The following is a 72,089-nucleotide window of genomic DNA, read 5'->3' on the forward strand; positions in this document are numbered from 1 at the left end:
TGGAGAATGTGCTGGCCAGTACAGCAGTAGAACATTTTCTGTATCCATAAAGGGCCGTACAGGACCTGCAACATGCGGTCGTGCATTATCCTGCTGAAATGTAGGGTTTCGCAGGGATCCAATGAAGGGTAGAGCCACGGCTCGTAACACATCTAAAATGTAACGTCCACTGTTCAAAGCGCCGTCAGTGCGAACAAGAGGTGACCGAGACGTGTAACGAATGGCACCCCATACCATAACGCCGGGTGATGCCAGTGTGGCGATGACGAATACACGCTTCCAATGTGGGTTCACCGCAATGTCGCTAAACACGGATGCGACCATCATGGTGCTGTAAACAGAAACTGGATTCATCCGGAAAAATAACGTTCTGCCATTCGTGCACCCATGTTCGTCGTTGAGTACACCATCACAGGCGAACCCGTCTGTGATGCAGCGTCAAGGATAACCGCGACCATGGTTTCCGAGATGATAGTGGATGCTGCTGCAAACGTCGTCGAACTGTTCGTGCAGATGGTTGTTGTCTTGAAACGTCCCCATCTGCTGACTCACGGATCGAGACGTGGCTGCACGATCCGTTACAGCCATGCGGATAAGATGCGTGCCATCTCGACTGCTAGTGATACGAGGCCGTTGGGATCCAGGACGGCGTTCCGTGATACCCTCCTGAACCCACCGATTCCATATTCTGCTAACAGTCATTGGATCTCGACCAACGCGACCAGCAATGTCGCGATACGATAAACCGCAATCGTAATAGGCTACAATCCGACCTTTATCAAAGTCGGAAACGTAATGGTACGCATTTTTCCTCCTTACACGAGGTATCACAACAACGTTTCACCAGGCAACGCCGGTCAACTGCTATTTGTGTATGAGAAATCGGATGGAAACTTTCCTCATGTCAGCACGTTGTAGGTGTTGCTACCGGCGCCAACATCGTGTGGATGTTCTGAAAAGCTAATTATTTGCATATCACAGCATCTTCTTCCTGTCGGTTAAATTTCGCATCTGTAGCACGTCATCTTCGTGATGTAGCAATTTTAATGGCCAGTAGTGTAGCCAAATTCGTGGTACCGCCCGCTGCAGCTACGTACATGGAGCAGCTGTGGAGCAGAACAACGGACTGGTGGTTCAGCCGTTCTCCTGACCGAGCAGCGCAGGCGCCGGAAAAACCTTGCCCTCGGGTCTGGAGCTCCCGAGTCACGGCCGGCGGTTTCCTTTCAGGAGCCGCACGCCTGCGGCAGCCGGCTACTGCCTTTCTCTCTCTCTCTCTAAAGTTGCGACATGAAGTCGAGCAGGTTGCCTCTGACCATTATGTAAACTTGTAACGTCTACGCTCGGGCGTACGTTAACTCTTTAGAGCCTGTACTATGGTAACTTGACGGGCTTCACCTTGTAAGAAAGGATTTTAGTAAATATGTTGACCGCGTGTACCTGAATGGAGGCAAAATCGGACGTACACCCACTCAGTAAAAACAATGATACGTCAAGCAAGTCTAAAGTGCAACTACACGTTAGGACGGGCAAGAAACATACACAGCAGGTGCTACCGATTGTTAATAATACGGTCGCCAACCTAATTAGGCAGTAACTGAGTTTTTTCCCTGTACAAGTGGATGTACGTGCAAGCATAACAACACGTAGTAATACTGCATTATATGGTAAATTTTAGAACCAGAAAAATCTACTGAACTAATATTTTCACTATCTGTACTAATTTGGGCTAGCTATAAATACACAACATTACACTATAATGTTTACTACAAACTGCATTTTGTCTATTGATCCGACAGAAATCGGGCATAGGTTACCCTAGAAATAGCACTTTTGAAACACACATACAATGTTAATTTTAAGAAGGGTAAAACATTAATAAATTTAGGTTTTATATTGACTTTAATTTTACTGGCCAAATCAGTTCAGTACACTTCAGAATTCAAATGAATAGAAAAGGAAAAAGGGGGGGAGGACACCCTGAAACTGTTATGATCACTGTAGTGAAAGATTGATCATTGAAAACATTAAGCATTCAAGATTTCCAATATATGCGTTACCACTTTTTTTGCCTTATTTCCTGCTCATTTAACTACCGTTATTTTGGTCTCAATTTAAATAAACTTCATTACTAAACCAATTTCAGCATTATCTTCCAACTTTGTTATATTATTCGTCCAGTATTCATTAACAACAAAGTTCTTTAAACATCATTCTAACATTCATAGGTCTGCAGGTAATTATTATTAACATAAACTTTAAATCTTCATCTTGGGACACTCGGATTGCACAACATGTGGAAAGGACCCTGTCTAGGTTAGTTGTGAGGATAATTAATTGATAGGACAGTTCTGGTAAAATTTAAGTTGTTATTGAACAGTATGTAGCAAAAGTAGCACTGGTCCACACGAATACAGTACTAAAAGTTTCAACCTGTTCGTATCGATGAGGCGGTCGGCAGACGGCGAGATGGCGAGGCACAAAGCACACGTGCAATTACAGCAATGGCTCATGAAATATCGGCACTTTACTTCTTCATAGCGTCGCAATGCTTTTCCATTTAGTGCCTATGGAATATTGCCATGCTGTATAGGCGTCGGAAACGGCGCATCCGAGGCTCAACTAAACCACGTTTTCCATGAGAGCCTCCTCGGTCCAGGACGTGTTTCTCAGACCGATGCCCAACTCCGACTACTACTACTACTGAGCCCGTTATTCCGTACCGTGCCCGTGTGCATTTTCCCGCGCTCACCTGCCTCCACCTTTTACCGCTCCCCTACAGACAGGGTATTCACCAAAGGTTTTGCATTCCACATGTCCTATTATATTTCCTACGTATGGACCAGGCGTACAATTACAACTTTCACATCTTACAATAGTTTCAACCTTAGTTCCACTTCCCTTCGATTACAACATTACTTGAAATTGAACATAAACATTAAGATTCACATCGAAAATTGTTTACAGTTGCTTTAACTTAATGGTATGAAACAAAAAAGAAATGAAATCAGCACATCGATTAGGCTAATTTATTGAAATTCAGGGGAAAAATTTATTATAAGTAAAAGATTATAGCGTTGTTGTTGTTACAAACTCTCGACTCGTCTTATATCACTGCATTAGCAGATTGCGAAATTCACCAGATTACTTGTTAAAACCTATAAAAATCGGCCAAGTGTAAGTAGGCCTCCCGCTACGAGGCTTCCGTACAAATTGAATTATGTATACTTGTTGTGTTGGCTGAAGAGCCAACACCGTTTTACTAGAGGAGGCCGAAATGCACCCGTTTTAGCTCACGCAGGCTGGCGTGAGGGGGGGAAGAACTATACCGACGTGAGGTCTGGAACATGACAAGGAATGAGAATTCAGAAAGCGGACGTAATTAGTTTCATACTTAACTTTAATCCATTAATGATGAACGTCGCTCTTGACGGTACATGATTCACAATATTATCTGTTCACATTATAGTAACTGAATATGGCGCCTTGCTAGGTCGTAGCAAATGACGTAGCTGAAGGCTATGCTAAACTGTCGTCTCTGCAAATGAGAGCGTATGTAGTCAGTGAACCATTGCTAGCAAAGTTGGCTGTATAACTGGGGCGAGTGCTAGGGAGTCTCTCTAGACTAGACCTGCCGTGTGGCGGCGCTCGGTCTGCAATCACTGATAGTGGTGACACGCGGTCCGACGTATGCTAGCGGACCGCGGCCGATTTGAAGGCTACCACCTAGCAAGTGTGGTGTCTGGCGGTGACACCACAATACTCATGCTCAAAAGAGAAAACAAACCACCTTGAACGACTACAGACAGGACGTTCATATTCACAGAATATGTAGATTAATTTGTTCCGCAAAAGCGATTAGCATTTTAGTCACCTCGGTTCAGTGTGTGTCCCTTTGCCTAGTAGGCACAAGGTCCGCATGGGGCCCCATAACTTGTTCCATGCGTGATGGTATTGACACGCACAAGGCACGAATGGCGTCCTGTGGTATAGATATCTATGCAACATTCACCTGGTTCAAAAACTCACCTGTGGTGTTTGTCCACATGGGGCCCCATAACTTGTTCCATGCGTGATGGTATCGACACGCACAAGGCGCGAATGGCGTCCTGTGGTATAGATATCCATGCAACATTCACCTGGTTCAAAAACTCACCTGTGGTGTTTGTCCACATGGGGCCCCATAACTTGTTCCATGCGTGGTGGTATCGACACGCACAAGGCGCGAATGGCGTCCTGTGGTATAGATATCCATGCAACATTCACCTGGTTCAAAAACTCACCTGTGGTGTTTGTCCGCATGGGGCCCCATAACTTGTTCCATGCGTGATGGTATCGACACGCACAAGGCGCGAATGGCGTCCTGTGGTATAGATATCCATGCAACATTCACCTGGTTCAAAAACTCATCTGTGGTGTTTGACTTTGGGTCGTAGTACTCCACCCGTCATTTCACAGTGTCACCGGCCGCTGAGACCGAGCGGTTCTAGGCGCTTCAGTCCGGAACTGCGCTGCTGCTACGGGCACTGGTTCGAATGCTGCCTCGGGCATCGATGTGTGTGATGTCCTTAGGTTAGTTACGTTTAAGTAGTTCGAAGTCTAGGGGATTGATGACCTCAGATGTTAAGTCCCACAGTGCTTAGAGCCATTTGAACCATTTTCACAGTGTCCCACATAATTTATATTGGTGACAAGTCGGGTGATCTGCTGGGCCAGGGCAAAAGGCTGACATCCTGTGACACCGAGAACGCACGTGTTCGAGCAGCTACGTGTGGTCGTGCATTGTCCTGCTGAAAAATGGCGTCTGGGATGTTGTGCAGAAAGGATGTGAATCTGGGTCGAAATATGTCGTCTGTCCCACATAATTTAGATTGGTGACAAGTCTGGTGATCTACTGGACCAGGGCAAAGGGCTGACATCCTGTGACACCGAGAAGGCACGTGTTCGAGCAGCTACGTGTGGACGTGCATTGTCCTGCTGAAAAACGGCGTCTGGGATGTTGTGCAGAAAGGATATGTATATGGGTCGCAAGATGTCGTTCACGTACGTCACACTGGTCACAGTGCCCTGGACACGCACCAACTGTGATTTTGTGGTTTTACCCAATGCCACCCCACACCATAAGGCGTGCAGTTGGCGCTATACGTCGTTTGATGTCACTGTGACGCCGCTCCCCCTATCTGTGGCGAACCAAACTGCGGCCATCATTTTCAAATGGTTCAAATAGCCCTGAGGTCTATGGGACTTAACATCTGAGGTCATCAGTCCCCTAAAACTTAGAACTACAAAACTAACTAATCTAAGGACATCAAACACATCCATGCCCGAGGCAGGATTCGAACCTGCGACCGCAGTGGTCGCGCGGTTCCAAACTGAAGCGTGTAGAACGCTCGGCCACACCGGCCGGCCATCATTTTCAAACAGAGTACCTGGGTTCGTCAAAAAACATTATCGGACGCCGTTCCTGTCCCCAGCAACGTTTTGCATGTTTCCGCACATTTATCAAACGTAGGCGGAGAAGTGGACAACGCGCACGTTAGCCAAGCCGTAACACGTATGTACGGGCTGTAACCCCAGATAGTTTACGATGTGTTTCACTGTTGCACAGTTGCGCCAGATTCGAGGAAACGCATATCTGTCCTTCAATGCAATTCGGATGAGGTGTCGACCTCCTCTGGCGGGGGGGGGGTCTGAGTGGTGCGACCTGACCCGTCTACGCTCTTCATTGAACCATTCTGCACACACCTGTTGCACTACTGGAACACTTCGCCCCACATGAGCAGCAATTTCCCGAATGCATGCATCACTTTCTCCCATACCAAGTATGCGCCCTCATCCAAACTCGCTGGTTTGTCGTTACGGTTATCGCATACTTCTGTGAGGCATCCGGCACATCTGCTCAAGTGACTGTGATCCGTTACCTTCGGTTTATAGCGACAACTAGAGCCTCAGGCACATTTTACCGGTAGGTGGTTTTGAGCCGCGATATCCACGTTGACCTTGAACCTGTGGACCGACGTGTTTCGAATGCAGAACATAGTAATGTACATGTCCTGTGAATATGAACGTCCTATCTCCAGTCGTTAAAAGTGATTTTTTTCTGAACATGTGTGTATATAGATAGTTCATGCATCCCTGGAGTCGGGAGTCTCGGCTGTTTTTGCCTGTTATCGATATCGATACTGGCAAGATATCGGTCCCGGTAATTCTAAGACGTCGAGAACTTTTTTCGTGTGATATAGTTCCAGATTATCTATTTTCGAATTCTTTCCCCTTGCATGTATCGAGAAGGCTTCCTTCTTGCCAAATTTAATGATTCTAGATAAACGGAACTACCCTATAGGTTTTGATGAGTGAGTTGGCGAGACTAAAAATATGTGACATAAATAGCCGTACCTTTTGATTGCATGGACTTTTACGCCAACTTGCCTCCTTAGACTTTAGTAAATAATATAAATTTCAACTTGATACTTCTACTCCTTCGCGAGAATAAGAAGTCTTAACGAATAGACAGACGCACGGACAGACAGACGAACAGACGGTAAACAGAGTAATCCTATAAGGGTTCCATTATTACCGACTTAGGTTCAAAACTAGAATCATATTTCTTGTTGCGTTTAAGGCGTAGCCCATTATCAGAATATATGACAGATGATACATAACTGAATCATTATCCGGAAAGAGGGTCCACAGATCTACGTGCCCTTTCTTAGAAAATGGTTTTAAATTAATCAGCGAGTTATGTAGAACATTCTACCAAGGCTTCGCTTCACTATCTCAGTGTCAGATGTTAGGGCAACTACACTATGTGATCTAAAGTATCCGTACACCTCCAAAAACATACTTTTTTCATGTTGTTGTTGTTGTTGTGGTCTTCACTCCTGAGACTTGTTTGATGCAGCTCTCCATTCTACCCTATCCTGTGCAAGCTGCTCCATCTCCCAGTACATACTGCAACCTACATCATTCTGAATCTACTTAGTGTATTCCTCTGCTGGGCTCCCTCTACGATTTTTACCCTTCATGCTGCCCTCCAATACTAAATTTGTGATCCCTTGATGCCTGAGAACATGTCCTACTAACCGGTCCCTTCTTTTTGTCAAGTTGTGCCACATACTCCTCTTCTCTCCAATTCTATTCAATACTTCATCATTAGTTATGTGATCTACCCATCTAATCTTCAGCATTCTTCTGTAGCACCACATTTCGAAAGCTTCTATTCTCTTCTTGTCCAAACTATTTATCGTCCATGTTTCACTTCCATACATGGCTACACTCCATACAAATACTTCAGAAACGACTTCCTGACACTTAAATCTATACTCGATGTTAACAAATTTCTCTTCTTCAGAAACGCTTTCCTTGCCATTGCCAGTCTACATTTTATATTCTCTCTACTTCTACCATCATCAGTTATTTTGCTCCCCAAATAGCAATACTCCTTTACTACTTTGTCTCATTTCCTAATCTAATTCCCTCAGTATCACCCGAATTAATTCGACTACATTCCATTATCATCGTTTTGCTTTTGTTGATGTTCATCTTATATCCTCCTTTCAAGACACTGTCCATTCCGTTCAACTGCTCTTCCAAGTCCTTTGCTGTCTCTGACAGAATTACAATGTCATCGGCGAACCTCAAAGTTTTTAGTTCTTCTCCATGGATTTTAATACCTACTCTGAATTTTTCTTTTGTGTCCTACTGCTTGCTCAATATAGAGATTGAACAACATCCAACTTTAACCTATCCATTTTCCTTTTTAAATTTTCTAACCCACCTGCCCGATTAAGGGATCTGACATTCTACGCTCCGATCTGTAGAACGCCAGTTTTCTTTCTCCTGATAACGACATCTTCCTGGGTAGTCCCCGCCCGGGGATCCGAATGGGGGACTATTTTACCTCCGGAATACTTTACCCAAGAGGACGCCATCATCATTTATCCATACAGTAAAGGACAAGGTAATCAAGAGAAGAAGTAAACAGACTCATTCGTTTAACGTGTATTCAAAATAATACTTTTATTAACTTTGGGGTGATGCACAGTGACTGTCGAAGGCGATACATGTGTGGCCATGTTGAGCGCTGTGATGATGGGCAATGAACGTCGACGGTGGTGATTGTGGGGCGATGTCGTCTCCACTCTTTGAGGTCCTAATGGTGTCCGTAGCCGAGGCTCAGACCGTGTCCGTATCCTCCGTATCCCAGGCTGACTGCGGGGGCGGCGGCGGCGTATCCCAAACCGAGACCGTGTCCGTATCCCAGTCCCTGTCCGTATCCGTAGCCCAGCCCGTGGCCGTATCCCAGGCTCAGTCCGTGTCCGTAGCCGAGGCCGACAGCGGGGGCGGCTGCGATGGCGGGGGCGGCCACAGCGACGGGGGCAGCAGCCACCTTAGCCACTGCGGGGGCGTAGTGGGTGGTGCCGTAGCTCACCTGGGCAGAGGAAGAATGTTAAAGCATCGCCGGGTGATCACGCAGCAGCAGGATGTCAGGCATCTTTGCACAATAATCATCCACATCATCTACAGGGTAGCGATCATTTTCATATCACAAATGGAAATGCTCTATGGGAATGCACGCTTCCTTGGCAAATTTCACTGGTATCTTCTCCAGTTGTCGTTTGTGTCGTGGTGTCGTGCTGTCTCAATGTTCCGACAAGTTTCCAACTCGACATCTTCATCTTCACCTGAAGATGGTGAGCAAGAAAGTTGCGACAGCACGACGCCACGACTCGCCTGATAACCTGAGGATATTTCACCATAAACACAAAGATTGTAACGGGTCAGAAACACGAGTCCCATGCTCCACCAATCTTATCTCGTACATTGTATTCAACGAAACTCAGGAGACGTTTGGAACAGAAAATAAAAGTTCCGGGTAACTAAATAAAAACTTAGAGTTTGCCGATGACGCCGTACTTCTGAAAGTGGCACTAAAGTTATTGGATGAGCATTTGAATGGAAGAAATTGTTTATTTAAGACAAATTGTAAGCCCAATATCAATAATGTAGGGGTAATAGAGTGTAGTCAAATTACATCAGGCGAAGGTAAGGGGATTAGATCAAGAAAACGAGACACTAAAAGTGGTAGATGAATTTTGTTATTTAGGCACCAAAATAACTGAAGCTGTTTGATGTATAGAGGATATAAAATCGATACCAGCAGTTCTGGAAAAGAGAAATTTGCTGTCGTTGTACACAGATTTTAATTTTAGAAAGTTTTTTCAGCAAGTGTTTGTTTGGAGTACAGCCATGTGTAGAAGAGAAACGTAAATGACAAACAGTTTAGACACAAAGACTGTAGAATCTGTTGAAGTTTGGTGTTAGAGGATGGTGCTGAAAATTTGATAGGCTGATGTGATAACAAATGAGGGGGTACTGAATCGAATTCGAAGTCAACAAGAATTAATATCACAGTTTGACTAAATGGAGGGATTGGTTAATAATATACATCCGGAGGGCAGTTTGGCTTGATTATAGTTAGCACATTCAAATGGATGATGGTTGCAGTAGTTAAACGGAGATGAAGAGGCTGTTTTTGAAACTTTCTGGCAAAATGAAACGGCACGCAAGGCACGGACTCTAACTCTTGAGTTTGAAAGGCAGTTCTCTAGCCGAAGAACTTTGGCTGTTACAGTCAAGACTGTGACTACTAATCCTTGTTTAGCACACAGTTTCGTAAAACTATACAATTTAATTGGTAGGACACGTGAATCTCACAAATGGTGGCTTAGGAAAGGGCAGGTGGCTGAAAATTTTTGAGGGCTAGAAATTGAAGTCCTTGAGGGAGAAAGGAAGACTGGGTGAGCTGTTACAAGCGTGACGACATGTCAGTGTTTTGAGAGACTATGATCTGTGGGCCTATCACACAACGTCAAAGCAACACATCTGCTTCTATACCTCCAGTTCGGATTCAGAAGCGCTCATACAATAGCCTAACAACTACTGTGATTGGTGGAGGAAGCTGTAGACGTCTTGTAATGCCCGAGAGTATCTAGGCACAGTATTCAAGGACATCCTCAGAGCTCTCGGCTCCATGTTGCACGAAGGGCTGATGTTTAAACTATTAGAAATACAGACAGGGAGTCCCCATGTAGCACATATTGCTGCTGAAATCCTACCTGGCAGGCAGGACAGTCCATATGAGGAAACGGAAATGATTTTCAAAGAAGAAAGGACACAACTTGTCCATACTATCGTAAAGATCTGTTTTCAGACTGGTACACTACAGGGTTTCTTATCATAAGCTATTCACTGTGTGAGGAGGTAAGATTCGTCGTAACCCCGGAGTGAAGTGGTCGGGTATACTGTGTTGAAGGTAACTGCAACCAATATAATAAAAATATTCCTAAAATATAAAAGAGTTCAAAAATGAAGACAATATGTACAGATAAAGATATCTGTGAGGTAAACCCAAAGAACTGGTGAATGCCGACATCCCACAGTACAAGTGGATGGGGCCGTAGGAGGAGTCCTCAAGGATGGGTGAAGAGGATGGAGGCGATACAGTGCGCTGCAGGGAGTCAAGTTAATGGAAGACTGAGTTCAGCATTTGGCTATGAGGAAAGGTGGCGCAGAATGTAGGGTATACAGCGTTGACAAAATAAAGCTGGCTCAGAAAATATTTCAATTACCTTACGGTAAGAAAGCCCAGATGTGAATGATGTAAGTTTGGTTGCCTGTCTGAAGGCGCATGAAATATTTTCCGAGACAGTTTTATTTTACTCACCCGATATTTGGGAAAAAATAGACGGGTACACAAAGCCATGTGCAGTGCTTGTCATTTAAGAATTTGTAGCTCGGTGTGGTGATAGTTTGGTGTGGTGAGCACAGAGCTACCTTCGTTGGCCACGTATATGGTTCTAGTACCTGTGGTGAGTAGATGGAGGAGAAAACGTACCTGTGAGACAGTTGAGACGGCAGCGGGAGCGTGGGCAATGGCTGGAGCGACAGCCACTGCGGGGGCGTGAGCGATGGCGGGGGCGGCGGCGACGGCGACTGCGGGGGCGTGCGCGATGGCGGGGGCGGCGATGGCTGCGGGGGCGGCGGCCAGGGCCAGGCCGTGTCCGTAGCCTCCGTAGCCTCCATAACCTCCATAACCTCCGTAGCCTCCGTATCCCAGACCCAGCAGGCCTCGCTTCTCCTGCTTCTTCTCCTCCTCAGCAAACGCCACGGTGGCCAGAGCCAGGACTACAATAGCCTGAGGAAGAAGAAGGTCGGAAACGTCAGCCCAGTGTCTATGGTATCACCTATATGTCCTTCTACATCTGTACTACGATAGCGTGAAGATGACGAAGGTCGGAAACGTCAACCCAACGTCTACAGTATCAGCCTACAAGTCCTTCTACATCCACACTATGCGAGCCATGTGATAGACAGTACTCAGAGCTCCAATATTAAATTCTCCCTTTCCTGTTCCAGTCAGAAATGGTACGCACATTGACTCTTCGTAAGTCCTCTCGAATTTTACTTTTTATACTACGCGTATTGTACTCGAAAACTCACGCATTTCATAATATGGCTCGGAGTAAGCTTACAACTATAACTAGAGAAAAGAGAGTGAATTGTAAAACCAGACGATTTATAAACTCATTATATTTAAAGTAAAAATGTGCCAATGACAGTGAAGGTTCTAACTGAATGGAACTAGGGAAAAGGTTAAGACAAGACTGCTGTATGTCTCCTACCTTTCTCTATATTACTTATAAAATGTGATTAACCACTGCCCTCTAGATGACAAGGGGTAACCGTTGGAGGGAGATGAATGTGGTGTTTGAGGCTTGCAGACTTGGTGAAGGCGTTTTTTGAGGGACCGGAGGCGTGATAATCGCATGGGGCGAGATCAGGACTAATGGCAGGTTTCTCGAGTGTCTCCCACTTTAGTTAGGGTAACTTCTGCATTACGAAATCTGCAATAAGGGAACGGGCGTTATCATGAACTTGGTGCACCATGCCACGACGGTAGTTACTCAATCCATACAATTCCTTCACTTTGCGATGGATGTCTACCGGTGTTTGTCCGTCGGCAGCCAAGGAAAGAGTAACAACATGTTGGTCCTCTTTGGATTCGTTTGATAATTAAGTCGCCAAAGTTCACTGTCTGCTCTTACCGCATGCAAGTCGCAAAGACACGAACGCCACAGTAATCCCTTGCCCGTATGTCAGTGCTTGTATACCCGCGTAGAAGTCGCGCTACGTTGCGTAATCGCTGAAGGAACGCCTTGAAAAGAAAGCTTTTTGATCGCCCCTTATACTAAGAAAGATGAGGGTAGTAGGTTGCGTAAATGCATGCTGTAATGCCTGGTTGACGTACTGTTCTCTTCTTAGTGACATTCTACGGCCTTTTTACAGGCAAGAAAGAATTCTGGCTTTGCTCTGCCTCCCTCAGTATCTTTCCCCGCTCCTTTTCTTTTGTGATCGTCGAGACACTGCTAACAACTTGTTTCCTGACTATCCAATGTCTCCAATGATACTACGCATCAGTCCTCCATACGTCTACCCTGCTACCATACTACACACCAAACAACCAAACACTTCCCCATTGAACAACAAATTATTTTTCTCAAACCATGGTTTTCAATTTTCAGTGACAGTACAGTGCTTCATTTCTGTCACTGTTTTAAAGCGTGTTTCAAATCTGTTCTTATCATTTTCGTTTTACCAATCAGATTTTCTGTTTTAAATTTAAAAAGAAACGAAGAAAATCAAATTTAGTTTATGGAAAACTTTCATTAAATCCGTCCTCACATATTTTAAAATCGTTAAGTATCTCACCTTCTAAATTAATGTTTTTCGTCTTTGTGTATGTCATATAACCTTTGGCTGAAGAGCAGGTCGATTGCAGCACTGTCCCCCGACGCCCATATGGGGCGAGGGGGATACAACAATAAAGAAATAAAAATCCTGGTTTGTTACTGATGTGCCAGGGAAATATAAAAATGTGGTTGAAACGGAAATAATATTGTCCTGACAGGAATGAATGCGCGCTGACCCACTTCACAGTGGCGCGGAAATTAGTAAAACATATAGGAAGTAGAGTTGCTGAATAATAACAGTGTGGGTGCTGTTGTAAAAAAATTATTTAACGACCGGTTTCATAGCCTAGAAGCCTCATCATGATGTATCGTGAGACTGGGTAGCAACATGGACGGGGCCAAGCATTCTTTGTCTATGAATAAATGACACAATTAGAAGGTCAATTTGATTTTTGATTTACTTTACTGAAAAAGCACCACAACTGGTTTCGTGTTTGCACTTTCATCATAATACGGCTTGGATGCTCCAGTGTACCATATACAGTCATTTGTTCACAGAGAAGGACTGTTCAGTCCCATCCACGTTGCGTTTTAATATCATGATTTGCCATATTTAACCTTCTAGGTTACAAAATCGGTCGTTAAATAATTAGTTACTGCCGGCCATCCATGTGGAGCACGTCTTGGTCTCACCGCGGAATTCTAGACAGCCACACACAGCTAATTTCATTACAGTGTAAGGACGTGAAAATGGCGTTGACGCAACGTCGAAACTAGTAGCGAAGTAGAGAATGAGATTTTCACTCTGCAGCGGACTGTGCGCTGGTATGAAACTTCCTGGCAGATTAAAACTGTGTGCCCGACCGAGACTGGAACTCGGGACCTTTTCCTTTCGCGGGCAAATGCTCTACCATCTGAGCTACCGAAGCACGACTCACGCCCGGTCCTCACAGCTTTAATTCTGCCAGTATGTCGTCTCCTACCTTCCAAACTTTACAGAAGCTCTCCTGCGAACCTTGCAGAACTAGCACTCCTGAAAGAAAGGATATTGCGGAGACATGGCTTGGCCACAGCCTGGGGGATGTTTCCAGAATGAGATTTTCACTCTGCAGCGGAGTGTGCGCTGATATGAAACTTCCTCGCAGATTAAAATTGTGTCTAGCGAAGTAAATATAAAATCTTAAGTATAGCTGGAGGAATTTCACTATTAATAAAAATTGTATCAGCTGTGTCGCAGCTTCGTCCAGTTTAAATGTGGATGTACGAAGAAATAATTTACAAGTGCAACCAAGCGGTTATAATTGAAGATGTCTACCAGTGACTGTGTTCAGGAAGTAATTTGTCTTACACAGGAAACAGTTTGAAAACGAAACATTACAAATTTAAAACGGTAGAATAGCTGAACTCTGGATTACAAAAAAGTAAATAAATAAATTTAATAAGAATTCAGGAATAAAAAGGCATAGGTGGACTGAAAATAATCTTTGCCCCACTGACTGTCGATAATGTTGGTCCAAGTAGTCTAGTTGTAGAGTGCGTATGGGGAAAACGAATCCTGACCGGACAGCGGAATTTTTCTGTCTATCTTTAATCTAAACACCTCTCATAGATGCGAGGAGTCTCCACTGCACACGGTTCGGATTCCCCAGGTGGATAGCTGCAGGGACACGCTAGTCTTCGAACTGGTGTCCAGTTGAAAGGCCTGCACTGGGCCATTGAGTCACGTGCTGTACTATCAGCACTTGGCTCGGTGAGAGAGGTAGCGACAGGCCGTGCCCCGCATCGTACTCACCAGGACCTTCATGTTGATGCCGTGTGGTTGCTGCAGTGGCCGCTGGCGAACTGATGACCAGAGTGGACGCTGCGGCGAGTATATATAGTGGGCCATACCGGCCAGTGGCCGTCCTTTCACAGCCGCGGAGGGCGTCGGCGGCAGAGAACAGAACACAGCGGCGGGCCGCGGGGTGAAAGGCGACGGGAGCGACTTCCCGCCTGTGACGTCACGCGGTGCCACGCGACGCACCGCGCTGACGCATAGGTAGTCGGCGTCTGTCTCCGCTTTCAGCCCTTTGAGAGGTGGGGGGGGGGCGCAGGGGAGAGGGTGAGGTCTTAACAGATGCGGTACCCGCTCATTACAAAAACCCCAAGATGGAGAAATCAGGAAACCAGGTAACTAACACTTCTGGGAGATATATTGAGAAACTAGCTATACCCAGCAAACTTCGTTCCGCCTCTGAAAATCTTTACCTGTTATAGCTGACCCGGCAAACGTTCTTCTGCCATATAAATTATCTCTAGTCTATAAGAATAAAGTATACGTGTAACACAATTTATACGCCCCCTCTCTCTCTCCTTGCATATACAGGGTGTTACAAAAAGCTACGGCCAAACTTTCAGGAAACATTCCTCACACACAAATAAAGATGTTATGTGGACATGTGTCCGGAAACGCTTAATTTCCATGTTAGAGCTCATTTTAGTTTCGTCAGTATGTACTGTACGTCCTCGATTCACCGCCAGTTGGCCCAATTGAAGGAAGGTAATGTTGACTTCGGTGCTTGTGTTGACTTGCGACTCATTGCTCTGCAGTACTAGCATCAAGCACATCAGTACGTAGCATCAACAGGTTAGTGTTCATCACGAACGTGGTTTTGCAGTAAGTGCAATGATTACAAATGCGGAGTTGGCAGATGCCCATTTGATGTATGGATTAGCACGGGGCAATAGCCGTGGCGCGGTACGTTTGTATCGAGACAGATTTCCAGAAAGAAGGTGTCCCGACAGGAAGACGTTCGAAGCCATTGATCGGCGTCTTAGGGAGCGCGGAACATTCCAGCATATGACTCGCGACTGGGGAAGACCTAGAACGACGAGGACACCTGCAATGGACGAGGCAATTCTTCGTGCAGTTGACGATAACCCTAATGTCAGCGTCAGAGAAGTTGCTGCTGAACAAGGTAACGTTGACCACGTCACTGTATGGAGAGTGCTACGGGAGAACCAGTTGTTTCCGTACCATGTACAGCGTGTGCAGGCACTATCAGCAGCTGATTGGCCTCCACGGGTACACTTCTGCGAATGGTTCATCCAACAATGTGTCAATCCTCATTTCAGTGCAAATGTTCTCTTTACGGATGAGGCTTCATTCCAACGTGATCAAATTGTAAATTTTCACAATCAGCATGTGTGGGCTGACGAGAATCCGCACGCAATTGTGCAATCACGTCATCAACACAGATTTTCTGTGAACGTTTGGGCAAGCATTGTTGGTGATGTCTTGATTGGGCCCCATGTTCGTCCACCTACGCTCAGTGGAGCACGTTATCATGATTTCATACGGGATACTCTACCTGTGCTGCTAAACATGTGCCTTTACAAGTACGACACAACATGTGTTTCATGCACGATGGAGCTCCTGCACATTTCAGCCGAAGTGTTCGTACGCTTCTCAACAATAGATTCGGTGACCGATGGATTGGTAGAGGCGGACAAATTCCATGGCCTCCACGCTCTCCTGACCTCACCCCTCTTGACTTTCATTTATGGGGGCATTTGAAAGCTCTTGTCTACGCAACCCGGGTATCAAATGTAGAGACCCTTCGTGCTCGTATTGTGGACGGCTGTGATACAATACGCCATTCTCCAGGGCTGCATCAGCGCATCAGGGATTCCATGCGACGGAGGGTGGATGCATGTATCCTCGCCAACGGAGGACATTTTGAACATTTCCTGTAACAAAGTATTTGATGTCAAGCTGGTACGTTATGTTGCTGTGTGTTTCCATTCCATGATTAATGTGATTTGAAGAGAAGTAATAAAATGAGCTCTAACATGGAAAGTAAGCGTTTCCGGACACATGTCCCCCATAACATATTTTCTTTCTTTGTGTGTGAGGAATGTTTCCTGAAAGTTTGGCCGTACCTTTTTGTAACACCCTGTATGGTTTTCTCACAAATGTGAGAATGTCTGTGGTGAAAGGTTTTTGTCTTCTGGCATTTCCTTCTAGTTAACTGTGCAATTTTGTGACATGCGGGCATTCCCCTAATTTTTTGTTCTGGCCTAACTTTTTATGCAGTGGTGTTTTGATACCGTGTTTTGTTTAGTCCAGGATTGCTTTGGGTCTCCTGAATTTTGTTGGGTTGCTGGGGTAGTTCCCTAGTGCGTTTATGAGTGGGTTTTCGGAGATGCGCGCGGTTCGGTAGAATGCGGCCGCGAGTTCTCGAAATCTTTGTGTCAGCAGTTTCACTGCCGCGGCTTCGTGTGTGTCTGCCGTGGGGAATCGAGAGGGGACGTGTAATGCCCGTCGCAGTGCCCTATTTTGAGGTCTCTGCAGCCGCGCTATGTGCGACTTAGCTGCATATCCCCACACCGGACAGGCATACTCGAATATCGGTCTTACTAAACAGCAGTAGAGCCAGACTCCAGTTGTCGCTGCGAGGCTGCTGCTGCTGTTTAGCAGTGGATACAGCTCATTCAACCTGGCGCTTGCCATATTGCGGAGATCGTTTATATGCGTTCTCCAGGTAAGGCGTTGGTCTAAAGTGACCCCCAGGTACTTCGCGGTTTTTTTCCACGGTATTTCACGCCTGTGGAGCCTGAGTGTTCTGTTCTGTCTTAGACGGTGTGCAAAGGATCGTTTGCCTTTTCTTTGTGTAATCATGATCGATGGTGTTTTATCGCTGTTTACTGTTATTCTCCATTTCTTGGCCCATGTTTCAGTGTTGTTGAGGAGGTTTTGTAGCCTTCGTGTAACAAGTGTCATGTTGGTGCTGGTGGCAAAAAAGGCCGTGTCATCGGCATACAGGGCTGTGTGGGTCTGTGGGGCAGTCGGTGTATCGGCTGTGTACAAGTTGTACAACACGGGGCCTAACACCGAGCCCTGTGGGACACCAACCCGTATGCCTCGTGTGCTCGGCTTAGCAGTGACAGAAAATGTACGATTAGCTAGGTAGCTGCGCAGTAGCTTAACGACTTGGCCGGGGAACCCTAATGTGTAAAGTTTTTAGAGTAGCACTAGGCCACAGTAGCCTTTCCGGTTGAACGCTTCTGTGGCGGCTTCGACTACTCTCAAAGTTGTTGGGGTGCTGAATGTTTGTTGCGAAATCCGAACTGGAATTGGGGGAGCATTTCTTCTCTACGTATGTATCGTTCGATGTGAACCTAAAGGAGGCGCTCGTAAAGTTTACTGAGAGTGGGGAGTAAACTTATGGAAGGGTGGTGCTGGGGAAAGAGGGAGGGGGTGGGTCTTTTCCAGGCTTAGCGATCGCGACCACTTCCGCGTGTTTCCACTGCTTCGGGAATTTTTGTGTTCGCGTGATCTCGTTGAATATTTCTGTCAGTTTTTCTATCGCTAGCTGGGGCAGGTGTTTTAGCAGTTCATTGGTGAGGAGGTCATGACCTGGGGCTTTATTTGTGGGTAGAGATCTGATGGCTTTTACTACCTCCTCGGTTGAGAAGGCAGGTATATCGACAGCGACGTCATCTTCTGCTGCGAGAAATGCAGTTAGCTGTTCTCTGACTGTTCTCTCGTGTTCTCGGTCTTGCGCCTCTGCTGGGGTGAATTGTTTCTCGAAGACGTCGGCGAGTGCGTTGGCTTTATCTTGGGCGCTGAACACTAGTCCTCTCTCGCCATGCAGAGGCGGCATCCTAGAGCGTCTTTTAGTGACATGCTTGTTGGCCTTCCTAGAGGCTGTTATCCTGCACTTTGAGAGCCGTGAGGCGGTTTGACCATTGCTGGTTTCAGTACTCAGTGAACGACGCCTTGAGCTCTCTTTGTAGGTGAACTTCGTTCCGCCTCTGAAAATCTTTATATGTTGTAGCTGACCCGGCAATCGTTGTTTTGCCATATAAATTATCTCTAGTCTATAAGAATAATGTATACGTGTAAGACAATAGCCGTTGTTGGCGGGAGCTCGTGAGACAAACAATAATAATGGACGAAAACTGTGTAGGGAGTGAGAAAAGGCTTAGGGGGATGTCCGGCAGTATCGGCCACTATTAGTTGTAGCTTTTCTACGGTAGACCCCGCGGATTTAACAATTGCAGCCGATACACGGCTCGTCCATGAGTATACAAACATAGCGGCAGTTTCGTGTCGAAACGTGTTCGCCAGTATTATGAATAAGGCCAAGAGCACACGCATCGGTTTTTATCGTACGTAAAAATATTTTACGATTAAATTGTTTTAGAGGAACAAAGGCGAGCATACGAACTTCTTTGTTCCACTAAAAGAGTGTGATCGTACGCTATATTTCCGTACGATAAAAGTCGATGTATATGCGCTAGGTCTAAATATCGGTTTGGCGAATGACGCGTGCTACCTAGGTAAACTTCTCGGTCTAGTTCAAAGAGGGATATTCGAGTCGTTGCTTTTGGTACGTTTTCCTCAATTACCTATCTATCGAATAGTGAAAGTCTATCACCGGTAGATACCTGGCGGGGATAACTGATCAATTGATCAGTTATCGACCAGAGTTAAAAGTTATTAAATTACTAAAATCGCTGTTCAAAAATACGGGTCGATAGTTGAAGCGTGAAAATTTAGGATTGCGTGTATTTTGTATTGCCACATCATAAAAAAAATAAAAAAAGAAGTTCTGTCCAATAAAAATTAGGAAAAAATTTTTGGGGTGGACCACGCTTATCACTTAGGGGTATGAAAAAATATTACGACAGATTCTCAGAGGTAGCGAATATACATGTAAAATCTCATCAGAATCGATCGAGTCCTTTCGGATTATGGCAACCAACAATGTAACACCAGAATTTTACATATTATATACTTAAGCAACATTAAGGTGAAAAAGAAAAAGGAGAATTTTCAACGATTTTGAACGTTTCGTGACGCAAACATTTTTTTTTTTTTTTTTAGTAGTCCGGGGTGATATGTTACAATACAGCATCACCGGTCTATTGCGGTCTAACTGTGTTGGTGAGGCAGTAAATTTCCACAGGGCAGTGACTGCGTCACTGCAATTCACTTTGGAGGTGTGGCGGTGGGACTTGTAGTCCCGTACCACCCTCTGACGGTGATAGTACTACATGAGTCAAGCAGAAAATTTTGCCTTACATGGGCAGGTGAAGGTGTGACGGTGGGACTTGTGTGACGCAAACAAAGTGCGACGGACTGTTAATATGACGATAAATATGACATACCTGCGCGAGAGATAAATACTCTGTGGATTTAAGCATCTCTACGAACTTGATAACAAAGATATACAGACTGTATTAAGCTAAGGCAAAGAGATAATTATTACATGTTGGACATTGGAGGAGAGATGTTCTATGTCGGATGGAGAGGACATTGTTGGAAGCCACCATTAAGGCAGTAATCTATGTTTTATGGTATTGTAGAAAATAAATACATATAAAAGCACAAAAGGAGTATCAGGTGTGTAGAGTTCATAGCCCTTAATCATTTGAAAAGAAATATTCGGTGATTATAAATACGCAAATCGCTCGGAAATGTTGTGTGGTTTGATGGTGCAAACCTGCAGTTTTACACCGTTTTGGGATTCGTCGAGAATATTTCTCCGAAGACCTAAATAATTTCACGAGCTAAAGTTGGACGCCACATTCCATACACATGACACAGCATAGGACTTGGCTGTACCGATAGATTTCCATAGAGCTATAAATTATCTTTAGCGATTTCAGGTGGAGAAGTTCCAGCAAGGAGACTCAACGAGATGTGCTGCTGCGAAACGTATACGGTATTACCGTATTCTTTAACCTACGGAAAACAGTCAGCAACATAGACTTCATTACCACTGCAAACATAATTGAAAGGACTCACTTTATCAAAAGGAGCAAACAGTAATTATAAATCGCTAAACCAAACCATAAGTAAAAATAAATTAATAATAATACGCAATCACATTAATAAAACGCTCATTAAATAAGAGAGAGAATTAAAAAAAATAAGAACTTTAAAATTGTCACAACGTCTTCGTTTATACAGTGTCTGAATCAGTATGCAAGCGAAAGCTTGCGTACCTAATATGTTTATTATTTATTGCCATTTCAATTTGCGGATTCTCTTTTAGGACCGGTTTTACGAGAATCGCAGTTCAGTATCCTGGTCTTGTAGGCGAATAATAACGAGGCTTCGTTTATGAGCAGAACAAATTTGATGACAGCCATTTCCAGTGCCGTTGGTCATTTGTTTCCTCTTCAGGGCTGTTGATTAAGCCAGACTAAGCTTCGACTTGGATCCCATCAAAGTTATATTTAAAAGTCTCATATATTATCTTCTCAAGGATAAAACTGAACAGCCGCGCGGGATTAGCCGAGCGGTCTATGGCGCTGCAGTCATGGACTGTGCGGCTGGTCCCGGCGAAGGTTCAAGTCCTCCCTCGGGCATGGGTGTGTGTGTGTGTGTGTGTGTGTGTGTTTGTCCTTAGGATAATTAAGGTTAAGTAGTGTGTAAGCTTAGGGACTGATGACCTTATCACTTAAGTCCCATAAGATTTCACTCACATTTGACCATTTTTGAACATAAAACTAAACATGGTAGGAGCTGTGATAATTATTTCAAAATTATGCGGATCCGGATTGACGTCTGGTTTTTGCGACAAATAAAAATTTGTGCCAGACCGGGATTCAAAATGGTTCAAATGGCTCTGAGCACTATGGGACTCAACATCTTAGGTCATAAGTCCCCTAGAACTTAGAACTACTTAAACCTAACTAACCTAAGGACATCACACACGCCCATGCCCGAAGCAGGATTCGAACCTGCGACCGTAGCAGTCCCGCGGTTCCGGACTGCAGCGCCAGAACCGCTAGACCACCGCGGCCGGCGACCGGGATTCGAATCTGTATTTCCTGCTTATCTCAGAAAAATTGGTGTCAATCCGGATTCGTAAAATGCTAATCCGTTTCATAATCACTACCACGGCTGTAATCGTCGGAACAATCAGTTTCCGTTGCTTCAGACAGGCACGCATGTCTCATGGATATTACACGCTAAAGATACGGACACTGGATAAACACAGAGATTGTAGCTAGGTCGCCGTATCCGTGGCTCGACGGGTTACATTGATGATAAAATATTTGCCTCCCTCCCGTGCTGGAATAACGAAATGTGCGGGCGTCAAGTGTTGTGGGCACCGTTACGTGGGTCCTGGATGCTTACTCGGATATCCAAAGTGGTGAAGGCGACCGCCCGCGAAAAGCGGGAAATCTGGGTTCGAGTCCTGATCCGGCAAAAATTCTCACCTGCCACAGACGGTTGGCGTCAGTCCGGATTTGCAAAATGCTAATCCATTTCGTAATCTATATAAAGAAAAATGTAAATGTACGTTAGCTCCAAATTTTATATCTCTGAAAGTTCTTCACCTACCGCTTTGAAATTTTGACACAACGTTTCATTCGAATACGTACCTGTTTTTGAAAACATATTTTAGGACATAAAACATACTGTATAAGTAAATATCTAATAGAAAAGGGGAAACGTTATTGTCAAAATTCTCTAGAAGTTCTGTACCGATTTACTTCAAATTTTTGTAAAATAGTCGAACATTCGGACGGACACAGGCTATATACTTTAATACATGTAACGTCCGCCCCCGGTAGCTGAGTGGTTTGCCGACACGGTGGCTCAGCGTGTTCGGTCAGAGGGCTGCATGCTCTCTGTAATAAAAAAAAACTGGGTCAAAGAATCAACGATCCACTTGAACGGATGTCTTGTGACGTCCGCCCAGACCGAACGCTACGAGCAATATCGAACAAAAAAAACGCCGGCTCGGTAGCTCAGCGTGTTCGGTCAGAGGGCTAGCTGCCCTCTGTAATAAAAAAAACTGAGTTAATGGATGAAAAACGAACTGAAACGGGTGTCTTTCGACGTCCGCCCCGACCAGATACAACAAACGAAAACGAACAAAATGAGATTTAAAAAAAAATGTGGTCAGCGCGACGGAATGTCAATCCTAAGGGCCAGGGTTCGATTGCCGGCTCGGTCGGAGATTTTCTCCGTTTAGGGACTGGGTGTTCTGTTGTCCTAATCATCATCATTTCATCCCCATCGACGCACAAGTCGCCGAAATGGCGTCAAATCGAAAGACTTGCACCAGGCGAACGGTCTACCCGACGGGAGGCCCTCGTCACACGACATTGTTATTATTATTATTATTATTATTATTATTATACATGTAACATATAAAGGTGATGTATTGTTACCAATAATTTAAAAAAACTACTTGACCGATTTACTTTAAAATTTTTACAGTTTAATAAACGCATGAACACACATGGGCTCTGTATATAAACGTCTTTCCCCTGCAGCTTTGCCCACCTACGCGTTGGACACAATATCGCCCACACCTCCTCGCCCCATGTCTGTTTCTACCTCTTCCTCCATCACTCTGTCCTTCTCATCCTCCCACCTCTGTCTATTTCTTCCTCCCCACTCTCTCTCTTCATCTCCCCCTCACTCTGTCTCAACCACCTCCTCTCTCTGTCCATCCCCTCCATACCTGTCAGGTATCCCCTCACTATAATCCTCCCCTGTTTTCTGTACAACTCCTTCAACTCCCCTCTCTGTCATCTCCTTTGCCCCTCTCCTCACTGTCCACCTCCTCTCCCCTCACACTCTGGCCTTCTCCTCCTCTCCCTGTCACTCTCCATCCCCACCTTCCCCCTTCTGTCTATTCATCCCCTCTTGTCTCCCTCTCTTCCTATCCATCACTCCAGCCAGGCTGATACTACTCCAACACAACAGTCCTGTGATACAGAGCAGCCTATGCATCAGGGGCTGGGAACAGTCTGCGACGCAAAGCAGTTCGGTAAGTCAGGCCAATAAAACAAGTAGTTGTGAAACGTTGGCTTATTGGCTTGTGATTGGACTACTGCTACAAAATCTGAATTTGAAATAACAATAAACAAGGCGTAAGGTAAGAGAGATCGTGCAGGAGGAGGTGGAGGGAGAGGCGGAGGAGATTACGGACAGAGAAATGGGAAAGGAGATTATGGATAGGGAAAGTGGGAGAGAGAGAGGGGGTAGGGAAATGGAGAGAGAGGTGGGAGTAGATGGACAGAGGGGGAGAAGGTAATAGACGAGAGAGGGGGAAGTAGGCAGAGATGGACAGAGAGGAAGAGAAGGACAGAGGGGGAGAAGGTAGTAGACGAGAGAGGGGGAAGTAGGCAGAGATGGACAAAGAGAGGGAGAGGAAGAGAAGGACAGAGATAAGGGAGAAGGAGACTAGAATGCATATCCAATTCCCATACATATTGAAAATGTACTTTCTCTTTTCTCTCTTTTCCATTTAACCAGTGAGCCATAGCAACTCATGGCCATTAACAACTAGAGGAAAACAAGATTAATGTTCTGTTGACACATCCAAAGAGTGAGTTATACACTATGTGATCAAAAGTATCCGGACACCCCCAAAAAACGTACGTTTTTCATATTTGGTGCATTGTGCTGCCACATACATACAGGTACTCCATATCAGCGACCTCAGCAGTCATTAGACATCGTGAGAGAGCAGAATGGGGCGCTCTGCGGAACTCACGCACTTCGAACGTGGTCAGGTGATTGGATGTCACTTGTGTCATACATCTGTAGGCGAGATTTCCACACTCCTACACATCCCTAGCTCCACTGTTTCCGATGTGACAGTGAAGTTGAAATGTAAAAGGACACGTACAGGACAAAAGCGTGCAGACCGACCTTGCCTGTTGACTGACAGAGACCGCCGACCGTTAAAGAGGGTTGTAACATATAATAGGCAGCCATCTATCCAGACCATCACACAGGAATTCCAAACTGCATCAGGGTCCACTGCAAGTACTATGACAGTTAGGCGGGATGTGAGAAAGCTTGAATTTCACGGTCGAGCGACTGGTCATAGGCCACGCATCACGCCGGTAAATGCCAAACGACGCTTCGCTTGGTATAAGGAGCGTAAACATTGGACGATTGAACAGTGGAAAAACGTTGTGTGGATTGACGAATGACAGTACACAATGTGACGATCCGATGGCAAGGTGTGCGTATGGTGAATGCCCAGTGAACGTCACCTCCAGCGTGTGTAGTGCCAACAGTAAAATTCGGAGGTGGTGGTGTTATAGTGTGGTCGTGTCTTTCATGGAGGGGGGTTTGTTGGTTTGCGTGGTACTGTCGCAGCACAGGCCTGCATTGATGTTTTAAGCTTCTTCTTCCTTCCCACTGTTGTAGAGCAATTCGGAGATGGCGACTGCACCTTTCAACACGCTCGAGCACCTGTTCGTAATGCACGGCCTGGCCTGCACAGAGTCCTGACCTGAATCCTATAGAACACCTTTGGAATGTTTTGGCACGCCAGCTTCGTGCCAATCCTGACCGACCGACATCGATACCTCTCCTCAGTGCAGCACTCCGTGGAGAATCGGCTGTCATTCCCCAAGAAACCTTCCAGCACCTGATTGAAGGTGTGCCTGCGAGAATGGAAGCTGTCATCAAGGCTAAGGGTGGGCCAACACCATATTGAATTCCAGCATTACCTATGGGGAGCGCCAAGAAGTTGTACGTCATTTCCAGCCAGGTGTCCGTATACTTTTGATCACATAGTGTAGCTCACTGACAAGGAAAATTTATAGCACTTTGAAAAGTTAAATTCAAACCCAAGTGACTTACGAAAGTGAATGAAGGCATAGAAGAAATTAGCACAAATGTACACTACTGGCCATCAAAATTGCTACACCACGAAGATGACGTGCTACAGACGCGAAATTTACCCAGCAGGAAGAAGCTGCTGTGATGTGCAAATGATTAGCTTTTCAGAGCATTCACACAAGGTTGGCGCCGGTGGCGACACCTACAACGTGCTGACATGGGAAAAGTTTCCAACCGATTTCTCATACACAAACATCAGTTGACCGGCGTTGCCTGGTGAGACGTTGATGTGATGCCTCGTGTTAACGAGGATAAATGCGTACCATCATGTTTCGGACTTTGATAAAGGTCGGATTGTAGCCTATCGCGATTGCGGTTTATCGTATCGTGACATTGCTGCTCGCGTTGGTCGAGATCCAATGACTGTCACCAATTGACTGGCTCGTCACAATACGCCAGTCACTATGTAAGTAGGCTGTTTATGTTTTCTTTATGTAAGTAGGCTGTTTATGTTTTCTTATTGGCAACGTTACGTAGCGCTCTGTATGAAAATCACTGGCTGTGCTGTGTGCAGTCTGTGGCTAGTTTGCATTGTTGTCTGCCATTGTAGTGTCGGGCAGCGGCAGCTGGATGTGAACAGCGCGTAGCGTTGCGCAGTTAGAGGTGAGCCGCCAGCAGTGGTGGATGTGAGGACAGAGATGGCGGAGTTTTGAAATTACATATATTATGACTTTTGATGATATTAAGGTAAACACATTGTTTGTTCTGTATTAAAATCTTTCATTTGCTAACTATCCCTATCAGTAGTTAGTGCCTTCAGTAGTTTGAATCTTTTATTTAGCTGGCAGTAGTGGCGCTCGCTGCATTGCAGTAGTTCGAGTAACGAAGATTTTTGTGAGGTAAGTGATTTGTGAAAGGTACAGGTTAATGTTAATCAGGGCCATTTTTTTGTAGGGATTTTTGAAAGTCAGATTGCGTTGCGCTAAAAATATTGTGTGTCAGTTTAAGCACAGTCTTGTATAATTGTTCTAAGGGGACGTTTCAACTACTCTTGATGAACTGTGATATCGTGTTGAAGCTGCATGGGCGGCTGTACCTGTACACGCCATCCAAGCTCTGTTTGACTCAATTCCCAGGCGTATCAAGGCCGTTATTACGGCTAGATGTGGTTGTTCTGGGTACTGATTTCTCAGGATCTATGCACCCAAATATTTTGAAAATGTAATCACACGTCAGTTCTAGTATAATATAATTGTCCAATGAATACCCGTTTGTCATTTGCATTTCTTCTTGGTGTAGCTATTTTAATGGCCAGTAGTGCATTTAGACGACGCGATTGCGTCCAGCAGCACACTGCTAATGCTAAATCCGAACATGACGGATACAAAATTAGTAATTGATACTAATTTTATATGTTCAATATGAACCATACGTAAGCGTATACGAGCTCTAATTGTATTAATGGATGCAGTATTTTATCACTTACTACTCCTGTATACTTTTTAGGATCATGAAATTTTGCTGTATGCATCGTTTAGTTGACACTCGCAAATAATGTGATAGGTGTAGCCTTCTGAAGAAGTAAAGAAATTAAATTTGTTTTATGCTACTCGTTGCTTATTATTTCGTTATGTACAAACCGAATGCTCGCAGCTTGCCGCAGTCTCTCCAGACTGCTCAAATTTGCTGGTCGAATGCGCTCCTATTAACAATTACTCTGCTGTGCTGCCCATGGCGAAAGGCGACACGAAAAGTGCCTTTGTGTTTCGAGTTGCGTCAGGCTATGACTCGAACTTTACGCTCTCAGCGCTCTGATTGGTCGTCGCCGGTCATAGCACCGGCGTTGCAATGGTTGCTTTTGTTCTTTCCTGTCTGCCAGAGATGTACCTCTCCCTCGGAAAGACATGGCTGATGAATGACAATCTGTGAGTCAGCCAGTGACGTACGTATAATGCGGTTGCGCGACACACAAGGTGCATCTGAAGTAGTCGGTGAATGGTCTCAGAAGATGAAGGAAAGAAGAGTTACGGACGAAATAACTTTACTGGCCTCCAGGGTAATCACAGTTACACACAACACACATCTGACACTTGTAAAGCTGTTGGCAACTGCCACCAAACGCTTTTTGTGTAATTGCTCGAAGCACCGTGGTAAGGCGTTGTCGGATACCCGCGGCATTGCTGGAGATGCTCCTAGAAAAAGGCCAAGTGACAAAAACTGAGATTAAGACAGCGCATCGACACACAGGGCTTCATTCAGCATGAAATCCTATCCTCAGATCACATCTCCCATAATGATGTGGATCGGGTATCCAAAAACGCGTGACCATGGTGAGCCGAATGATTCCAGAAGAAGAGTGTCACAGTTCCAAAAACTTTACAACCCCTGATGTCACAAGTGTGTTGTAGCTAAGGGATACTATTTTGAAAGTCAGTAAACGTATTTTGTCTGTAACTCTTGTTTTCTTTATTTTCTGACACCTTTCAAAGATCTTTCCAGACCCACATTGACTGAAAGGAACTCGCTGCAGAGCGACCGACTTTTCATACACTACTGGCCATTAAAATTGCTACACCAAGAAGAAATGCATATTCTCCAGATCTCTCACCAATTGAAAACGTCTGGTCAATGGTGTCCGAGCAACTGGATCGTCACAATACGCCAGTCACTACTCTTGATGAACTGTGGTATCGTGTTGAAGCTGCATGGGCAGCTGTACCTGTACACGCCATCCCTGCTCTGTTTGACTCAAACCCCAGGCGTATCAAGGCCGTTATTACGGCCAGAGGTGGTTGTTCTGGATACTGATTTTTCATGCACCCAAATTGTGTGAAAATGTAATCACATGTCTATTCTAGTATAATGTATTTGTTCAATGAATACCCTTTTATCATCTGCATTTCTTCTTGGTGTAGCTATTTTAATGGCCGGTAGTGTAGAGATATTTACAGGCAGAATACGGCACTGCTCTCGGCAACGCCTATTTAATACAACAGGTGTCTGGCGCAGTTGTTAGATCGGTTACTGCTGCTACAATGGCAGGTTACCAAGATTTAAGTGAGTTTGAACGTGGTGTTATAGTCGGCGCACAAGCTATGGGATACATCACTTCCGAGGTAGCAATGATGTGGGGATTTTCCCGTAAGACCATTTCATGAGTATACTGTGACTATCAGGACTCCGGTTAAACATAAAATCTACGACACCGCTGCGGCTGGAAGAAAATACGGCAAGAGCAGGATCTGACTGAAGAGAATCGTTCAACATGACAGAAGTGCAACCCTTTCGCAAATTTCCGCAGATTTCAATGCTGCGCCATCAACAAGTGTCATCTTGCCAATCATTCAACGAAACGTCATTTATTTGAGCTTTCAGAGCCGAACGCCCACTTTTGATGACTGCACGACGCAAAGCTTTACGCCTTGCCTGTGCCCGTGAACATCGACATTCGACTGTTGATGACTGGAATCATGTTGCCTGTTCGGACGAGTCTCGTTCCAAATTGTATCGAGTGGATGGACGTTTAAGGGTATTTAGAGAACTTCATAAACCCATGGACGCTGCATATCAGTGGGGAACTGTTCATTCTGGTGGAGGCTCTGTAATGGCGTGGGGCGTGTAAAGTTGGAATGATACGGGACCACTGATTCGTCTAGATACGACTCTGACAGGTGACACGTACGTATGAATCGTGTCTGATCACCTGCATCCATTCATGTGCGTTGTGTATTACGACAGAGTTGGGAAATTCCAGCAGGACAATGTAACACCACGCAGGTCCAGAATTGCTAAGAATTGCTACAGAGTGGCTCCAGGAACACTCTTCTGAGTTTAAATATTTCCGATGGCCACCGAACTCCCCAAGCTTGTACAATAATGACCATATTTGAGATGTCTTGCAACGTGCTGTTCACAGGAGATCTCCTTCCCGTCGTATTCTCACGTATTTATGGACTGCCGCGCAGGATTCATGGTGTCAATTCAGCACTACGTCAGATACACCCCATGCCACGTCGAATTGCGGCTCTTCTGCGTGCTCGGGTGGGGGGGGGGCTGTTTCTTTGGCCCTTCAGTGTACATAGTTGATTTTACCTTGGCCTATTTTCGAATGAGACTGCAAAGCAAATGACTGGTAGTGAAACAGTGTATCCCCGACCACGCACAGTACGGTGGGCTGTGGAGTGTGTATGTAGACGTACATACAGATATGAGTGTCCTCAGAATATGATGCAGAAGAAATGCCAAGACTTGTTCACCGAGGATGTGGAAATTCACATCCTGGGTCACGATCAGAGAACCGGAATAAGAGTTCCCATATTGTTGTACGAAGAAGACCCACAAAATGTCACAGAACCACTTCTGCATCTCCACAGCCTGTGCGTTAAACACCGTACTGTGCCCCATATGCCCTCGGCGCCTTTGTTTTCTTCTGAGTGTCTTGATGCCGCCTGCCATGATTTTCTCTTCTGTGTCAACTTCTTCATCTCAGAGTAACACCTACAACCTACGTCCCCAATTATTTGCTAAATCTATTCAAATTTGTGTCTTCCTCTACACTCGTACCCTCCACAGCTCCGTCTAGTACCATGAAAATCACTTCCAGATGTCTTAACTGATGTCCTATCATCCTGTCTCTTTTTCTTGTCAGTGTTTTCCATGTATTCCTTTCATCTCCGACTGTGGAGAACTTCTTCATTCCTTGGCTTATCAGTCCATATAATTTTCAACATTCTTCCGTAGCAGCACATCTCAAATGCTTACATTTCCTTCTTTTCCTGTTTCCCCAGAGTCCAAGTTTCACTACCATGCAATGCTGTGCTCCAAACGTACATTCTCCGAAATTTTGTCCTCAAATTAATGATACTAGCAGGCTTGTCTTTGCCTTCAATGTCCTTTTTGCCAGTTCTGGTCTGCTTTTGATGTCCTCCTTGCTCCGTCTCTCATGGGTTATTCAGCATTAAAATTAGCACACCTTCTTACCTTCGCTTACTTCGTGATCACCAATCCATATGTTAAGTTTCTCCTTGTTCTCATTTCTACTACTGCTCGTTACTTTCTCCTTTCTTAGATTTTCCTTTAGTCCATGTTATGTAATCATAGGATATTTATTCCCTTCAGCAGATCCCGTAATTGTTCTTGCCTTTCGTTGAGGATAGCAGTATCATCAGCAAATCTTATCGTTGATATCCTTACGTCATTTGGAAAAAGAGATGAAATCCGAAGTCGTCGGACCACACTACGCACCTACAGTCAGCTACCGTCCGTTCCTTCGCCCATTAGACTGCAGTTTTATTTGCCGCTGTCAATGACGCTGGGCGAGGTACCCGACACAAATATTCACTGCATGACCTTCCTCCCCACTGCTCGCTCGGAAATTATTTGAGATGGACATGCACTCAGTGACAGTGGAAATTCCTGTCATATTTGAAACCGACTGTCACCGACGACGTGTTTTAGTTTGTTAGGTTATATTTAAGACCACCGTTTTTAGGCAGTGTTGCATGGCTGCGAATGGTTCAAAATGGTTCAAATGGCTCTAAGCACTTTGGGACTTAACATCTGAGGTCATCAGTCCCCTACAGTTAGAACTACTTAAACCTAACTAATCTAAGGACATCACACACACCCATGCCCGAAGCAGGATTCGAACCTGCGACCGTAGCAGCCGCGTGGTTCCGGACTGAAGAGCCTAGAACCGCTCGACCATAGCGGCGCCGCGAAAGGTGTAGAATTCCTTATGTAGCCATGAATGGAGCACCTACATTCACATTGTGGTCATGAGTGCTTCCAAACACTACAGCTCCTTTTTACCATTCTGTCGCGTCCCCAAGTCGCCTCATCGTACTGTGCTAATTCCAAACAACCTGATATCACTTGTACACTGGCGTGAAAAGCACAGTGAAAATTAAATATTTTTTATTCGCAACAGATAGCTTCTCTAAATAGTCGCCTCTCTAACTTAGACATTTGTCGTGGCTTTGTAGAAATTTTCCAGTAGCCTCGTCATAGAAGCAGCCTCCTTTGCTTCTCGCCAGTTCTCTACATTGGTCTGCCTTTCGTTGTTTGTGCCAAAATCTTGTCTTCGTAGCCGGCGGTTCATGTGAGCAGAGATGAACAACAGAGGGAGCCAATTAAGGACTGTATTGTGGGTGATCAAACAGTTCCCATCGTAAACGCTGCTGGAGTGTTTTCATTGCCCCTGCAGAAAGCGGCTGAAAATTGTCTCGAAGAAGGAAACGGATTACATTTAAGTTACATGGGCTGCATAGCTTCAGGTGAAATCCCTCACCAGACCCACATACTTGGCGGGAGACTGTTGTTTTAGGCATTTCTGTGCGATCACTTTGCGCTCTGAACTGAAAAGAGGGACGTGAAGCGAATCGATAGGCGCACTAAAGACACTACCCAACACATATGTGCAAAGCTCCATCACATTTTCCCAGTGGTTTCAATTTCGCAAACCTTACTTTCTGAGTATAACGTCACATGGGCGTACTGCCCCTCAAATGTTTGAAGACGCGCTCACCATTCACCGTTATTGTGGCAATGTACTGCTTTCCGTGTGTGGGTCTTTTCATCGGTGCGTTTGGCCCTGACTTCATTTTCATGGAATTTTCTCATTTTGAAAGTACTGAAGGGCTACCTATTTTAACTGTACAAGACCATTCCACAGCCGAGATCGTAAAATATTTCTGTATTTAAGGCAACCGGTTTCAACAGACTTCGCTGTCATCTTCAGCTCTTAAAATCGTTTTGTTCATTTTACGCTGAACCTCAAGCACAAGATGTCAGACCGATAAAAAAACAACACATTATAAATGGTTTGTCATCACTGAAATATTTAATGGTGCTTTATGTTCTTTTAAATAATCTAGCGATGACAAAACATATATATTATGCTGTTTTTTATCCAACTGACGTCTTGTGCGTGAGGTTCAGCGTAAAATGGACATGTTTTACAACAAAAAGTTTTTAAGATATGAAGATGACAGGAAATTCTGCTGAAACAGGTTGTCTTAAATAAATATTTTACGCAATCTTGGCTGTTGAATGTTTTCTTTAATTTTTTTGGGTGACAATGCCCGCCGCATCTAACAGCGCAGATGGAGGAGCTACTGGAACGAGAGAATATTCGGCGAATGGACTGGCCTGTCCGTTATCTCGACTGAAATCTCATCGAGTGCATGTGAGACGCGTTGCGGGAACGTATAGCATCACGTCGAAATGCGCCAACGACAATCCCTCAGTTGTCAACCTTGATAGTGGAGGAGTGGAGCGCCCTACCATAAGAACTGCAGAACAACACTATGGCCAGCATGGGAGCACGTTGGAGAGTTTGAACTGCCGTGCGTGATGATCACACACCCTGTTAAGAACCATGTTCCACCTTTTCTTCTGTCCAGACGAGCATCATAAATCGACTGACAGTCCTGTTCGTCTCATCACGTACGAGGTGCGACAACAAAGTAATGAGACTGATTTTCCTTGCAAGATGTGACAACCCTGCAGGCTTGCGTAGGCACAATATCTCTGACCTCGGTCTATAAGCTGCTTTTAGTCCAAGCGGCACATCGATGAAACTGCTCAGTCGTGAATTGTGCTGTAATAAGTTAACACGTGTTTGTGTCTCTCGTCACGGAAATGGAACTACATAACATTGCGCAACGGTATGCCATTTCTCTTTGCGTTAAATTGGGTGAAGCCGCAACGACAACTTACAGTAAGCTTCTGTAGGGTTTTGGAGAGGTGGTTATGTCAAGAGCTCATTGGCATAAAATGTTTAGTGAAGGCAGAACAATTGTTGAAGATGAAGATCGCAGTGGGGGACCATCAACCTCACGGACGGATGTCAACTTGGCCAGGGTGCGTGATCGCCATCTGATCGAAGATTATCTGTGAAAATTATTGCAGAAGGACTGAACATCAGTCGAGAAACGGATCGTCTAATAATAACTGAAAGAACCAGAGGTTGTACAGAGTTTCAGGGAGAGCATAAGGGAACAATTGACAGGAATGGGGGAAAGAAATACAGTAGAAGAAGAATGGGTAGCTTTGAGGGATGAAGTAGTGAAGGCAGCAGAGGATCAAGTAGGTAAAAAGACGAGGCTAGTAGAAATCCTTGGGTAACAGAAGAAATATTGAATTTAATTGATGAAAGGAGAAAATATAAAAATGCAGTAAATGAAGCAGGCAAAAAGGAATACAAACGTCTCAAAAATGAGATCGACAGGAAGTGCAAAATGGCTTAGCAGGGATGGCTAGAGGACAAATGTAAGGATGTAGAGGCTTATCTCACTAGGGGTAAGATAGATACTGCCTACAGGACAATTAAAGAGACCTTTGGAGATACGAGAACCACTTGTATGAACATCAAGAGCTCAGATGGAAACCCAGTTCTAAGCAAAGAAGGGGAAGCAGAAAGGTGGAAGGAGTATATAGAGAGTCTATACAACGGCGATGTACTTGAGGACAATATTATTGAAATGGAAGAGGATGTAGATGAAGATGAAATGGGAGATACGATACTGCGTGAAGAGTTTGACAGAGCACTGAAAGACCTGAGTCGTAACAAGGCCCCCGGAGTAGACAACAATCCATTGGAACTACTGACAGCCTTGGGAAAGCCAGTCCTGACAAAACTCAACTATCTGGTGAGCAAGATGTATGAAACAGGCGACATACCCTCAGACCTCAAGAAGAATATAATAATTCCAATCCCAAAGAAAGCAGGTGTTGACAGATGTGAAAATTACCGAACAATCAGTTTAATAAGCCACAGCTGCAAAATACTAACGCGGATTCTTTACAGACGAATGGATAAAGTAGTAGAAGCCGACCTTGGGGAAGATCAGTTTCGATTCCGTAGAAATACTGGAACATGTGAGGCAATACTGACCTTACGACTTATCTTAGAAGAAAGATTAAGGAAAGGCAAACCTACGTTTCTAGCATTTGTAGACTTAGAGAAAGTTTTTGTCAATGTTGACTGGAATACTCTCTTTCAAATTCTGTAGGTGGCAGGGGTAAAATACAGGGAGCGAAAGGCTATTTACAATATCTACAGAAACCAGATGGCAGTTATAAGAGTCGAGGGGCATGAAAGAGAAGCAGTGGTTGGGAAGGGAGTAAGACAGGGTTGTAGCCTCTCCCCGACTTTATTCAATCTGTATATTGAGCAAGCAGTAAAGGAAACAAAAGAAAAATTCGTAGTAGGTATTAAAATCCATGGAGAAGAAATAAAAACTTTGAGGTTCGCCGATGACATTGTAATTCTGTCAGAGACGGCAAAGGACTTGGAAGAGCAGTTGAACGGAATGGATGGTGTCTTGAAGGGAGGATATAAGATGAACATCAACAAAAGCAAAACGAGGATCATGGAATGTAGTCGAATTAAGTCGGGTGATGTTCAGGGTATTAGATTAGGAAATGAGACACTTAAAGTAGTAAAGGAGTTTTGCTATTTGGGGAGCAAAATAACTGATGATGGTCGAAGTAGAGAGGATATAAAATGTAGACTGCAATGGCAAGGAAAGCGTTTCTGAAGAAGAGAAATTTTTTAACATCGAGTATAGATTTAAGTATCAGGAAGTCATTTCTGAAAGTATTTGTATGGAGTGTAGCCATGTACGGAAGTGAAACATGGACGGTAAATAGTTTGGACAAGAAGAGAATAGAAGCTTTCGAAATGTGGTGCTACAGAAGAATGCTGAAGATTAGATGGGTAGATCACATAACTAATGAGGAAGTATTGAATAGGATTGGGGAGAAGAGAAGTTTGTGGCACAACTTGACGAGAAGAAGGGATCGGTTGGTAGTACATGTTCTGAGGCATCAAGGGATCACCAATTTAGCATTGCAGGGCAGCGTGGACGGTAAAAATCGTAGGGGGAGACCAGCAGAGGAATACACTAAGCAGGTTCAGAGGGTTGTAGGTTGCAGTAGGTACTGGGAGATGAAGAAGCTTGCACAGGATAGAGTAGCATGGAGATCTGCATCAAACCAGTCTCAGGACTGAAGACCACAACAACAATAATAACTGAAGATGGTGGTATGAGAAAGATTTGTGTAAAAAGTGGTCCCCAAAAATCTCACACCACAATACCGAGAAACACGGAAAAATTTGGCAGCCGATCTGTTAGAGCAAACGGAAATCAATCCAGAATTGTTGAGCCGTGCTATCACTGGTGATGAAAGTCGGTTTTTTCAGTAAGATCCAGAGACAAAACGCCAAAGTTTGCGATGGTGCTCAGAGGGATCACCCAGACCAAAAAAAGCTCGCATGTCAAAGTCAAAAGTGAAATGCATGCTTGTGTGCTTCTTTGATTCCTAGGGAATTCTTCATAAAGAGTGGGTGTCTCCTGGAGAAACAGTTAACTAATATTACTACAAAGAAATTTTAGTAAGACTTCATAAAAGAGTTCTTTGTGTCCGTGCCAACATTGCTGATAATTAGATTCTGCATCACAATAATGCGCCATTCCATACTGCTCTGTCAGTACAGCAATTTTTAAACCTCAAAACAAATTTCAGTACTACCACAGCCAGCTTATTCACCATATAGCGCTCCATGCGACTTTTTTCTATTTCCAAGAGTCAAAACGGCGGTCAAGGGACACCATTTCCAAACAATACAAGTTGTACAAAAAGCTGTGACGAGGGTCTTGGAGGATATTACAGAAGATGACTTCCAGAAATGTTACCATCCGTGGCAGAAGCGCTGAAAAAAGTGTGTGCAATCAGAATGGAACTACGTAGAAGGAGACAACACTAAACTTGACTAAAACGGTAAGCAACACTTTTTTTCACATCAGTCTCATTACTTTTTTGTCGCACCTCGTACTTCTTCCATTTACGGTAGTATACATCACTGTACCGTAGTTCCACCGTATATGAATGGTCCGTGTTACTGGCAGTGAATCATGATGTGAAAGTTGCTTTCGCCTTTACGTTTTGAACACCAGTGTATATCCTGGTAGCTCATTTGTAAAATTATGTGTGTGAAATCTTATGGGACTTAACTGCTAAGGTCATCAGTCCCGAAGCTTACTCACTACTTAACCTAAATTATCCTAAGGACAAGCACACACACCCATGCCCGAGGGAGGACTCGAACCTCCGCCGGAACCAGCCGCACAGTCCATGACTGCAGCGCCCCTTAGACCGCTCGGTGTAAAATTATGAACGGTTTCGATTTCTCGAGTAATATTCTTAGTAAAAACTTCTACCTACTTACAGTTGGTACAGTATGAAAAGAGAAGAATGTGAGAGAGAACCGAACAATTCCATTATCTCACCACATTCAGCACAAACACGCGTTGTGTAATAAAAATTACAGTCTGTTCTGTGCTGCTTCTATTTAAAACAGAGCTAAACGCAACTTTGCTAGCGTTCATTTCAGTGTTTTAGGACAGTTGCTAGCGGACATCTAGTATGCACAGTTAATGATTACATCATCATCATCATCATTTAAGACTGATTATGCCTTTCAGCGTTCAGTCTGGAGCATAGCCCCCCTTATACAGTTCCTCCATGATCCCCTATTCAGTGCTAACATTGGTGCCTCTTCTGATGTTAAACCTATTACTTCAAAATCATTCTTAACCGAATCCAGGTACCTTCTCCTCGGTCTGCCCCGACTCCTCCTACCCTCTACTGCTGAATCCATGAGTCTCTTGGGTAACCTTGCTTCTCCCATCGTGTAACATGACCCCACCATCTAAGCCTATTTGCCCTGACTGCTACATCTATAGAGTTCATTCCCAGTTTTTCTTTGATTTCCTCATTGCGGACACCCTCCTGCCATTGTTCCCATCTACTAGTACCTGCAATCATCCTAGCTACTTTCATATCCGTAACCTCAATCTTGTTGAAAAGGTAACCTGAATCCACCCAGCTTTCGCTCCCATACAACAAAGTTGGTCGAAAGATTGAACGGTGCACAGATAACTTAGTCTTGGTACTGACTTCCTTCTTGCAGAAGAGAGTAGATCGTAGCTGAGCGCTCACTGCATTAGCTTTGCTACACCTCGCTTCCAGTTCTTTCACTATGTTGCCATCCTGTGAGAATATGCATCCTAAGTACTTGAAACCGTCCACCTGTTCTTTGTTCCTCCTATTTGGCACTCAATCCGTTTATATTTCTTTCCCACGGACATTACTTTTGTTTTGGAGATGCTAATCTTCATACCATAGTCCTTACATTTCTGATCTAGCTCTGAAATATTACTTTTCAAACTTTCAATCGAATCTGCCATCACAACTAAGTCATCCGCATATGCAAGACTGCTTATTTTGTGTTCACATATCTTAATCTCACCCAGCCAGTCCATTGTTTTCAACATATGATCCATAAATAATATGAACAACAGTGGAGACAGGTTGCAGCCTTGTCTTACCCTTGAAACTACTCTGAACCATGAACTCAATTTACCGTCAACTCTAACTGCTGCCTGACTATCCATGTAAAGACCTTTAATTGCTTGCAAAAGTTTGCCTCCTATTCCATAATCTTGTAGAACAGACAATAACTTCCTCCTAGGAACCCGGTCATATGCCTTTTCTAGATCTATAAAGCATAGGTACAATTCCCTGTTCCACTCATAACACTTCTCCATTATTTGCCGTAAGCTAAATATCTGGTCCTGACAACCTCTAAGAGGCCTAAACCCACACTGATTTTCATCCAATTGGTCCTCAACTAGTACTCGCACTTTCCTTTCAACAATACCTGAGAAGATTTTACCCACAACGCTGATTAAAGAGAGACCTCTGTAGTTGTTACAATCTTTTCTGTTTCCATGTTTAAAGATTGGTGTGATTACTGCTTTTGTCCAGTCTGATGGAACCTGTCCCGACTCCCAGGCCGTTTCAATTATCCTGTGTAGCCATTTAAGACCTGACATTCCACTGTATTTGATGAGTTCCGACTTAATTTCATCCACCCCAGCCGCTTTATTGCACTGCAATCTATTGACCATTTTTTCCACTTCCTCAAATGTGATCCTATTTCCATCATCATTCCTATCCCATTCTACCTCGAAATCTGAAACATTACTGATCGCATTTTCACCTACATTGAGCAACTCTTCAAAATATTCCCTCCATCTGCCCAAGGCATCCACAGGATTCACCAGCAGTTTTCCTGACCTGTCCAAAATACTTGTCATTTCCTTCTTACCTCCCTTTCGAAGACTGCTAATTACACACCAGAATGGTTTTCCAGCAGCTTGAGCCATAGTCTCCAACCTGTTTCCAAAGTCTTCCCACGATTTCTTCTTGGATGCTGCAATTATCTGTTTGGCTTTGTTTCTTTCTTCAACATAACTTTCTCTGTCTACCTGGGTTCTGGTATGTAGCCATTTTTGATACGCCTTCTTTTTCCTTTTACAGTCTGCCTTGACTGTATCATTCCACCAAGCTGTTTGCTTCATCCTACTGTTACACACTACTGTTCCAAGACATTCTTTAGCCACTTCTAGTACTGTGTCCCTGTACCTTCTCCATTCCTTTTCCAATGGCTGTAATTGACTACATTTAACTAACTGGTACCTTTCTGAGATCGCTGTTATGTTCTTGTGCCTGATTTCCTTATCCTGAAGTTTCTCCACTCCTATCCTCCTACATATGGACCTGACCTCCTGCACTTTCGGCATCACAATCCCAATTTCACTGCAGATTAAATAATGATCAGTGTCATCAAAGAATCCCCTGAATACACGTGTGTCCCTCACAGCCTTCCTGAATTCCTGACCTGTTATTATATAGTCAATGACAGATCTGGTTCCCCTGCCTTCCCAAGTATACTGGTGAATGTTCTTATGTTTAAAAAAGGAGTTTGTGATTACTAAGCCCATACTGGTACAGAAATCCAAGAGTTGTTTCCCGTTCCTGTTGGCCTCCATATCCTCTCCAAATTTACCCATAACCTTTTCATACCCTTCGTTTTGTTTTCAAATCCTGGCGTTAAAATCACCCATGAGCAGAACACTGTCCTTGTCCTTTACTCTAACAACTACATCACTGAGTGCCTCATAAAAACTATCCATCTTATCTTGATCTGTCCCTTCACAATGCGAATATACTGACACAATCCTAATTTTCTTGCTAGACACTGTCCAATCTATCCACATCAGTCGTTCGTTTACATACCTTATTGCAACTACGCTGGGTTCCATTTCTTTCCTGATGTAAAGCCCTACACCCCATTGTGCTATTCCTGCTTTGACTACTGACAGGTAGACCTTGTATTCTCCCACTTCCTCTTCTTTCTCACCCCTTACCCGAATGTCACTAACAGCTAAAACGTCCAGCCCCATCTTACTTGCAGCATCTGCCAGCTCTACCTTCTTTCCAGAGTAGCCCCCATTGATATTAATAGCTCCCCATCTCATTACCATTTGTTTGCCAAGTCGTATCTTAGGAGTCCCTGGTTTGTCACTTAGAGGTGGGACTCCGTCACCTCCAAAGGTCCGAGGAATTTTGCTCTGATTGTTGCCAGCATCATATTTAAAGTACCAGGGAAGCAGGTTGCTAGCCTTACTTGCCCCGAGTCCCATTGGGTTTTACCCCTAACGGCTGAGGGACTAACCGGTGGATTTGGTAGTCTTTGCCGTATGAGCACAAAGGTGACCACGACTCAGAATATGTCCGAGATGCCCAGCCTTATTCCAAAGTAACTGGTATCCCGACTGTCGGGACCACTTACTTGGCCACTCATACTTTGCCCGTGGTTCATGAACTAGGACATGACTGCAGGAACCCACACCATGAACATTAAATTTATCGAATCAAAATAAACTGAAACAAAACAAACAGAAAAAGAATGTTAGAAGCTCAACTGAGTGCAGTAAAGCAATTCCACAACGTAATTATCAAATATGAAACGTCCTGGCAGGTTAAAACTGTGTGCCGGACCGATACTCGAAATCGGGACTTTGCCTTTCGCGGGCAAGTGCTCTACCACGATCTATTGGCAGAACTGAAGCTGTGAGGTCGGGTCGTGAGTCGTGCTTGGATAGCTCAGATGGTAGAGCACTTGCCTGCGAAAGGCAAAGGTCCCGAATTCGAGTCTCGGTCCGGCACACAGTTTTAATCTGCCAGGGAGCTTCATATCAGCGCACACTCCGCTGCAGAGTGAAACTCTCATTCCATCAAATTTGAAATTAAATAAATAAAATGCAAGGAATGTACGTAAGAGGACAGAGAGAAAGCGTTGCGCAACAGTTGATTTGAATGCAGCCAGCAGGGGTCGCTTTCTTCAGGCACGCTCTGACTTCTCGTGGACGAACTCAGGCGGCAGCTGTGTCGCTGACTAGTACACTTCGCACGAGGCACTAAGCGTTAGTATCACTCACGTTCCCGTGAACATGGTGGTCAGAAGAAGTCTGAAGAGCTTGGGAGGGTGTTGCAGGGCAGGTTACCATAAGAATTAATTGTTAAGAAAAAATTCGATACGTTCAGCCGTTTCCGAGTTATTGAGCATTAACGTTAGCCAGTCAGGCCTCTGCGCGCAAAAGTTCAAGCTGGTTCAAATGGTTCAAATGGCTCTGAGCACTATGGGACTCAACTGCTGAGGTCATTAGTCCCCTAGAACTTAGAACTAGTTAAACCTAACTAACCTAAGGACATCACAAATATCCATGCCCGAGGCAGGATTCGAACCTGCGACCGTAGCGGTCTTGCGGTTCCAGACTGCAGCGCCTTTAACCGCACGGCCACTTCGGCCGGCTTCAAGCTGGTCGCCAAATGCAGTTAGTGTCAGTTGTTCTCTAAGAGTAGACGATAGCGCACCAGACTACTCACCTTTTGGCTTTCGTTCAATCCTTGCTACCGTCCCATGTTAAATTTTTGTACCGCTGTTCGGTTTTAGGAAACCAAACGAACACGTTTGGCGACAGCGTCTCTGTCGGGCCGTTCAAATTTGCACGCGCATCAGCCTGTTAAGCTAACTCCAGTGCTAATTAACTCGGGAATGACGTATGACGCAATGTATTGTTTTTTTCCTAACAGTTATTTCTCAGCACAACCTACCCTACGACATCGTCATAAGCTTTCCATGCTGTTTCTGACAACCCTGTATAAATGCACCACATTTTCACACACGATGTCAAAATACCAGATACCTAAAGCAGCTTCTCAGTAATGTTAAAATATCATTCTAACCTCGTACTGTTCACTATCATTCGCAACTTTTTGTTGCTAAAGATTGCAATTTACTCCGTAACATTAAGTAGTCTTCCCTTGGGTTCTGTATGTGACACATCATGTAAGTGATTTTTGGAGAAACCCGTGTACCAAAGGCTGTTTTATGTTGGCTATATGTATGCTTCTGGAAACTTGTTTTAAATAAACGTCCTGTTTGACCTACGTAATACTAATTACAACCGCTGCAGTTCATCGTATAGACATATCTGAACTCAGGAACATCTCACAATTAGGTACATTTTCCTAACAAAGATGTAACCTCGAAGTATTGTTTGTTTGAAAACCTGCAGCAGCTGTTGATTTTTTAAATATTGCTAATTTTTTCTGATATTTTGCCTTTATAGTTCATGGCATTACACTTATGTTTTGTTCCTCAGTGGTTTACCTAGCTGTGATTCAATTCGTTTCTCAATTTTTCTTCAAGTTTTGGTATCAACGCTGCTTTTAGAAGAGTTCGCTAGAGCAGTTTGTTTCAGTAATATGGTTCAAATGGCTCTGAGCACTATGGAACTAAACATCTGAGGTCATCAGTCCCCTAGAACTTAGAACTACTTAAACCTAACTAACCTGAGGACATCACACACACACCCATGCCCGAGGCAGGATTCGAACCTGCGATCGTAGCAGTCGCGCGGTTCCACACTGCAGCGCCTAGAACTGCATGGCCACACCGGTCGACTCCGACAACAAAATCCTGTAATAATCTAAGTAGGAAAGTTAACAGTACAAACGTTTTACTTACAGAATTTGAAAAAATATCTTCTAAGGTATCGAACCCACAGATTCCGAAAGTGAGACCTTAAATTGAAATCCATAAACAAGAGAAATCCGTTTGCCCCTATAGTGAATGCCAAAGCGGTCGGCAACCCTTCGGGCATCTAGGTCACGCGTGTAGCCTACACGGCCCCTGCACGCCTCACCGTAGCAGACTCGCCCTGTCGGAGTAACGGACGGACACCAGGAGGGGGTACCAGCGGCTAGCAGAGGCCGCCACCTCCGAGGAACCCACGCAAGTGACCAGGAAATGTGCCGCGAGTATTCCGCCGCCGGCCACTATAAATGTCAACGTCACAGCTACACAAGTCAGTTCAGTATATAAATCTCTTAATTAAACGCCCTTTTATAACATGGAGGATGACATGAATGGGCATATATCATCATGTCGGTGCAGCTTGGTTCACCATAAATCCTGAAAACATTTCTATTCTGTTGTCTGGTTACAACTAAGTCCAGGAAATTAATGCAGCTATAGTGCAGAGTGAAGTTGATTTTAGGTTGCATGGAACTAATAGTTTGGGCAAATTTGTGTGACTGCGGTGCCGTCTTTAAAGAGGAGAGTCGTATCATCGACTTATTGTTGGTAATAGTTTTCCACATTTTTCTCAAAACCATATTTCCCAGGTCGTCCATGAGTGTTTTTATCAATATGCTAGATAAGCTGATGCCCACAGGCAGGCCCTACTTCTGGTGACAGTTTTTACCATGTAAGTTGTAATAATTTGTAGATAAAACCAGTCCTAAAAGTCTATTAGCTCAATTATTTTTCGAGTACCTATCTTTCTATGTGTTAATAAATTTAATTTACTGCTTGAATAGTTTCTTTAATGAAACATTAAATGTATAAATCAGCGATGTCTAAAATTCTTAATGTTGCATCGTCTGAAATTTTTATGTTTTGTACTGATTCAGCAAATTCAAAGCTGCTTTGTTACGCTGAAAGACTGCTGTAATGTGTATACACCTATTAGCTTGTTTGTTGTTCAACGGACTGTTACGTTTGTAGTTTGGACATGTGTCGTTGTTCACTGACACAAGGAAATCAGTGATCAAGTTTACAAAGGTTTATTCATCAAAGAAAGGAACATCTGCTTACACGATAATAGCAGAATCACGATTACGGTGTCCCACAAGTACGAAGACTTGACATTATGATGATTCACGAGTCTGACAAAGTAACGTAGTTACGGTCTTCATACACAAATACACTTGCATGGAAAATATTCTAAGTACGAATAAGCTGTCCTGAATAACACCAGCGTATGAGCAGAAAAGTCCATTCCGGATAGCCAGCCTAAGTGGCCGTGCGGTTATAGACTCTACAGACTAGAATTGCGAGACCGATACGGTCACAGGTTCGAATCCTGCCGTGGGCATGGATGTGTGTGATGTCCTTAGGTTAGTTATGTTTAAGTAGTTCTAAGTTCTAGGGGACTGATGATCTCAGATGTTAAGTCCCATAGTGCTCAGAGCCATTTGAGCCATTTTTGCTGTCGAATCTTTGTTAACTTTTATAATTCGAATTTAAGTGAAAAATTAACAGAGTTAAATTTTGTTTTCATACGATGAACTTAATCATATAACCGTACTGATATTTCCGCCCTGTAGCAGTTTCTCTATGTTTTGAATAGAAGCATCATAGAATACACAGTGGTTGTAATGTCGCCATTCATGTCCGTACTACATGTGACGAAATACTCACTTTAAAGAAAGCTTTAATTGTATGTCACTTTTTTTGTACGGTATACTTATTGTACATATTGTAAGCAGGTAGAACGTTTTATTTATAATACTTTGTCTTTTAAATCTGAAGGTTATAAACTAAGGCAGTCGAAACACTGTATGATCAAGACAATAAATTTTATATTGAAAATTAAGATTGTGTTCTCTACAAGCGACCTATGTGCTCTGTTGAATATTTGAACTTAGAGGCAGTAATACTTTTCTTCATTTGTACTCGTATATTAGTCATCAGTATTTTGAGATTATTGGTGTCTGTTATGTACAATACGTTTCCTACAGGAGTTATTAGAAGTTTTCTGTGATTCTCTCTCGCTGACTAAGCAAATACATTACGTCTGGTGCAACCCTTCTTGGAATCTTCGTTGTCATCTCCGTCATCCAGATTTTGACGGCACGATGATTTCAAAGTAAAGTCCTACGTGTGTGAGTTACAATTTCTTACGATTCGTCCAACCATTGACGATATGACATCCGGTTAATTCACTGTATGATTTAATTGATTAGTGCTGCCTAAAATATCTGAACAGAGATACTCGAATGTTCCCACTGGTTCTTGTTACTATCGCACTTCATTGTTTTATGTTGAGGGACAATAATCATCTGTAAGTCTTCTTGTAATTTTTTTACAGTTTTCTAATGACATAGGCCTACGCTCATCATATTGTGAGTAGTCTTGTGGAAAATATTGTTCCGGTGTATCTCAGTCGTATGACCCATGACCTCATGATAAAGGCATATGTACAACACATCTGAATCCTGTATATGTGAAATAGGCCCCTTACAAAAATTATAGGTAGTTTCATGACATCATATTTGTTACCCTAGGTAACTTTAGGGCCAGTTAGAGAACACGTTTCCACAAAAGCGACTTACCAGTTGACGCCAATCCCGTCTTCCCCCTTTCCCTTGTACACTTTCAAGTATCTGGTTTTTTGATACGAATTGTGATACACTCTGCACAAAAATCTTGCATTTGCGCACCTCTGGTGCCTGTCTCAACCTGTCAACCCAAGCGGCAGCTTGTGTGATGAATCAGAATATACTTCATGATTTCACATTTCAACATCTTTAGATAATCTGTAAAGTTAATATGAAATCGTCTACACCATTCTCCATCTTCATTAGTAGCTCCATAGACATTGCGTAGTACCTTTACTTCATAACATTCTATCATCCAATTAGCTCTTCACTCTATTGTGTCAGTGTCCACGTTTCTGAGCCATATGTTAATACTGGAAACACTAATGTTTTATAGAGTTGACACTTTGTTCTCCAGCACAGACTTCTGGACTTAAGTTGTGGGGCCAGCCCATAACAGTATTTATCAGCTAGGTGGATGCGCCGCTTATTTCCATATTTATATCATTCTGTGATATTACCAGTGTTCCCATATAGACATTCTGTTTGGGCCTGGTCAATTTCTAACAGTGTATTTAGTTCTTGTCGTATCATTCGCATTGCAACCATGGTGAAGGGGTTTAGATAAACCTTCTATTTTGCAACTAGTTGGCTGTTAACAAATTCTACAACATGATACTATCTTACGGTTGCTGTTCCACCCGAGTACAAAATTCTAAAATCGTAGTGACATTACGACTCTGTAACAAGCCACCGGGGAGCAAGAGCCTCTTATACCAAAACAGAAAATATCCCTGAATACCCCCCAAAATTTTGTTGGTAAGGTACTGGACCACAATGTAGAAGCAAAAGAAGCCTTGTTAGTACTCTGTTCTCTCTCTTTGCTTCAGTACGTCACACGACACAACTGCATTACATCTTGTTCCAGAGTACGGATTCAGAAGGTTCAGCTGAGCCGTCTCAGGAAGCTTCAATGTATGAGCTTTTTTTTAATAATGTCTACATATTGTAAAGAAAACACTCTCTTTTTCAATACGTAATGGTATTAATAATTTATTGGGCTTGTGGTGTCGCATGGCGAAGATGGAGGGAAATGAGTATGTGTTTGTCTGCCTTGAGCTATAAAATCCACCACTGCTTCTCTAAATTGCGATACTTTCGCCCTCATGAAAGTCAATTCAATGTGGAGCTGATCTATAAAAAAACTGAACTGTTCATTTGAGGCAGAAGCTCTAAACATAACATTAAATGGAAATATTAATGATTGTAAAATGATAATAAAATATTTAGTACAACTTTTCCATTTGTTCTTTTTCCTTGACTGTCAAAAAGTGAGTATGTGATTTCTAATTTTTATACCATTAATTTAGCCAATCTTAATTTAGGCTAGTTATGTGCACTTACTTCGTTCTAATACAATGGGGAATATACAAGGTGTCCGAAAAGACTTTCCCTGATTACATAAATTGATAACTCAGGCTAGAAGTAAGATACAAATATGAAACTTGTGTCGAATTGTTTACAATTACTAAAGTTTTTTTTCTGTTTTAGGTTCGCAGTACGTAAGTAGTGGATGAGGTGCAGTGCCCAAGAAGCCATGTTAACCAATCAGGAGAAGCCACAGTGTGTCCTGTGGTACCATGAGACACGATCACCAACCACAGTGCAGAGACACTTCCAGACAACATTTGGATGGAATCCACCTGATGTCAAGAGCATTAATGCCTGGTATGAGAAGTTCAAGAACACAGGATCGGTTGCTGACCTTCCGAGGTCTGGTGCACCAAGAACCTCAGCAGACAGGGTGGAAGCTGTAAGGCAGTCATTTCTGCAAAGTCCGAAGAAATCTGTGAGCAGGGCCTCGCGTGAAATACAAAAAAGCTCTCTCCATGACATTTTACACAAACGTTTATTGTTTCGTGCATACAAAGTGCAAATCGTTCAGGCCTTGTTGCCCAATGACAGTACACGTCGATATGACTTTGCGGTCGAAATGCTATCACGTATTGAGGACGATGATGGCTATCTCAGACGAATTGCCTATTCCGTCGAAGCGACCTTTTTTGTCAGTGGAGTAGTAAATCGCCATAATGTGGGCATTTCGGGTTCACAACCCCCTGTCGAGGTCATGGAGTCCAAAGGTGAATGTTTGGGGCGCGCTATTGCACGACCGAATTATCGGGCCATTCTTCTTCGCTGAGGCTACCGTCACATCTGCAGTGTACCTGGACATGCTGTTCCTCTGCTGCTTCAGTGTCACCCCGATGTCTTGTTTCAGCAAGACGGTGCACCGCATCATTGGGGTTTGGACGTCCGTGCCTATCTCGATATGACCTTTCCTGGGCGATGGATTGGTCGTGATGGGCCAACGGTTTGGCCTCCACGCTCTCCTGACATAACCCCATTAGACTTCTTTTTATGGGGTTATGTCAAGAACGAGGTCTACCGAACACGTGTACCAGATCTTGAAACCCTGCGGCAACGGATAACCACAGTCGTTGAATCGATCCCTCCAGCGATGTTGGCTAATGTGTGGACGGAAATTCAATATCGCCTAGATGTGCTACGTGCTACCAAGGGCGCTCATGTGGAAGTTTACTGATGTGTGAAAAAAAACTTTGATAGTTTGTAAACAATTAGGCCTCAGTTTCATATTTGTATCTTACTTCTAGCCTGAGTTATCAGTTTATGTAATCAGGGAAAGACTTTTCTGACACCCTGTAGACCAGTTCCGCATTCTTCTCACTAATGATGGATGGATAGATCACATAACTAATGAGGAAGTATCGAATAGGATTGGGGAGAAGAGAAGTTTGTGGCACAACTTGACCAGAAGAAGGGATCGGTTGGTAGGACATGTTCTGAGGCATCAAGGGATCACCAATTTAGTATTGGAGGGCAGCGTGGAGGGTAAAAATCGTAGGGGGAGACCAAGAGATGAATACACTAAGCAGATTCAGAAGGATGTAGGTTGCAGTAGGTACTGGGAGATGAAGAAGCTTGCACAGGATAGAGTAGCATGGAGAGCTGCATCAAACCAGTCTCAGGACTGAAGACCACAACAACAACAACAATGACGGAATCTAACTTTCTCTCTTGAAGTTACCTCAGATCGAACTTGTCCATGGAATTACTACTATAACATCCTATTAAAAATTTACAACATAATTCCTAGTCACGATGGAAGGTGGCAAGGATAAGGGGTGCTACAGAATGCTGTGGCAATGGATGACGCTGCGTCAAATAGGATATTCGGTTCCGCCGCTTATGTCGACTTATTACAGGCATCTTCAGCATATGGGTTGCTAAAGCTGATAAGGTATTCCACAGAAAAGAAACACATTCTAACGTGTATAGAAAATAATACTTTATTGGCCTTGCGGTGATGCATAGCGAAGCTGCAGGGTGATGAGTGTGTGTCCATGTTGAGTGCTGCGATGATGGGTGATGGTGGTCGAAGTTGGTGGTTCTAGCATCGTGTAATCGTCCGCGGTCCCCTGAGGCCCTAATGGTGTCCGTAGCCGAGGCTCAGGCCGTGTCCGTATCCTCCGTAGCCCAGGCTGACGGCGGGGGCGGCGGCGGCGTAGCCCAATCCGAGTCCGTGTCCGTAGCCCAATCCGTGTCCGTACCCGTAGCCCAGGCCGATGGCGGGGGCGGCAGCGATGGCGGGGGCGGCGACTGCCACGGGGGCGGCCACCTTAGCCACTGCCGGGGCGTAGTGAGTAGTTCCGTAGCTCACCTGCTCAGACAGAAAACACCCAAACGTTGGTATCCATGGTGGTAGTTCGTTGACATAGTGGGAACTGACCCGTGTGAAAGTAATAATAGAACCAAAAACATGTCCGTTTTGGCATGAACCCGCGCACGAGTCATTTTCGATACATTTGCTAACGTGTGGGCACGACCCACCACTAGCCTCTGTATGAAATGCTCTCCCAGCTAGCACAAGTTTATTTGGAATCAAAACATGAGTAGTGTCATTGCCGCTCCCTTATAAACTTTACTGAGGACCAAAATTCCTCTACTTGTTGTAGTTTCCTATTGCACTTGGTAACCATTGTTGCTACAAGCGCATCATGTTCAAGAGCACACCCCCAAAGACTTAAGGTCCTTTTCTTCAACGTCTACATCTACATCCACACCTTGAAAACCAGTGTGAAGTGCATGACAGAGGGTACTTTCCGTTGTACCATTTAACAGGGCTTCTTCCATTTCCTTCCACACATCCAGCGCGGAAAGAATGGCTGTTTAAGTGCCTCTGTGTGTGCTGTAATTATTGTATCCCTGTGCTCACGATTTCTATGAGGGCAATTATTACATTCGTCATTTAAAGTTTTTTCCTGAGACATTTTAAGTATTCTTTTTCGAAATAACTTGCATCTATCTTCATGAGCCAGTTCAATGTCTTTAACATCTCCGAATACATCCAATATCTCCTGCTAGTCCTGCTGTGGGTTCCACACAACTGAGTTTATGTGACATGTATAACAAACACCTGCCACTCTCTGTCCAATGTCCAATTCCGAAAAGTCGTAATACAAAACGTTATATTATCTAGCGATCTAGACAGTTTCATTCATGAAACAGAAAATTAATTATTTAACTTTGTTTTTGTTGATAATTAAAACTTGATAGCTACCCTCGATGAAATCTTCTCCGATTATCACCCAAGTCATGGCGTCACGTTTTCTGCCATGTTTTGATGAGTGTCTCACTCGTCATTTTCAGGAGCCTGAAAATGACGAGTGGGAATGTCGTTGAAACGTTACGAGAACACGACGCCACGACTCGGCTGATAATCCGAGAAGATTTCGTCAATTAAATTCGCCGAGAATGCTTGCTTCCTTTCATAGTAACCCCTCATACTTTATATATGAATGTTATGCACCTCCCACATACTTCACAGAGTAACTCACGTGGTAACCAGTGGAGTGTACATGGTACATACCTGTGAGACGCTGGAGACGGCAGCGGGGGCGTGGGCAATGGCTGGGGCAACGGCCACTGCGGGGGCGTGAGCGATGGCGGGGGCGGCGGCGACGGCGACTGCGGGGGCGTGCGCGATGGCGGGGGCGGCGATGGCTGCGGGGGCGGCGGCCAGGGCCAGGCCGTGTCCGTAGCCTCCGTAGCCTCCATATCCTGCATATCCTCCGTAGCCTCCGTATCCCAGACCCAGCAGGCCTCGCTTCTCCTGCTTCTTCTCCTCCTCAGCAAAGGCCACGGCGGCCAGAGCCAGCACTGCGATAGCCTGGGGACAAAGAGATGGTAGGAAACTTAACTGAAAGCTCCAAGGTATCAGTAACGTTTGATGGTGAACGTGTTTCGGCACTGCTGTGTCCTTCAGAAGAGATGGGTCACAGCCTACATGAAAGAGAGCTACGATACGTACGACTCAGCCGCAATATTTTTAAAGTTACGCTCCAGAGATGGCACACACTAGAAGAACATAAAGCTCCGCTTAGCACTTAGATAGACAAGGCAGTACCTCAAGGCAAAATCTCTGCGAGTAACAAAGAACTCAGCTACAATAGCCGCCAAGCAGGGCCAAATGGACTTTATATAGGCGACGTGAGATATCGTTCGTTAGATCTTACCAGTGCTTTAACACAGATTAGTGCAAGGAAACATTCACCTATGTACACGGTCTTCAAACTGCAGTTAAATACTGCAAATCTTCTTTCAAGAAATCGTTGTAAATTGTTGCTAATCTGTGTTTTCATATGTTTTTACCATAGCTGTTGTCCAAACGTATTTGGCCCTGTGAAAAAACTGTATAGTTGCTGCAGCCATACACCTCGGCACAGCAGCTACTGAGCAGTAGAGAGCTTCTTCCTGCCACATTTAAATGTTTGCTTCAAGTGCATATGGTGAATACAACAGGTACCTCATAGTGAAACAGAAGGGAAGGAGGTTAGAATTTCATGTCACTTTGACAGTGAAACTTTTATGTCCAGTAAGTGTGTAGGTTTCTCTGGCAAAATTTAGATAACATAAATCTTTTCAATGTCTGAAGATGTGCCGCTGTCAGCCTATTCCTTCTTTTAGTTAATTGGAACTACAAAGCCGCTTTCTCCCCTATTCGAATCAATACATCACCTCCCCTGCATTCTTCCATAGAACCGCATTTCAAAACCCTCTAATCTTTTCTTGTCTGTACTGTTTATCTTCCACATTTTACTTGCGTATAAAGCACACTCCAAACAAATACTTGTGTACTGACCAGAAGAAGGTCACTGAAAACGTGGTCAAAACGTTGGGTTTATTTAGCGACAGTTATTTTACAATATGGTGCGACATAATAGCCTGAAAACTTTTACGTTAACTTGTGTCCTGTTTAAGGCTGGCTGGCTCTGAGCACTATGGGACTTAACATCTATGGTCATCAGTCCCCTGTTTAAGGAATTGTCCTGTCATCCACTGGTGAATCAGACAGAGGGTTTAGAAACACACTTGCTGTAACGACGAGTGTTACTTTTATTCCCTGGCTGATAATCTTGTATCGCACTGCACGAACTGTTTCGCAGTGGGTTCGAGGTAGAGTAGCCTACTTGATTGTTTCGACTGAGATTCTGTAGGTGATAAGTGTTGTGTCTAGACAAGACAGTCTAGACACAAGGCGAGGAAGCCGAAAGTGCACGCGTCAACTCACGCCGGCTTGCGTTCAGTCTGAAACAGGATACGTAATGAATACTATAAAGAAAAGTACGTAGCTGCTGGAATACTTAACTTTAATCCATCATTTGTATACAGCATTCTTGATGATACAAGTGAGACTCTCTCTAGAAAGGGTTAATGGCGCCTTGCTAGGTCGTAGCCATGGACTTAGCTGAAGGCTATTCTAACTATCTCTCGGCAAATGAGAGAAAGGCTTCGTCAGTGTAGTCGCTAGCAAAGTCGTCGTACAACTGGGCCGAGTGCTAGTAAGTCTCTCTAGACCTGCCGTGTGGTGGCGCTCGATCTGCGATCACTGACAGTGGCGACACGCGGGTCCGACATGTACTAATGGACCGCGGCCGATTTAAAGCTACCACCTAGCAAGTGTGGTGTCTGGCGGTGACACCACAATAAGTCAAAGTTTATAAGCAAATGTAAATAATCAACTGTACAGTCAAAAACATTAATCTCTCATATTTTTGCCTCGGGCATATTGTTTCAGACTGCTACAGAGCATAGTTGCCATCCCCCACCTCTGACCAAAGTTTTCAGGAGGTTTCTCTTGATAAAAAGGTAAGTACTGGAACTTCAAATCGCTTCCTATATGTACCCAATTGGCGATCGCTCTGCACCACCATATCTCGCTTGGCGTTTGGCTTAAAAGAACTGTGACACTACAATAGGCTGGATCTCAAACAGGCCACTTTTCTACTACGAGTAGAAATCCTTTCATTGCCAACTAGGACAGTCTCTGCATCACCACCAGTTTTTTATGACACTGGGATGCAGAGCTCCTGACTCTCCATTGGGTCAAGACTTTGGCATACTCAACCTTTAGGGGCAGGGAATGAAAAAAATATTAAAAAGAAATCCTTCGGTGGTTACACATCCAGCATTTCACGAACAGTCGTATAGCCAGAGATTAGATTATTTGAGATTAGACACGGTTAGGTTAGGTTGGGTTATATTAGGTTGGATTACACTAGACTCTCTTACATCAGGTTGGTTTAGGTTAGATTGGTTTAGTTTAGTTTGGTTTAGATTAGACTGGTTTAGTTTAGATTGGGTTCGGGGAGGTTTTGTTACATTAGATTGGGCTATGTTAGGTTTGGATGCATTACATTCGGTTAGGAGGGTGTAGGTTAGATTGGTTTAATTGCAGTTGGGTTACGTTATTTTAGAGTGGGTTAGGTTAGGTTGGTTAGGTTACTGCAGTGATACTGCAGATGTTAAACAAAACTCTGAACACACATAATCAAATACACCTTCATATGCACAAGGTTATAATTTTTTTGCCTAGGACATTGTATCACAATTACATTAAAAACTATTTTACCTCAAGTACTGACAAAGACACTGGGAAGAATTCCCTTGATTGTAAAAAAAAAATGCTGGAAATGGAAAGCCCTTCCCAAATATTCCCAACCACATGTGGCGGTCCCGCTACCAGCTCGTGTGGCATTACGCTGAACAGGCCCTGACTCAGCCTAGAGTTTCCCATGACTGTAAGGTAAACACCGGATCTGGTAACCCCCCCCCCCCCCTTCTATTCCAATTGGAAACTCATCTCCACCACCAAGAGCTCACTCAGTATTTGACTGAAACGAACTGTGGCTCTGTAAAGGGCACAGATCTGAAACAGCTCTCTTCTCACAAAGCAGTAGACAAAGAAAAAGCGGCGTGAGCCGAGACAAGGTCTGTAATCGTACTGATGGCTGTAAGCAGTCCACTCAGCATTGCACCATCCTGCCTGTCAATACATCAGCATGACCATTTACTCAACGAGCAGTGGTGGCTTCGGCAGTGGGGCACAGGCACAGCACCTATGTGCTGAGTGTGGAACTGTGGCCTCCCCCGGCTGCATCTTCCATACTCCAGCGCAGTCCTTAGACACCTTACCTACAACCTAACCAGGCTGCTGACCAAGCCCCGTATCGCTGCCCAGCAAAGCTACCCATCACTGGGCCGAGTTGGGTACAGCTATGCTCACTATGTCTCACCATGGACTGTGGCTTCGATGCCTACCTGGTGTGGGCACAAGTCTTCTATAACAAACTATTCGGAAATAAACAACGTAGTCAACTGCTTGAAGCTGTCTGGGTCTCGTGCTGCCCAGCGACTTCCACCAGAGAACCCCAGCAGCTGCAACCACCTGAACCTCGTTCTGTCCCACTGGCTGCTCGCCTGGTATTTGGCCGAAAATAACCGAGACTCTGTAATCTATCGCACCTCAAAAATCTCGCCCTTTCCTTTGGAGTAGAGAATGAAAAGAACATAAAACTGTCAGGTTGGTCTCATTCATATACAGCATGTCCCTCCTTGACCATAGACAGCAGTATCCCAAAATATATGAAAAATAGTTCCAGTCTGCTGGTTCCTGGGCGGTGGTTTTTGGGAGATTTCCCTTGATTAGAATGCAAATGCTGGAAACTGTAATCACAGTCAGTTTTTTTCCAATTGTGAACACCTCTGCCCCATTTCCAATTACCTCAGTAAATATCTGAAAAGAACTGAGGCTCTATAATCTGAAACAACCTGTGCCATCCCTGGGCGTAGAGAATGAAAACTACAATAAATAAGTCTGATCGATGTATTCTTTCGCAAATATTCTCTGTTGGGACAGCTGTCGAGTTTGTGACAGTTGTGCATAATGATATTTGTGCAGACTCAGGCTGTGCTGACGTTTCTGCAGAGCTCAAGACACTTCAGGTATATAGTTGCTTTCTGATTCCTTAGACTCCGCAAACTCATAACCTAACTTAGACCTCCGACTAAGGTAAACAGTAGTCTGCCACCACTACCAGGTTTCTTACTGTAACATTCGTTTGCTCGCTAAGTCACAACCAAACTGTCTCATTTCACCGAAACCCAGACCTCTTGCTATGCTACAGATCAGTCTGTTACCATACGAGGTTTCTTACTGTAACATTCGTTGGCTTGGCAGTTCACAGTCGGAGTGCCATATTCCCATATAACCTCGACCTCATGCTAAACTTCAGATCAATCTGTCTCCACAAGCAGTTTTTTTACTGTAACATTCGCTGGCTTTTCAAGACGTAGCCAACCTGTCAAATTCGGACTAACCAAGATCTCGTTCTAAGCTCGGACTGTCATCACAACAAGGTTTTTTTTTCAGATTCATTGGCTGCCTACCAAGAGCGTCAAATTCCACATAAATGTCTCTCCGCAGAGGTGCCGTTGTGCAGAAGTGCTCCAACCCTCTTCTGCCGGGTTGCCTGGTGTTCGGCCGAAAAAAAAAAATAGATTGTACAGTAGATCGGATCTCGACAAAGTAGACGATGCAGGAAAAACGACTGTCACTCAGTCTTCCTCAAATGCAACACGATTCCGTGACAATTACGACTTCGGTGTCCCAGATATTTCCTACTTTGTTCTTCTGTGATCACTGCTACACTCCTTAGTTCTTCGATGACCACTGCTATACTGCCTGTCATGAATATCTCATAAGGAGTCTAAACGCTACAAGACTATATGCTACAACTGCGCGCACTACCGTTTTGTAAGCGATTTTCTTTAGAAATGCACTACACTTTCCGAGATACGCTCTAACAGCTCCAAGTCTCCCATGCCCTTGATCTTTTACAGATTTTCGGTGTATGTTCATATCCCTAAATATTTAAAGTATTTTATGTGCTCCAGAAGTTTAATTCTTATCGTATAATCGGATACTGTCTGGTTCAGGTTTACGTAAAAATATTACTTCAGAAAAATTAATGTTTTTATAATATTCTTTACGTTTTCTTCCTCAGTTACTTGAGAAAATTATATTTTTTGCATATTTATATATTATAATAATGATCTTGCACACATACTTTTAATCCTCAGACGCACAGTCTATGTAAAAGAGAATTAAGTGGATGTTTGTTATATTCATTCGAATAACTACTGCGATGCAATCCTAGACGCTGCACTATCTTTTAGAAATGCCTTCATCTCTGCGTAACTAGTGTCACCTACATCCACTTGTATCTGTTTACAGTGTTCAAGCTTTGGTCTTCCTCAACAATTCCCTCCCCCCCCCCTCCCCCTCCTCGATCAACACTTCTTAATACCATATGAAGCTACAGTCCAAAACCATACTTTACGAAAAGTCTTCGTAATACAAAAGCAAAGCTTTTCTCGCTATTTCCACCCCAACATTTTATATCCCCGTTTCTTCAGCCGTCTCCAACTAATTCCTACCAAAATTCTTGTACTATTCTCAGCGCCTCATTTCTTAATGTAACTAACTCAGCGTCATCTGACTTAATTCGGCTGCATTTCATTATCCTTGTTTTACTTTGTTCATTTTCTTGTTACTGCTTCTTTTCAACTCACCACTCAATCCCTTCAATTGCTCTTGTAAGCTCTTAGGCAGAATTACAATGTCATCTGATCCCTTCAAGTTGTCCTTCTTTTCCAAGCAACTTCGAATCTGTTTCCAAATTTCTTTCTCCAACTAATTCCTACCAAAATTCTTGTACTATTCTCAGCGCCTCATTTCTTAATGTAACTAACTCAGCGTCATCTGACTTAATTCGGCTGCATTTCATTATCCTTGTTTTACTTTGTTCATTTTCATGTTACTACTTCTTTTCAACTCACCACTCAATCCCTTCAACTGCTCTTGTAAGCTCTTAGGCAGAATTACAATGTCATCTGATCCCCTCAAGTTGTCCTTCTTTTCCAACCAACTTCGAATCTGTTTCCAAATTTCTTTTCGATTCCCTTGCTTCATGTACACAATGATAGCATCTGGGACGGTGTGACGATTCTGTCCTACCCCTTTCCGTTACTACTTACTGATTCCCATTCATTCCCATTCATGTCTGTCCAGTTGCACTGCACGTAAGCTAAATGCCAATAAAAGGTTTTAAGAAAATCGATGTTCGCGGAAACTCTGTCCCGTTCGTCGAGAGCCCTCAGCGATGACAGCGACACTTTATGTGATAACACCACAGCACAGTATACTCACCAGGACCTTCATGTTGTTGTTATTGTTGTGCTTGCTGCTGTGGTTGCTTGCAGACTGATGTCCAGAGCGGTTGCAAGGGGTGCTATATATATGCTGGAGGGGAACGCCGGATTACCCACGAAAGCAAAACCTTTCACAGCTGCGGAGGGGCGGTACGGAACAGAACGGTGGACTCCAGGGTGAAAGGCGACGAGGCAGCGCGCGGCCGGCCGTCTGTGACGTCACACGGAGCCACGCGACATGCTGTGACGCAGACCCGCCCGCCTGCCTTTGTCTCGGCTTCCAGCCGCTGCGGGCGGGGAAGGGAAGGGAAGGGACCAGGGTGTAACGGCCAGACAAATCGAGGCCGTTACACGTGGAGTGTCTGCCGAGTGACAGAAGGACGGAGAAAGGCGTAGGTCGTGGCCTTCCCGAAGGAACCAACCCAGCATTTCCAGAATGAGATTTTCACTCTGCAGCGGAGTGTGCGCTGATATGAAACTTCATGGCAGATTAAAACTGTGTGCCCGACCGAGACTCGAACTCGGGACCTTTGCCTTTCGCGGGCAAGTGCTCTACCAACTGAGCTACCGAAGCATGACTCACGCCCGGTACTCACAGCTTTACTTCTGCCAGTACCTCGTCTCCTACCTTCCAAACTTTACAGAAGCTCTCCTGCGAACCTTGCAGAACTAGCACTCCTGAAAGAAAGGATATTGCGGAGACATAGCTTACCCACAGCCTGGGGGATGTTTCCAGAATGAGATTTTCACTCTGCAGCGGAGTGTGCGCTGATATGAAACTTCCTCGCAGATTAAAAGCTGTGAGTACCGGGCGTGAGCCGTGCTTCGTAGCTCAGATGGTAGAGCACCTGCCCGCGAAAGGCAAAGGTCCCGAGTTCGAGTCTCGGTCGGGCACACAGTTTTAATCTGCCAGGAAGTTTCATATCAGCGCACACTCCGCTGCAGAGTGAAAATCTCATTCTGGAAACATCCCCCAGGCTGTGGCTAAGCCATGTCTCCGCAATATCCTTTCTTTCAGGAGTGCTAGTTCTGCAAGGTTCGCAGGAGAGCTTCTGTAAAGTTTGGAAGGTAGGAGACGAGGTACTGGCAGAAGTAAAGCTGTGAGTACCGGGCGTGAGTCGTGCTTCGGTAGCTCAGATGGTAGAGCACCTGCCCGCGAAAGGCAAAGGTCCCGAGTTCGAGTCTCGGTCGGGCACACAGTTTTAATCTGCCAGGAAGTTTCAACCCAGCATTTACCTGGAATCATCCGGAATGGATCTCCCTGTCGCATAGCGTGCGCTGTTTTGTAACTTCTTGGCTGATTAAAACTGTACGCTAGACAGTGAGTCGAAGGCAAAATGCTTGCCATTCACAGGCGACTCTCTTACTGTCCGAGCTATCCACACATGAAATACCTCCCTCTGCCATGGAGAATTCCCTGATCTTCTGAAACTCACTGAAATCGTACCGGTGTATGAGAAAGGAATAAATACTGATATGAAAAAACTATAGGCCGATATCATTAACTTAAGAAACTTAGTAGAGGAAAAAAGTAATATTAAATCAATCTGAGGCGTATTTCATCAAACATAATCTATTTTAGAAAAGAAAGATCCACTGTAACAGCAGTAACAAATTTTATGCATGAAATATTAAAGAAGCTAGATGAAGGAGACAAAGTAACCGGCACCTTCCTGTGTATGAGTAAAGCTTTTGATATTTTGGACCATACAATTTTAGAGCATAAATTAGAAGCACATGGAATCAGAAGGATAAATTTACAACTACTTACCTCCTATTTAAAAGACAGGAAACAGAGTCCCAAGCTGACTTATAAAAGTAATGAACAGTTTGTAATGTCCCCACAGAAAAATACCCTCTACCGCGCAACAATTAATCATTGTCAATCAAATCATCCACATTTATTTACTTTGGAAAAGTATCTGATCTGATTTTCTAGTAACATATGCGGCGACAGCTCGTCGACGCCAAAGTATTTTTTAGTACGTTCATTCTTTGGAATAACAGAGATACATATATGTATTCTCCATGGTTGTTAGACTGGTAACTAGGACAGCTTCGGAAGTATCTGTTGAAAGATTGACGGGTTTCTAAAAGAGACATATTTGCTTTTCTTCTCGCTAAAGCGAGCTATTAACATTTGTGCCACTAGCGGGTTGTTTGAAGAGAAAGAAATTGTAACGGAAAATAATTAAGACTTGGAACCAACAGAGATCTGGACATGTAATGGAGATGGATTGAATATACAATTTCCTTCATAAATAAGGTTTGTGACCCCTTTTATTCTGGAGTGAATGAACGAATGAGTTCTTTGGCTGAATCATTGATGATCGCGTTGGCCCTGTAATTAGTGGGGAAGTTTCAGCTGTGTCGAAGAGAGCCTGCAATCACCGAGTCTTTGTTAAATCGTCCAAAAAGGCTTCGTACACATCTGGAATTCGAAATCTTTCGTAAAAGGAACGAATTGTTCAAACGATTGATTTTCCCAACTGAATGCAGCGCTTAACAATAATAATAAATGTAAAGATCTCTTACAGCAAGCCAGCCGCTGAATACTAAGACGAAGGGCTCCACCAGAGATTCAATTTGGCTGATTTCACGTAATGAAATATTATATCAAAAACTGTACATAGATAAAGGAGAGAGAGAGAGAGAGAGAGAGCGAATGAAAATTAGAGAAAATACTAATAATCCTCCATTAGTCTAATTTTTCGCCTGTCTTATCACGGATCAGCCTAAAGACAAAACGGGAGGCCCTTACTTTACTGTATAGATTTATGTGTGAAAGTGAAGGGATCTTAAAGGCAACAGATACACGTCTATACAGACAAGACATTACACAAAGTTAGCGGCAAGCTGCATTCATTCAGCATCTATTCTCCTTACATTAATACATTATAAGTTGGTAACAACGAAATCAATGTGGTGTGTGTCCCAAGGAAGTATACTGGGGCCTTTTCTGTTTCTTGTGCACGTAAATGATTTAATTGAACCCAGAAACTGCAAGGTTGTAAGCTATACAGAAGACACATCTTTTGTCAACTGGGGACGTTATATGCAATCTACCACAAACAGTTGTGAAATCAGTTACAATTTTCTGTCAAATTATCTTACTGCAAATAAGCTACTCGCAAATAAAGAGAAGACAGTAACAACGCAATTTATGCTTAGTTATAGTCAGAGCATAAATAGGAATCTATCTACACCTCCACTGGCCCTTAGCTACACGAACACACAAACAAACACAAAGTTTTGCGGATAATTGTTGACGAACACCTCTCATGGAAAAGCAGATAGACCATGTTTGTAAGAAAATCAGTGCAAACGTGTATCTACTGAAAAGGGTCTCAGCCTTCCTGGACCATGATAGCTTGAGACAAATATGGTTCGGAGTGATACACCCACATCTTCAGTACGGCGCTGAGATCTGGGGAGGGGCACTGATGTCTATACAGACAGGCTCTTCAGACTACAAGAAAAGGCAGTAAGAGTGGCAGCTAAGACAAAAAGACAAACTCCAGACAATATAAAATAATAACCAACTACTCTGTGTACAACCTGCAGGCAATAATGTTTGGAAACAAAATCCTGAATATAATATAACAAATAGTAATACACACAGGCACAGTACACGGGGAAGGGAAAATTTTCATAAAATTGCAAGTAAAAGAAATGCTGCAGGCCTTAGCCCACATACAACAGGAACCATCTTTTATAACAGAGTTCCATCCGACCTCAAGGCAGCTAATTTAAACACTTTAAAGAATAAACTTAAGCATTTATTAACACATGTAGAGACAATCTGTTATTTCAGTAGGCGATATCAAGTTGTAATCTCCCTTCGTAAAACAATGTATATAGCATAAGTTTGTTTTTGCAACACAAAAATGATCATTTCTCAACTTCATACACTATATCAATGTACACTACTGGCCATCAAAATTGCTACACTACGAGAATGACGTGTTACAGACGCGAAATTTAACCTACAGGAAGAAGATGCTGTGATATCCAAATGATTAGCTTTTCAGAGAATTCACACAAGGTTGGCGCCGGTGGCGACACCTACAACGTGCTGACATGAGGAAAGTTGCCAACCGATTTCTCATACACACGGGTTCCCGGGTTCGATTCCCGGCGGGGTCAGGGATTTTCTCTGCCTCGTGATGACTGGGTGTTGTGTGATGTCCTTAGGTTAGTTAGGTTTAAGTAGTTCTAAGTTCTAGGGGACTGATGACCGTAGATGTTAAGTCCCATAGTGCCCAGAACCATTTGAACCATCTCATACACAAACAGCAGTTCACCGGCATTGCCTGGTGAAACGTTGTTGTGATGCCTCGTGCAAGGAGGAGAAATGCGTACCATCCCGTTTCCGACTTTGATAAACGTCGGATTGTAGCCTATCGCGGTTTATCGTATCGCGACATTGCTGCTCGCGTTGGTCGAGATCCAATGCCTATTAGCAGAATATGGAATACGTGGGTTCAGGAGGGTAATACGGAACGCTGTGCTGGATCCCAACGGTCTCGTATCACTAGCAGTCGAGATGACAGGCATCTTATCCGCATGGCTATAACGGATCGTGCAGCCACGTCTCGATCCCTGAGTCAACAGATGGGGACGTTTGCAAGACAACAACCATCTGTACGAACAGTTCGACGACGTTTGCAGCGGCATGGACTATCAGCACGGAGACCACGGCTGCGGTTACCCTTGACTCTGCATCACAGACAGGAGAGCCTGCAATAGTGTACTCAACGACGAACCTAGGTGCACAAATGGCAAAACGTCATTTTTTCGGATGAATCCAGGTTCTGTTTACAGCATCATGATGGTCGCATATGTGTTTGGCGACATCGCGGTGAACCCACATTGGAAGCGTGTATTCGTCATCGCCATACTGTCGTATCACCCGGTGTGATGGTATGGGGTGCCATTGGTAACACGTCTCGGTCACCTCTTGTTCGCATTGACGGCATTTTGAACAGTGGACGTTACATTTCAGATGTGTTACGACCCGTGGCTCTATCCTTCATTTCATCCCTGCGAAACCCTACATTTCAGCAGGATAATGCACGACCGCATGTTGCAGGTCCTGTACGGGCATTTCTGGATACAGAAAATGTTCGACTGCAGTCCTGGCCAGCACATCCTCCAGATCTCTCACCAACTGAAAACGTCTGGTCAATGGTGGCCGAGCAACTGGCTCGTCACAATACGCCAGTCACTACTCGTGATGTACTGTGGTATCGTGTTGAAGCTGCATGGGCATCTGTAGCTGTACACGTCATCCAAGCTCTGTTTGACTCAATGCCCAGGTTTATCAAGGCCGTTGTGCACCCAAATTGCGTGAAAATGTATTCGCATGTCAGTTCTAGTATAATATATTTGTCCAATGAATACCTGTTAATCATCTGCATTTCTTCTTGGTGTAGCAATTTTAATGACCAGTAGTGTATCTATTCAATGTCAAGTTGTAATGTCTCTCGCTAAACAAAGTATGTAGCATAAGTATATTTCTGCGGCAAAAACCGATAATTTCTTAACTTCACGACTTATATCAATGTGTGCACTTATTTATGTTTACTAAACCTCGTATATGTGAATTAAAATGTGAAACGTCCCCTTAGAAAAATTATACAAGACTGTGGTTAAACTGACACACAATATTTTTTAGCGCAACGCAATCTGACTTTCAGAAATCCCTACAAAGGAATGGCCCTGACTAACATTAACCTATACGTTTCACAAATCACTTACCTCACAAAAATCTTCGTTACTCGAACTACTGCAATACGGCGAGCGCCACTACTGCCAGCTAAATAAAAGATTCAAACTACTGAAGGCACTAACTACTGGTAGGCATTGTTAGCAAATGAAAGATTTTAATATAGAACAAACAATCTATTTACCTTAATAAACATATATGCCATCCAGTCTTACAAATTTCAAGTCTCCGCCATTTCTCTCCCTACATCCACCACTGCTGGCGGCTCACCTCCTACTGCGCAACGCTACGCGCTGTTCACATCCAGCTGCCGCTGCCCAACGCTGCAATGGCAGACAACAATGCAAACTAGCCACAGACTGCACACAGCACAGCCAGTGATTTTCATACAGAGCGCTACGTAACGTTGCCAATAAGAAAACATAAACAGACTACTTACAAATGTATGAAAATGTCCGAAAACTGATTGTTATATGGGGAGCAAACAAATAAATAAACAAACAAAATAAACGACCCGTCTTGACAATGTCAGCTGCACATCTTCATCTACGTGTATACTGTACGCCACCGTATGATTTATGGCGGAGGGTACCTCCTTTCCTATTGGAGTAGCAAATAGAGCGAGGGACAAACGAGTGTCTGTATTCCTGGGTACGAGCTTTGATTTCTCTTATCTCGTCTGCCTGGTTCTCAGCCGGAATGTACGTGGAGGGCAGGGATGGCAGTTACCGCTGAAACGACCTGTTTTTGGCTGTGCCGTTTTTACTCATCTCCTGACCCTTAAAACAGCTCAAACTAACCGGTTTCTGAAATAACGGTTTTCAATTTCTGTTGCTACTATTTCCACTAACAGCTGTAGACATCTAATAAAGATTGAACAATTGTAAGACTCCCCCACACTTTTTCAATATCAGTTTAAAGATACCTAGAATATACATAGAGTTGGTCGCTTTTCTCGAAAAGTAATGAGGGGCTGAATAGCATAAGAATCGGAATTCTCCTATCGTTTGAAATTTTTTGAAATTATTCTCAAAAATCACGTTGAACTCGACGATCATACTACTGTTTAGGCATTAAGAACAGCAGGGGTTAAATGTTGAAAACTGAGATTGCAGAATTCTATTTTTCGTGTAAACCTATCCGTTTGCAAGGACTGCTAACAGACAAAAGCATAGTATGTAGACACAGACAGCAGAACAGCTACTTTTCTATTTTTATTATAAACAATGAATGAATTATTAAGTTTATTAATTTATTACTATGGCCTTAATTTCATTTCTCTTTTATTGTTTAACACATATGTTAGACAAACAAGAAGATCTTTTGTTAAATTTATTGCGTCCTTTTTCTTCAATTGTTTCGAATGAAAACCTCGTTTTGTAGTCAAATATATTTATTTTTTAGTAGGAATTTGAATACTATTGATTTTTATGACAAAACAAAAACGGTAAAGTGAACAATTTAGACAGTAGGTAAAATAGAACATTTACCAGGAACCATTATTTGGCAACAGTTAAAACTTCGGTAATAATTAACCCATTGGCCAATATGTATTGTCCAGTATATTGCTCTGTCGGTCGACTCCTTTCATCAGAAAGAGTATCATTCAAAAACAATACTAATCCTTCAAAAGCCACAGAACTTCCTACAGACGGAAAATATTTTCGGTTTACAAGTGCCAAGCAAGGCATCCACCTTCTACTGTGCTCCCAAAAAACGAAAGGCTCACTGCATATCTGTGGCAAAGAACAACAGATACATTACTGTTTCAGTAGTACTATACCGATTGTTATGTCGTGTGTTTGTTGCTCGTTTCTAACTGGCGGCCTTCTTGTTACAATAGCTCTGATAGCTTTTCCCATTTTTTATAATAACCCAGTGTTTCAAAGGAATTGAAATTGAGGAATAAACATTACTCTTCTTAAAACAGTTTTATTTAAAAAGCAAAAATTTTAGCACAGTTACTAATACAAATTAACGTAGTTATTAGTAACATATTACAAAAACCTGTTATAACCGAGACCAAACGAATATCGAATAATACCTGCTATTTAGAACTAAAGTACCGGTATCAGTTTCAACTGGTCGTTCTTTACCAACCCTACTACCCAGCGGTAGTACAATCGATCAGGAGTCAGCTCCAAATGTCTGCTTTCTAAAGTTTCTCAACAGGAGTTCGCGAAAAGAACGTCATCTTCCCTCCAGGGTTTGGCGTTAGAGTTGACGAAGCATCTTCGTGACACCCATGTGTTGATCGAACCCACCGGTAACAAATCGAGCAGAAAGCCGCTGAACTGTTTCAGTGTCTTCCTTTAACCTAGTGGCGACCCCTAACACTTGTGACGTATCCAAGAATGAGATTAGCTACGCTTTCCTAAAACTCCCCAAGTTAACGGAACTCGACCATCGAGTTTTCTGCTATCGTCTTTATGTAGTCGTTCCATTTCAGATCACTTTTCAACTTTACATACACGTATTTAATCAACGTGAAAGTGTCAAAGCAGCACACACGTTAATATGTATTCAAACGTTATAGGACAGCTTTTCCTACTCATTTGAATGAATTTAATTTTTTTGTGTATTCACAGTAAGTTATCAGTCAGCACACGTAATAGGAATCTATTAAAGTTATCCCATGTCCTTCTACAGTGGCCCAAGGACGACATTTATCCGTGTAGCATTATCGAGAAATAGGGAAGAGAGTTTCACTGAAATGATACAGGACATGGCGTGGACATCATTAAAACAAAGGCGTTTTTGGTTGCGGCAGAAACTTCTCACGAAATTTCAATCACGAATTTTCTCCTCCTAGTGCGAAAATGTTTTGTTGGCGCCGACCTACATAGGGAGAAACGATTATCATAATGAAATAACGGAAATCATAGCTCGCACAACAAGATATAGGTGTTCGAATTATCTGCGCGCAGTGTGAGTTTGGAATAATAGAGAATTGTTGTGAAGGTGGTTCAAAAAATTGTTCAAATGGCCTATGGGACTTAACACCTTGTAACATTCTGCGTGGTGTCTGTTGTTCTATGTCGTGTCTCCCTACCACTTTCGCGCGACGACGCTCTGAGCGTGTTTTTTAGGGAATTGACTAGTCTGAACCTGGAACCTGTTGCTGGTAAGGAGACGCCAGTCCACACATGACATGTAGAGTTCAGAAGAGTTCAGTGAGACTAGCGATGATATAACCAAATACTTAATGATTTCAGCGTCAGCTCCACTGTATTCCTTGGAAAAGAATCTTAATACTAACTAAATTTAGTGGAAGGGGTTCAAGGCTTTCCTATTTTTAGTTTGCTGGTAAAATAACGTCGAAAAAGCAGTTGAGTTTACCACTGGAAATTTTATTCTACTCACAAAACATTGTTTATAAATTGCACTATTGATAAAAGGAAATATTTTAATACAGGATGATAAAAACCAACTGCGTTCAACAAAAATGTGAACGAATATTCCCTGAATGGGTTTCCAAGTTCTACAATGGATCGAAGGATGACCTATGCCATATCACATCTATAATCTAGGTTTAAATTAAGTTTCACAAAAGAGAAAACTGTCAAAATTGTCTACAGTGACCCTCAATTATCTTTAATTACTTATCTAACTTGTCGTAAATTACAGTGGCTGATGTGGCTTCTCAATAATTATATAACAGAAAAATCATCGCGTTTCAGATTTTAACTTACGTAGCAAATGTGAATACCATGAGCTTTAATTGACGATCGACACTAGTATTACGCAAAACGGGGATGTAACAGTTGAGACTTCTGCAGTTCTGAGTGAAGCCTTATGCGCTCAAAAATGCGGCATCGCGTGCGTTCATTACCTTGTCGGTGTTTAGGCAGCGTCAGGGCGGCGCAGCTCCTCACATCTCGCCGTCTCGGAAGCAACTCTCTCCTAACTTATCGTTACTACAATTTACCGAAGTTGGTTTAAAAAAAACTATCTGGCTGTGTTTTCATCTGACCAATCAGCGTCTCAATGTTAACATTAAGCTCCGCCTACAAAAATTCTGTCTATCCAATGAGAAACGTTATACTTTTCGTGGTGGGGTAATGTTTTTAAAATTTGTAACGTAACAGAGACGCGAAATAGTCTCACGCTAAAACTTGCAGCTGGTGTGACCCTTTTAGTGTTATCGTAAGATCTATACTGTCCTTCTGGAGGGCTCTATCTTTTAACATGGGCTGGGAGGTGGTCCTGTCGGTTAGCTGGCAACGTGGGTGTCCGTCCCTTATCGTAGGGCCTTCTAACTTAACACGGTTCTGCTCTCGGCTTCTATTCTCGTTTCTCCCCTCGGAACTGCGTCTGTCTCACGGTGGGAAGGTATGACATGCATTTAGGCATTCTTGTGTTAGTCTGTGGTATTCCATTTGCTCACTCGTTACTCGTATTACTTTGGTTAATTTAATGTCACGATTTATTCGGAGCTATGTGACATACTGCCGGATTTGCTTATCATGTCAGGGTTTTCATGGAAGGTGTTGGATTTGCCTGACACCTTACAACCTGAGGTCATCAGTCCCTAACTAACCTAAGCACATCACACACACCCATGCCCGAGGCAGGATTCGAACCTGCGACCGTAGCAGCAGCGTGGTTCCGGACTGAAGCGCCTAGAACCGCTCGGCCACAGCGGCCGGCCTTCTGCATTTCACGCTTCACTGAAGGTCCTCCAAGAAATGAGTGTTAGCTCAGTAGCTTAATTCGCAAGTAAATTCCTTCCACGAGGGCCAGTCAGAAATCAAAGCCTCATTTTTCTTTAATTTCCAAGAAATGGAAATGGAAATGATCGTATGGCATTGTTGGCCGGGTGGCCCCTTTCGGGAGAGTTCGGCCGCCGTATTGCTAGTCCATTTTAGGTGACACCACAGCGGCGACTTGCGAGTCAACGATGATGAAAGTGATGATGGAGGACACACAACACTCAGTCCCCTGCCGGGAATCGAACCCGGGCTCTACCCTGCGTGGCAGGCGGTAACGCTACCGCTACGCTACGGAGGCGGACAGTTTCCAAGAAAACTAAATGTCATTGACCAGCCAGATCATTATAATCACCGACCTACTATCGATATAAACCTGTTGAGGCGACAGCAGCGTCATCTGGCGAGGAATGATTACTACTCAGAGACACTCACGGTGCATGTAGTAGCAATGCTGTCCGTGCGTAGAATGGGAAAGACACGCGGCCTATCTGAGTTTGACTGAGGGCAGATTGTGATGGCATGGATGCTCGGCACGAGCAGTTCGGAAACTGCACGGCCTGTGTAGTGTAACGACGTAAGTTTTTATAAATGGTTTTTCTTTTGATATAGGACCATGTGCAGAATTCGTCACCTACGTCAGTTACAACTCTAGAGGAACGGAAGGTTCCAAATGATTGGAAAAGAGCACAGGTTGTCCCAGTCTTCAAGACGGGTCGTCGAGCAGATGCGCAAAACTATAGAACTATATCTCTGACGTCGATCTGTTGTAGAATTTTAGAACATGTTTTTTGCTCGCGTATCATGTCGTTTTTGGAAACCCAGAATCTACTATGTAGGAATCAACATGGATTCCGGAAACAGCGATCGTGTGAGACCCAACTCGCTTTATTTGTTCATGAGACCCGGAAAATATTACATACAGGCTCCCAGGTAGATGCTATTTTCCTTGACTTCCGGAAGGCGTTCGATACAGTTCCGCACTGTCGCCTGATAAACAAAGAAAGAGCCCACGGAATATCAGACCAGCTGTGTGGCTGGATTGAAGAGTTTTTAGCAAACAGAACACAGCATGTTGTTATCAATGGCGAGACGTCTACAGACCTTAAAGTAACCTCTGGCGTGCCACAGGGGAGTGTTATGGGACCTAGTAGATAGTGTCGGAAGTTCCATGCGGCTTTTCGCGGATGATGCTGTAGTATACAGAGAAGTTGCAGCATTAGAAAATTGTAGCGAAATGCAGGAAGATCTGCAGCGGATAGGCACTTGGTGCAGGGAGTGGCAACTGACCCTTAACATAGACAAATGTAATGTATTGCGAATACATAGAAAGAAGGATCTTTTATTGTATGATTATATGATAGCGGAACAAACACTGGTAGCAGTTACTTCTGTAAAATATCTGGGAGTATGCGTGCGGAGCGATTTGAAGTGGAATGATCATATAAAATTAATTGTTGGTAAGGCGGGTACCAGGTTGAGATTCATTGGGAGAGTCCTTAGAAAATGTAGTCCATCAACAAAGGAGGTGGCTTACAAAACACTCGTTCGACCTATACTTGAGTATTGCGCATCAGTGTGGGATCCGTACCAGATCGGGTTGACGGAGGAGATAGAGAAGATCCAAAGAAGAGTGGCGCGTTTCGTCACAGGGTTATTTGGTAACCGTGATAGCGTTACGGAGATGTTTAACAAACTCAAGTGGCAGACTCTGCAAGAGAGGCGCTCTGCATCGCGGTGTAGCTTGCTCGCCAGGTTTCGAGAGGGTGCGTTCCTGGATGAGGTATCGAATATATTGCTTCCCCCTACTTATACCTCCCATGGAGATCACGAATGTAAAATTAGAGAGATTAGAGCGCGCACGGAGGCTTTCAGACAGTCGTTCTTCCCGCGAACCATACGCGACTGGAACAGGAAAGGGAGGTAATGACAGTGGCACGTAGAGTGCCCTCCGCCACACACCGTTGGGTGGCTTGCGGAGTATAAATGTAGATGTAGATGTAGAACCCACTTCAAAATTATTTATACTCTTTTTATATTGTCTCAGAATGGTTCTTGAACGAAACTGTAAAACATCATTTGAGTCGTATGTACCGAATTACGTCGCTCGGGCCAATTGGTTTGCATAAACTTTATCAATTTAAATTTCGTTTGTTTCTCCTAAGAAATTATATTGATACACTTTATCTTGATTTAATCGATATTAGAACCACATTAAATAAACTTTGAGATTCAAAGTCGCGATGAACACTGTCAAAATTCAATAATCTCGTCAAATATATTACTAACCAATTCACATAATTCTTCATAAATAAATCCTCAGAACACGTGTTTCAACTTTAGTAGCATCCACTATTTTATTATCTTCCTACATGCAGACGTGAACCTGAGCCTTGACAAGATGGACTAACATTTTCAATAAGATTAAAGTTCCTATGATATCATTGTTGTACAAAAAAATTACATATTTTCATTTATCAATTTTTAGAAGCACGACGCAACAACTCGGTTCCAGGATCTTCTGTTGCTCTTTGGCTGTCGACCCGCGACGTATAGTGGCCAGCAATTTTCCCTCTGGTCGCGGCAGCGAAGATGCTGTCTCCGTTCGTTGCGCCGCCCTCTCCGTACATGAAACATAAAAAAAATACAAAACTTTAGGCAATTCACAACCATTACAAATATTACAAAAAAAAATACATAGACAAAACTAAATTAAACTTATATTCACCTGCAAACTGGACTGACACTGGTGGATGGGTGACGCTTCAATTTCGTCCCACTACACCTGCCGGGTGTTCGAGGAGTGCTGTGGCGAGTGTCTTCAACAGGTGGTGAAGATCGGCAACCCCTCATTACAGATGTCGAACGTCGTAGGCTGAGCAGACTGGTAAAACAGGAGAGGCTGCGAACTCTGACGAAACTGACATCGCGCTTTGATGCCAGGCAGAGGACAAGTGTGTGAACGCACAGTGCACCGAAAACTCCTAGCTAAGGGCCTCTGCAGCCGGCGACCCACGCATGTGCCAATGGTAACACCGCGACATCGGCAACTGTGAATGAAATGGGCACTTGACTATCGGTACTGGACGTTGGTACCGTGTCAGAGTGTTTGTAGTGTCCCTTTTGCAATATTCGCCATTATCGAGGTGAAACATAAATAAAAATGACTGTATGTGACTCAAAATGAACTGCAAACATGGATTTATCTGCGAAAGGTAATAACACTAACTGTAAAAATATACAATATAGATCGATAGATGCAGAAAAGACATTGTTTTTATTGTATGAGATTATAATGTATAAGTAATTAAAAGAAGTATTATTATCTTTGTAAGAGTATAAAACGCAGTGCAATGCTCATTCTTCTGTCTAGTCTGTTTTGTTCTGTTCGTTCTGGTGTTAGCCGGAATAAGGTACGCAAGCTATTGTTCTGCGCTAGCATTTGTCTCTGTCGTAACGTAATTGCAAATATTTAATGGTGTAAACTGTGTCCCAGTAAGAACATATTAGTATAAAGTGATCTCCGTGTGTTATTTCAAGAACCTACGCCACATTTATCTTATGAAAAGAATATTTAATGAAAATTATTCAGCATGTTTCCAACTGCTGCGGAGCGAGTAACAGTGATCTTTGACTGTTTAACTATTAGCCGCCATTACGCGGTACATTTAAAAATATTTTTCAGAGCTCAATATCTGATAGCCGGAGCGGAATAAATTATGTAAAAATATTCAGTGAGATTAATTGAAGGAATCCAGTGAAATAATTTTATTAAAACTTGTCCATTTTCTGTGATAGTAATAATTTCAGATCAGTGAACTGGAGCTGAGTAATACTACGCTATTGCATTTACAGTAATTTGTAGGGAGACTGGCGCTCGATAAAAGCAGATATAATACGGAATTGGCAACCTACGAAATTCATTATTTTGCTTATTACATCTCTTTTGTATTTTTTTGAAAGCTAAACGTAAAAACTAACTTCACTAAAAATCAGTAACAGATCACGATAAATCAAAGGACGAACAAATTTACTAGGAGGGTGTTTCCTCTCAAATAAATAGTTACATTATTTTTTTTAAGAGATATAATTGGCTGTATGGTTTGATGAATCCAGAGATCTTCTTCACCATGCCGGTAAGAGGGCGCGAATCGGTCGTCTTCCAGAGGAACAGTACGTTGACGTCTGTACTGCAGAGACAACCTGGCAGCGGCTCCAGTATGCTCTGGCGAACATTGGCTTGAGCACCTATTGGTCCAGTGTAGCTAGTGATAGGGAGCATGGGGCCAAGGAATACCGTACACTGGTTGCAGACCACGTACACCCCTTCATGACGATCATGTTTCCCGACGGCTACGGCATTTTTCGACAAGACAACATGTCATGCCACAAGCTCAAGTGCGTGATGGAGCGGTTCGAGGAACACAGTGGCGAGTTCTGACTGATGTCCTGACTCCCCAACTCGCCCGATCTGGACCCGATCGAACACATCAGGGATGTGGCTTCAGAGCTCTTAGGCTCCCTCCACGAATTTACGGGAAGTAGGTGTCAGCTGCTTCCAGCTACCTACCAGGCCTTACTGCTTCCATTCCACGACGTGTCGCCGCTTTTATCCGTGCCAAAGGTGGATATATCTTCTGTTAGGTAGGCTGACATAATGTTTTGGCTGATCATTGTACTCCAGATGGCGAAAACCAGTAGAAGTACCAGGGATCATTAATACAGGGTTATTACAAATGATTGAAGCGATTTCACAGCTCTACAATAACTTTATTGTTTGAGGTATTTTCACAATGCTTTGCACACACATACAAAAACTCAAAAAGCTTTTCTAGGCATTCACAAATGCTCGATATGTGCCCCTTTAGTGATTCGGCAGACATCAAGCCGATAATCAAGTTCCTCCCACACTCGGCGCAGCATGTCCCCATCAATGAGTTCGAAAGCATCGTTGATGCGAGCTCGCAGTTCTGGCACGTTTCTTGGTAGAGGAGGTTTAAACACTGAATCTATCACATAACCCCACGGAAAGAAATCGAATGGGGTTAAGTCGGGAGAGCGTGGAGACCATGACATGAATTGCTGATCATGATCTT

The 72,089-nt window shown here is 43.7% G+C and overlaps 1 protein-coding gene across 3 annotated transcripts; it reads right to left on the reverse strand.

Moving 5' to 3' along the window:
- Positions 1-7,990: 7,990 nt before the first annotated feature.
- LOC126106863 (cuticle protein 65) lies at positions 7,991-56,684 on the reverse strand. Of its 3 annotated transcripts, none has more exons than XM_049913264.1 (3): positions 56,555-56,638; positions 10,895-11,194; positions 7,991-8,428 (listed from the first exon to the last, which is right to left on the reverse strand). In XM_049913264.1, the coding sequence occupies exons 1-3, from the start codon at positions 56,564-56,566 to the stop codon at positions 8,150-8,152; spliced, it is 591 nt and encodes a 196-aa protein (XP_049769221.1). In that variant the 5' UTR covers positions 56,567-56,638; the 3' UTR covers positions 7,991-8,149. The 3 variants fall into 3 exon arrangements, with proteins under 3 accessions (XP_049769221.1, XP_049769220.1, XP_049769222.1); XM_049913263.1 differs by lacking the exon at positions 56,555-56,638 and adding an exon at positions 14,542-14,670; XM_049913265.1 differs by lacking the exons at positions 7,991-8,428; positions 10,895-11,194 and adding exons at positions 48,268-48,664; positions 49,874-50,173 and having other exon boundaries at positions 56,555-56,684.
- Positions 56,685-72,089: the final 15,405 nt, after the last annotated feature.

Source organism: Schistocerca cancellata, chromosome 10 (assembly GCF_023864275.1).
Source record: "Schistocerca cancellata isolate TAMUIC-IGC-003103 chromosome 10, iqSchCanc2.1, whole genome shotgun sequence".
Taxonomy (NCBI): Eukaryota; Metazoa; Arthropoda; class Insecta; order Orthoptera; family Acrididae; genus Schistocerca; species Schistocerca cancellata.

Coding starts and splice junctions, on each gene's coding strand:
- LOC126106863 (XM_049913263.1), bottom strand. CDS start 14,637: ATGGCCCACTATATATACTCGCCGCAGCGTCCACTCTGGTCATCAGTT. Junction 11,195..14,541: donor GCATCAACATGAAGGTCCTG/GTGAGTACGATG, acceptor CTTCTTCCTCAG/GCTATTGTAGTCCTGGCTCT. Junction 8,429..10,894: donor CCGTCTCAACTGTCTCACAG/GTACGTTTTCTC, acceptor TCCTCTGCCCAG/GTGAGCTACGGCACCACCCA.